Genomic DNA, 72089 nt, shown 5'->3' with positions numbered 1-72089 from the left:
GTCCGATGACGAAGGTAATAGGCAATGCTGTTGTTGAAGAACCGCTCTCTTTCAGCACGGAGAACGGAACCTGATGGGGCATACACATTACAGAGCGTTGTGTTGTGGACACGGAGGGCGAGTAATCTTCCGTCTAGACTTTTCTCTACATGTGAGAATTTGATGTGTTGTTTTAAAGCGATTGCCGTTCCTCTCCTTGAGTGGTCGACATTACAGACAACGTTGTAGCCAGGCAAGACTAACTGCTCGTTCTCTACCTCCTGCAAAAACACAATATCCAACTCCATTGTGCGAACAAACGTGCGAAGGGCGTTTAGCTTGGTTTGGTTGGTGATGGTATTTATATTGATCGTCCCGATGTTACAACTGACGTACTCCATTTTATTGGATTTCTTCGTCGGAGATTCTAGCTTGTACGTGTTCGGTGAAGATGACGTCTTCTCCGTAGTGACGCATTTTCTTGCCTGGTGGTTGTCTACGCGAGCGTCGGCTGCCATTCGAGCCTTGGGAAGCTTGTGAATTGTCTGTTTCGTTGCCATCGGGTCTACGATGCGACGTGGTGGCGTTCGGGAATGAGATGGGCGATAGCTGGATTACAGCTTGTGTTGCGGATGGTATCGTTGTTGAAGGTGTAGCGGGGGGTGGCATCGTGTTATTTTGTTGTTGTACTGCGGTTTTTGTCCCACTCATTTCAGAGAAATTTGGCTTCAGACGCGTGTTGTCGTAGTGACCGACAGTGAGCGGACTCTTTGTCAAACGTTTTGATGAAGCTGACGATGGTTTACGAAGATTCGTTGGTTTGGTGTGTTGAGGTTTTGTCGGGTTGCCCTTCGTTACGCTAGCGTATGATTGGTCTGCTGCGAGCTTCTGCACCAGCAGTTTCTTGTTTTGTACACATGGAATGCCAATGTGTACAAACTCATGGCAGTGTAGGCACGTTTGCCGTTGCCCCTTATATTTCACCGCAGTCTCTTCTCCCTGGATTGTCACGAGAGAAGGAATGTTTTTCGTGATCACCATCCGAACAATACGAACCCCGGTTTTAATACCACCGAAGTCGCTGTATCGGTCATCCCACAGTAGGTCACGAATACTGACGACTTCGCCGTACTCGGTGAGAAAATCAGCAATCTGATCATTGGTGACGCTCTCGGGTAGCTCAAGCAAATTTACCTCTACCGCACCGTCCTCCATCGTAACTCGTAGTTTGTATGATTTCCCTTCAAACACGAACTCGTGCTTGTTGTCGTGCTGCTCCACTATTTGTTCAGCAAGTTGGAGGTTGTTGACCTTGACGAAGGTACATGCAAGCCGTCTGCTTGGCTGAAGTTGCAGAACATTCTCACGTGTAAGTCCGAGTTCTTTTCCAACGAACTTATGGATCTCGTCATGAGAAAGCAATTTCGGAAATTGCGAGTAGTCGACGCGAAACGTATTTTCGCGACGCGGCATCACGGAAAGTGCCGTCGCGGATAGCGTAGATGAAAGAAACCAACAACGTATCAAATAGTCTGTGAACGACTTCCAAAATCTTCTCGTCTGATAAAATCGACTTATCGACTCGGAAGTTGAGCGCTAACTCACATGAATCACCGTCGGGAAAAAGCTTAGCGTGGGGTTGCGTGAATTTTCACCGCTTCACGCCTCACTTGCACCGCCACAACTGGGTACACGGCCCTTAACCGGTGATACCAGCACCCGCCACCAGATGGCATTGGCATGGGCGACAAATATTAATATAGGTCCGAAAATGGGAATTCGGACCTGTACCTGGGATCATGAGGGTAATGACCGGGTCGAGAGGTTGACGACCAAGCTTGAAAATGTATGAAGGGGACTGGAAAAGAAACCTTTGGACGGAACGGTCGAGTTTTAAGAGAAAAAAGGATATTTCGCGCGTGGAAAAAAAAGGCGATTGTTCGCGCGAATAAGATCAGTGAAAAGATTGGTGAAAAGAAGGTGATCAATCCGGGGTTTAAGAGGATTGAGGAAAAAGGTGCGATCGTGCGTTATCCGTGAGTGCTCGCGGAATTTCCCGGGAATTCGCGATTTCCCGACAGACGACGAATTATTATTGGAGAACTGCCCCTTCTACAACCGGAACATCGAGTCGTCGCAGCCCAGCTTCCAGGTGAGTGTAGGTTAAGGAAGTGGGTGGTAAGGCAACGTAGCCAAACGCGAGGTTTTTCCCCAAGCAAATAATAAAGCGTATGCCGACCCTGAGGCATTTTTAAAGGGAGTTTCGTGTGTGCCACCGAGCACCGAAACCCGCAGTTACACTTTGGCGCCCAACAAAAATTAGTTTCAAAACTATTTGTGCAAGGGAAAAACTCGAGATTCGTTATTGGTTCATACAGAAGTCTCTGGGAAAATTCCCATTATTTCAAGAGCTAGTATTGAACTATAACATAACAGAACGGTTAGTGGAGACGAGAAGAGTAAAATTTTTCGGTTCGGAAAGATCTTGAGTGAACGCGAAAGATTAATGTGACTACCAACAATCAAGTGAAACAAATTAAAACTAGATTTTTACATTTCGAATGGAGTTATTCTAAATGTAAAACGTTCTTAAAAAAGCCAATGTGAGTTCTTCCAAACTATAAAGAAAATTGAAACCAAAAACATAAGTACCTGTATTACAATACTTAAAATCTTTACTTATACTAGTCAAAAATAATATTAATTCAATATTCTATTTTTTTTTTAATTTACAACAATTTTTAATCTATTTGTAACAGTATTTCATTGATCGTGTTTTTAAATTGTATAATTGTGTATGAAATAAAAGTGTTATCTTTTTAAAGTCTGTATTATTCATTGTCCTGGTGTTCTTTTGTACAAGCAGTCCTCAAAAATGGCGATGTCTCATTTTGTGTCGCAATATCGAGCTATGAATGCCGCTCAATTAACAATAGATGAGTTGGAATATGAACTGAAGATACGCAAGATTCCAGTAAATGAGTTCTTACCAATTGACATTGATTACGTCTATGAACGACAGGCTAACAATCGAAAGCAAGGTGCTAAAGAAAAGTTCCAGGACTTTTACTTGGACATGGTCCGGATTTTTCGTAGCAAGTCCAATCCATGGGATGAGAGACGGAAATTCGACGTCCTTTTCCGAAATACCCGGGACGAGTGCAGAATAGCCATGCTTGCCGCGAATATTACCACTATACCTAAAATGAAAGAATTTGGCAAGAAATTTGATGCAATAAATTGGCAGTATTATCAAAGACGAGAAAATAGATTTGTACACAAAACAGAAGAAATCGAGGAAATGAGGGAGGAAAATAATTCAAATTATCAAGAAAATAGATTTCAAAAAAGAAAACGGTCTAATAAAGAACAAATTAAGGAAAATTATAATAAACGACAGGATTTTGAGCAGCGTTTCCAGAAAGAGCTTTGGAAACCACAATCGAACTTTAAAGTTCAGGAGAATAAATTTGGTACAAAAAACTATTACAATTCTAGTACGCATCCGAACAATCCTTATAGGACTAAGAGTCCAGTTCCAGGACCAAGTGGAACAAGTGCATTACAGAGAATTGTTCGAGCGTAAATCCCGGTGAGGGGAGGGATTTGTTTCAATTGCCATGAAAATGGGCATTATTTCAAAAGTTGCGCTAAGCAAAGGAACGTTTTTTGTGAAGTGTGTGGTTTCCCAGGTTTTATCACAAAGGAGTGCCCTTACTGCCAAGCAAAAAACACCAAACCGACTGCCCAGTGAGGCAACGCAGTCGTAAAACAAACTTTTCAAGTCCTCACAAATCTTCAATAGCCACCAATACAGCTAAGACAACATGGCTATTCACAAGTAAGCATGTGTAGAGATCAGAATGCAGAAATAGTAACTGCATTCATTAATGTCAGGGAAGATAACAGACCCTTTGCAAAGGTGGAAATGTTGGGGATATCTGTGATAGGATTATTGGATAGTGGTCAAGAACAATTTTAGGGATAGGTGGAAGGAAAATAGTTCAAGCATTGAAACTAAAACTGAAACCCACGAATATCAATTTGAAAACAGCTGTGGGCCAGAACTTAGAAGTGATTGGATGCGCTGATGTACCAATCACATTCAATGGAAAAACTAAAATCTTACCGGTATTGTTTGCCCCACAATTAAATAGAAAATGCATTTTGGGCTATGATTTTTGGGAGAAATTTAAAATTAAACCCACGATCAATAGCAGCGAAGTAGGAGAAATTGTTGGACAAGAGGGAGAAAATGCAATAGAAATAAATAATGAACAGCAAAGACAGTTAGAGGATACCAAATCACTATTTCTAACCGCAAAACCTGGTAAGTTTGGGAAAACCAATTACATGACATATAAAATTGAACTCAAAGAAGAGTACCAAAATTCACCACCTGTCCGTAAGAATCCTTATCCTTGGAGTCCCGAAATACAAAGGAAAATACATCGTGCAGTGGACAACATGCTTGAAGAGGGTATTATCGAACCCTCAAGGTCAGACTGGTCATTGCCAGTCGTCCCCGTTAAGAAAAGAAATAGCGAAGAGGTAAGATTGTGCCTCGACGCTAGATCGCTTAACGAGCGGACAAAAAGGGACGCATACCTGTGCGAATTGGCCATTTATCTGAAGTCACCCAATGCGCGACAACTGCCGCCACAACTTGCCTCAAGAACGCTGCCTTCGCAAATGATGACTTCATTCGGTTATTGTCACCCACCACACGAACGATGTGTAGCAACGAAGTGGACTGGTTGGGAACCGAACGGAAAACCGACGGTTGAGGGGTGAGTGGATGGTGTGTCGTTACTCTCACATCATTATGATGCATGTTGAGTAATTATATGATTGGCAGTTTAATGCCACACAATACCCTCTCCCTCAACAAAACAGGATACTCAGCCAGTTAGGACCATTCAGGATTCTTTCGACAATCGATCTGACTCAAGCTTTTCTGCAGGTGCCTTTAATGGAAGAATCGCGAAAATATACCGCATTCTCAATTCCAGGTAAAGGCTTATTCCAATTTACGCGATTGCCATTCGGTCTCATAAATAGTCCAGCAACTCTTAGCAAACTTATGGACCAAGTATTGGGTTTTGGAGTGCTGGAACCATCCATTTTTGTCTATTTGGATGACATTGTAGTGGTCAGCAACACTTTTGATGACCACTTAGCGAAATTAAGGGAGTTGGCCAAACGATTGAAAGATGCTAATTTGTGCATCAAACTGGAGAAATCAAAGTTCTGCTGCCATGAACTGCCATATCTAGGCTACATTTTATCTCGAGACGGTCTTCGACCTAACCCAGATCGAGTCCAAGCGATCTTGGGGTATGAGGTTCCGAATTCCGTGAGATCTCTAAGGCGATTCCTCGGTATGGTAAACTACTACCGCAGGTTTATCGAAAACTTTAGTGAACTCACTGTACCTTTGACAAATTTGTTGAAAAATAAGCCAAAAAGGGTACAGTGGAACAGTGCAGCAGAGCAGGCTTTTAACGATATCAAGGAACGTTTGATTTCCGCTCCAGTGATGGTCAATCCCGATTTCACATTACCATTTTGTGTACAGACTGATGCAAGCGACAACGCTCTTGCGGGAGTCCTCACGCAAGTTCAGGATGGTGCAGAAAAAGTAATCGCGTATCACTCGGAAAAATTTAAAGGAGCCGAATTGAATTATCATGCAGCGGAAAAGGAAGGGTTAGCTGCCCTCCGCTGCATTGAAAAATTTAGATGTTACATAGAAGGAACGCATTTCACTCTGGTGACAGATTCTTCAGCGTTGTCTTTCATTATGAAAGCGAAATGGAGATCTTCTTCCCGACTTAGTAGGTGGAGCATAACATTCCAACAGTACGACATGGAAGTGAAGCACCGAAAAGGCAGGGCCAATATTGTCCCTGATGCGTTGTCGCGATCAGTCGAAGCTGTAGATGTCGAGAGAAAAGATGGGTGGTATCCAAAATTATTCAAAGCGGTGGAACGTCAACCGGAAAAATATATGGATTTCAAAATCGAAAATGGGAAGCTACTCAAATTTGTGTCCGCGCGGTCGGATTTATTAGATTATAGGTTCGAATGGAAGGAGTGTGTTCCTGATTCGATGCAGCAGCAAATAATGAAACAGGAACATGATAAAAGCATGCACATTGGGTTCGAAAAATGTATTGAAAGGGTTAAGAGAAGATATTACTGGCCTCGAATGAACGCAGACCTAAAACGATATATCGGTTACTGTGAATCGTGTAAAGAAAACAAACATCCAACCATTTCAACCGTCCCGAAAATGGGTAGGCAGCGAATTGCGACTAAACCATTTCAGATGATATGCATGAATTATATCCAGTCACTTCCTCGGAGCAAGAATGGTAATGCACACTTAAAGTCTGCTTCATTTAATATTGGAACAAATTCTTTTGCTCATTGTGGCGCTCCTAGTGGACGGATTTGGAAACTTTTTTCACCCACGTGTCGGGAAATTCATTACCTTTCACCATGTATTTATGTCATAACACCAAACGATAGCATTTTGTAAACAACCGCCATGGAAGCCGAACGGAGAGATAAAATTGTGCACAGTTTTCTTGAAAATCCATTGTTGTCGGCATCTAAGCTAGCTAAACAGCTTAAAATGCCCAGAAATACCGTATGGCGTGTTATCAAGCAGTACAAGGAAACATTGACGACGGCTCGGAAGCCGCATTCGAAGCGTCGGAGTGGAACTGTCGACCGGAAACTGCGTGGGAAAGTCATCAAGGCCGTCAAGAGGAATCCCAATCTTTCAGACCGCGATTTGGCCAATAAGTTCCAGGCCGCTCACAGTACGGTGCGACGAATTCGTCTCCGAGAAGGAATAAGGTCATTCCGAGCCAGCAAACAGCCAAATCGGACGCTGAAGCAGAACAATGTGGCCAGAATCCGTGCTTGAAAGCTGCACGACCAAGTGCTGACCAAGTTCGACGGATGTATTCTGATGGACGATGAGACCTACGTGAAGGCGGACTTTGGGCAAATCCCAGGTCAAAAATTTTATTTGGCGACGGCTCGGGGGGATGTACCTGAAAAATTTAAGTTCGTGTTTCCGGATAAATTCGCCCGCAAGTACATGATTTGGCAGGGGATATGCAGTTGTGGACAGAAAACCAAAGTCTTTCTCACTGACAAGACAATGACATCTGAAGTCTACAAAAAAGAGTGCCTATAGAAACGGATTCTGCCGTTTATTCGTGCCCACGACCGTCCAGCAAAACGGTTATGGAATGGTACGCAACGAACGGGGTCAGCGTAATACCGAAGGACCTCAACCCCCCAAACTGCCCCCAGTTCCGGCCGATAGAGAAATACTGGGCAATTACGAAGCGGAGGCTTAAGGCAAAGGGAAAACTTGTTAGGAACATGACTCAAATGAAGAACTAGTGGAATCAAATCGCCAAAACGGTGGACGAAAAGGGTGTGCGCCGCCTAACGTGCCGTATTACGGGAAAAGTACGAAAATTTCTTCGAAACAGCAATGAATAATTTTTTTTTCATTTACATTTGTATGAAAAAAAAGACGGGTGGGTAATGTCGGTGACATAACCGGAGTGACGTAGGACTATACAAAGGGGACAGCTTTTGCTAAATATATATTTTAAATATATTGTTCTATTTTCTTCTCCTACGTGAATTCCTACCTATCTACCTGAAAAATGGATTAGTTTACTGTTTACTCTTTATGAACATGTTGGGGGTTCTGAAAAGAACCTTTGGTGTTGAGTTTTTGCGTTTTTTTTTACAAACTTGCTTCTTGATTGTTTTCTGAAGGCTTTGTACTTATTAAATGTTCAACGTCGGGCATCTTTCGGCGTATACACATATCGTACAATCAAAATGATGGCTGTGATAGGGAATGCACAGGTGGTCATCAGCTCGTTCACTATCATATATTTCACTATTGAGCACATTACCGTACCTTAAGCTGTGGTTTCGGAGACGAATGAATTGTAAGATGTGTAGTCTCCGCAAACAAAGTAAATAAAAATGAAAAAGAACTGAGGTTGAACCGAGACGAACTCTACGATCTGTCGAGAAATAAACGAGCTATAAGCGTTCTGAAAAACCAACAGTAAATACAGGGACGGATGACCTTCGGATTAAAGTGCTTTAAAATAAGAACAGAGCAGCAGGAAATACATAGCTCATCGTGTTGCTCCTTAGTTATTTCTCTATGCAATGCAGATGTAACGTCAGTCAATTTTCAACATCAGTTATCAACTAAAGAAAGCAGTTCTTGTTACCGAGAAAATTCGTTAATGCCATCCTGCATACAATGTGTTGTAATTTGAAGCCACTTTTAATTCGGAAACCATACATGGGTTTGTGAAAACTGAATGATCAATTTAAAAAACCCCAACCACCAATAAGTTCAAGAACAAGCATAAACAAAAAAAAACAGTTTTTATTATATGTCATATTATGTCACTTTAGAATGCATTGGTATTGTGCAATGAGGTACATATAGAGCAGAAGCAGTAGGCGAAGTATATTTGTATTGGCGACCAAAATATGGTTTCGTAATTATTTGCGTTCTTGACGAAGTGTATATGGAAGAAACAAAACAATGTTCGAAATACCCACGGTTTCATGATGGTTTGTGCCAAATTTCTAATGAAATCTTGCAACTTTTTGTCTTTAAACAGATGACAATTGTATTGTGGCCTATTTCCCTTATTAATATGGTGAAAAAAACCAGAGAGTAGTCTTAGTTTTAGTCTTCGAAAGCAGTAACATTTTCAGTGAAACGCTGCTTAATTGAACACTATTTTCTCACATCATACACACCCACACTGAGAGCCATAGTCATATTAATATGGTATCGTTAGAAAAAGGAAAGTTCGTTTGTTTCTATTGCCGTGGGGGAGTGAAAATGTTTCACTAAAATATCACTTTTGTTGGTTCCCTTCGTCGTGATTTCACAAATTTCCACTGCACGCTATCACATTATGTTTATAATACGCGGAAAAATCAATAAAATGTATGTTTTTTTATTGATAACACACTTATTGAAAAAAGCATTTTCACACGGATGCGGTGGGCAATCAAAGATAAACACGACAACTGACGTCACTATTTGAAAAATAGTTTTGGCAGCGCATACTATGTCATTCGAAACTCTCCCATCTTCATTACCTTTTTTCCAGGACATTGGGTATTGTTTAAAAATTCTAATAACTCTTCTTTGAATGGTTTAATGGCCCTGAAAAGCGCCGTGTTTTACGGTGGCTGGTTTTGCCACCAAAGCAGTCTGTATAAACAAACTTTTTCTTTCTTCTACCTGCTGCCGTTTTGCGATTGCGTTTGCCACTCGCTGAAACTAGTTAATGCTACCGAACCAAATGGGCTCTGTTCTGCAGGCGGGTTTTCTTATTGTCGTGAGCAGCTTTGCAAGCCAACTCGAGCACTCCGGCGGCCAAAATTCTATAACCGCTATTAGGTATACTGGTGCTCCGGCACCAATCCGTTGATGTGATGCGATGTTAAACGATGCCGTACAACACACTGGTTTACGGTTTGAAAGAAAATGAGATATTTTTTTTGGGATCCGCGCGTTTTATACACTAAGGGTGCTCATACACTGTTTGACTGAAGCCAAATATTTGACTCTTTTTGACAGATAAAATTTGGTCGACGTGTACTGATCAAATATATGCTACACAAAACACAACAAGCAAATATTCAATTTTTGGATGCCTCGAATACTTTTTTAGTCTGTTCTTCGAACCTGTCGGTACATGGTTAGGTTACCTTGAATATTTCAGTCGATTTTATCCATGTTCGGTGTTTGACATTGTTTAACACTGTTGAATATTTAAGAGTGGCAAACAAAATAGTGTTTGTACAAATATCAAATCAAACTTTATCTGTCAAAATATATCAAATATTTGACCTCCGGGCAAACAGTGTACGGCCACCTTAACGGTACACGCTCACAGGATAGAGACAAATCGGCAGACTCAGCCAAAGGGGCGAGTCCAACGAGACGAACGAATGAGCGTTAAAAGGCAGCGATGGCAAAAAAATACATTCATTACGTTTTGTTCGCTTGTTGGATTCACATGCAGGCTAAAAAGGGTCCTTTTCAGGATCACAAAATTATCTTCAATCTAAAGAGTTTATTGTTTTGTTATCACTCGATATCCCCATCTTGTTCGGTTAAACCTTCCTGTTTAGCGATTTGTTGCCACTCGCCACAGCTTTCACAGTTGGAAAATTTTTTTCCATCCAGCTTTGTGACATGTTGTACAGTAAACTACATTCAATGCGACGTGCCGAAGCACCACTCAGTGTCGCATTGGAGGCGATTTTAACCTGTAATTGAACATTTGCGATGACAGTGGTACAGTGTTGACTTTCAATGTGGGGTCATAATTTGGATTTCTATGTTAACAAAAATGTCCAACTAAATATGTCGCATTACATGTCCGTCCAATTAGCTAAATGTCGAACTAATTGTAAATTACTGTACTTTCAATCTGGAAACAATTTAAGAATTGGTGAAAATTGAATAATCAGGAAAGTCCCCAACTATCAATAAGCTCAGAACAACTGCCAAATTCACATACTCATCAGATCCTGGCAAACAAATTATGAAAAAATCAATTTGTGTTTTATTATTATTTTGGATATTATTTCAGAAAGCATTGAACTGTATTTCCTAACTCTTTTTTGGAAGGTTAAGGCCCTGAAAAGCGCCTTGTTTTATGGAATGGTTCCAATTTAGAAAACTTAGTACTCGTGGTTTTGAAAAAACCCATTTCGAACGCCCTCGATGCCGCCTTGTTCTGGGTTTGCCACCAAAGCAGATTGTATAAAGAACAAACTTTTTTCTTCTGCTACCAGCTGCCGTTTTGCGATTGCGTTTACCACTCGCCACTCGCTGCAACTGCCTGTTGTCTTGATGTCCACCGAACCGAATGTGTTCTGTTCCGAATGCAGGTTTTCTTATCGTCGCGAGCAGCTTTGCCAGCTAACTCGATCACTTCGGCGGCGGAAGCTATATAACGCCGGCTAGGTGGACTGGTACACTGGTACTAACGCGCTCGGCCTAGCTACCCTTGCGGGGAACTCCAGATCAACACGGTTCGAGCGGGATTTTGCCTTTCCCTTCACTTTTCCTCCTTTACCATGTCCAGGCATGGCTGCTTGGGTTGGTTTGTTGATGTGTTGTGATGCGAACCGATGTGGTGTACGGTTTGAATGAGAATGATCGTTACGGCAGCGGAGCGGGGATTTTTAAGCTGACTGGCTGGCTCGAGAATTACGCATGTGTGAGACTGCGACCAATGTTTCCCTCATTTTTTTCTTTTTCCTTTTCAATCGTGCTTCATTCTATTTCGCTGCTGCTCTGGTTGCCCGTTTTGGTCGGTACGATTTGAGGAGCACAAAATGGACCAATCAAAAATGGGCACATAGTGTATTTGGACAATGCTTGATATTTCACAATTATTCAATTATTTATCTCAAGAAAAATGAAATGTTATTCGTTATGATAGATGCGTAGATATATTTCCTATCAATTGATGCAAAAACCTTTGCGATCTATTGAGAAATGCTCGAGTTATAAGCGTTCCAAATCTTGCATTTTTTCCTACTTGTTCAGTGCCTAGATTTCCATTTCACCCCCTATATCTTCCGGTTAGACGTAGTCCTACGTCAACAAATTATGAATTCGTTAATAAATGACTGAACTACACGCAATTGTTTGTGTTCCAATATTAAATGAAGCAGACTTTATTAGTCATAATGGACTTATTCTCTAAGTACTGCCATCTTGTTCCGGTGAAGAAAATATCGTCTGGAAGTCTATGTTCCATAGTGGAAAATCAATGGTTCCGAAAGCTATCTGTTCCCCAATATTTGATAACGGATAATGCGACGACTTTTCTGTCTAGAGAATTCCAAGACTTGTTACATAAATATGAGGTGCAACATTGGACAAATTCTCGACACAGGAGTCAAGCCAATCCGGCCGAACGGCTAAATCGGACCATAAATTCCATGATTCGAACATATGTTCGAGAAAATCAGCGTGTATGGGACACCAGAATCGCAGAAATTGAGTTTATTTCGAACAACTCCATTCATGCTTCAACCAAATTCACTCCTCATCGAATAATTTTCGGCAGTGAAATCGTGGTTCGAGGGACCGATAACGCACGAGAAAAAGAAGGAAATCATTCTGTAGATCAGAGAATCGGAAAATTTGAAGGAATTAATAAGAAGATTTATGAGCTAGTTATAGCTAATTTGCGAAAAGCTTATGAGTCAACGAAAGCTCGGTATGATTTGAGGAACAAAAGATACTCACCTACTTTTACTGTGGGTCAACGAGTGTTCAAACGCACTTTTCTTCAATCTTCCGCGGTTAAGGACTTCAATGCGAAGCTAGGACCGATTTATACACCCTGCATCATTATGGCCAGGAAGGGTACTAGTTCCTACGAGGTCTCAGATATGAATGGTAAACCATTGGGCACATTCTCGGCCGCAGATTTGCGAGTGTAGGTAGATCTAAAAAAAAAATCATAAGAATAATAAGAAGTGAACAAAAGGACTGCGGTTCTTGAGAAACGGGAGGTCAAATGAGAGGATGGTATCCATCCCGGTAATGCTTATTTAGGGAGTTTCACCTGAATCCATTCGCTAAATCCCAGATCGAGGATAGAACAGGTTGGCCCATAATAAGGTGTCTGGGGGACAGGGCGTCCGGATAGTCTCAATAAATCCTTCCCGTCTTCTTTTAAAGCTCAAGCTTATGCTCTTTGTCAATTCCTTGCCATCTGATTAAAATATGTTTTTCAATGTCGCTAAATTTGGATTGGAGATGTAGAAAATAGATTAAATTAATATTGTAGGTTAGTTATAGTGTGAGGGTTAATAGGTAATCGAACATAATAGAAGAACAATAGAAGGTGATGAAACAAGCAAGGCAGTTAGTTTAGTAGTTGAAAATACAAGTAAAATAAGTACCCATGTATCCCTGATAAAGAATTTATATCCATATGATTTGATACTTACCCACCACGAATCTCCGGGAAATTATTGAATCCTTTGGGACACCGCATACGTTGTTCCATTCGGTAAAGTATGATTGTTAATAGCTCTAAGCTCGAAGCACTCACACACATTAACAATGAATAGTAGTTTCACCACGAAACGAAGTAATAGCATGCATTCCAAGGTCAACTCCGACAGAATGAAATATTTCATATCCGTTCAGGAGTTGAACTCTGTGCAATTTTTGTTATTGTAAATAGTCTATCGTAGAATGCATAAAATACCATGGTACTTGTACATATGTTTTGCATGTTTTTTTAAATAAAATTTCGTTATTTATTTAGTAATTGTTATTTATTTTGCATGTTTTTATCAATAATTATAGTAGTAAATTTTAAAATGGAGCATGTTCATTTGAATGATTTTTTTTATTCGGATTTTTATATATTTTTAGGGTTAACCCTAGAAACAGAGAGGAGCTGGTCCCCCAACGATGAAAACTTATGACCCCGACACGCGAATACATAAAAAAATCACTCGTCCGGTAGCAAGCATTAAGATCTAGTACGAACTGAAATTTGCTTATGAATCCCATTCTTCGCGACCCGCAGATGTTGTGGGCGGCTGGATATCTCTCTTGATTGATGGTTCAGAGGTACGTTGCATCGTAACGAATTTCTTGTTTATTAATATAAAAATATTAGCTTTGCTAATATTTTTACCCGAGCTGGGGGAGAGTGTGACTGTTCATGGAGGTGAACGTGTGAGACACACGAAATTAGCGTGTTTTAGTTCGCGAATTTTGATGAATCACCGTCGGGAAAAAGCTAAGCGTGGGGTTGCGTGAATTTTCACCGCTTCACGCCTCACTTGCACCGCCACAACTGGGTACACGGCCCTTAACCGGTGATACCAGCACCCGCCACCAGATGGCATTGGCATGGGCGACAAATATTAATATAGGTCCGAAAATGGGAATTCGGACCTGTACCTGGGATCATGAGGGTAATGACCGGGTCGAGAGGTTGACGACCAAGCTTGAAAATGTATAAAGGGGACTGGAAAAGAAACCTTTGGACGGAACGGTCGAGTTTTAAGAGAAAAAAGGATATTTCGCGCGTGGAAAAAAAAGGCGATTGTTCGCGCGAGTAAGATCAGTGAAAAGATTGGTGAAAAGAAGGTGATTAATCCGGGGTTTAAGAGGATTGAGGAAAAAGGTGCGATCGTGCGTTATCCGTGAGTGCTCGCGGAATTTCCCGGGAATTCGCGATTTCCCGACAGACGACGAATTATTATTGGAGAACTGTCCCTTCTACAACCGGAACATCGAGTCGTCGCAGCCCAGCTTCCAGGTGAGTGTAGGTTAAGGAAGTGGGTGGTAAGGCAACGTAGCCAAACGCGAGGTTTTTCCCCAAGCAAATAATAAAGCGTATGCTGACCCTGAGGCATTTTTAAAGGGAGTTTCGTGTGTGCCACCGAGCACCGAAACCCGCAGTTACAAAATTTTATTTATTTCGTCTTGCCAGCAGCTTTATGTACCAATTTGTGAAATGAAAATGATACTAGATTTGCAGGTGGAAAAAATATGCGTCAAAAATTAAAATGGACTTTCTTGAATCGAATATGTATTCTGTTTATTAGAACAATACTTTTTTTTGCAAGTTGTGAGTGATATTTGAATGAAAATTGTGCCTGATAATGATTCTACATTAGAGATTCTCAAGAAAACTATCTCAAAAAGAAAGCATGCCCAGCCAGCGTGCAAAACAAAATAACAACGATTTCGTTTAGAAACTATGATAGTTTTGTTTGTTTTTCCAATAATTTTCAAGTCTATAAATATCTTCGCATATTTTCAAATATCTTAAAAATAGAGACATTTCTTTACATTTGGCATCCCTGATTCGAACGCTAAATTCTGTATTTGACGTTTTGAGGGATGCGAGTGCGAGTAAATTCAAAAAACTTTATTCTTGAATGCGGTTGACCATCCAACGTCCTACCGTAACATTACATTACATACGGTGATTGATTGTGAATATCTGAAAAGAGAATAGAAAAAAATGAAATTATTAATGAGTGCATTAAATAATAGGAAAAAATAAGCGGGAAAGAGGTAACCCCCCTTATAAATCCCCCCCCCTCCTTATTTGCAAAAAAACTCAGACAGCCAGTTTTTGCAAGACTCTTTTGAGGCCAACTTAGTATCATCAAGAGCGTTTTGCATGAACTGGAAGAGATGATAATCACTTGGAGCCAGGTTCGGACTATACGGTGGGTGCAATAGGACATCCCAACCGAGCTCCAGTAGCTTCTGGCGGGTCATCAAAGATGTGTGAGGCTGAGCGTTGTCCTGGTGGAAAACAACACCATTCCTATTGATCATTTCCGCTGGCCGCTTCTGGTTAATCGCCCGCTTCAAATGGTCAAGCTGCTCACAGTAGAGAACCAAGTTGAGGGTCTGGCCATAGTTGAGCAGTTCATAGTGGATGATTCCCTTCCAATCCCACTAAACATACAGCAAAACCTTCCTGGGCGTCAATCCGAGCTTGGCGATGATTTGGGCCGGCTCACCGCGCTTCGACCACTACTTTTTTCGCTTTAGATTGTCGTACGTGATCCACTTTTCATCACCAGTCACCATCTTCTTCAAAAATGGGTCGAGTTCGTTCCGTTTCAGCAGTGCATCGCAGGCGTTGATTCGGTCTAAAAGATTTTTTTGCGTCAACTCGTGTGGCACCCATACATCCAGCTTTTTTTGGAATCCGATCTTCTGCAAATGGTTCCAAACGGTCTTATGGTCTATACCCAGTGCCGGTCTACTTGGATGATTTCAACGATTTTATCGGTCTCCACGACGATTGGCCTACCAGTACGGGGCGTATCTTCGACAGCCACTACCCAGAACGAAATCGATCAAACCACCGCTGTGCTGTGCGAATCGTAACAGTATCGGGTCCATAAACTACACTAATTTTTTCGGCAACCTTAGTTGTAGTTTTACCTCGCAGGTAGTAAAAACATAAAATATGCCGAATTTCTTGCTTGGTGGACTCCATATTTGACGCGCTATAACTTGAAACTGAAAAGGACAATCACAACACTGTCAAAACGACACTTGTAGCACAGATTGTCGTCTTTAAATAGCTGTATAGTATGACCCGATGTGATAAGTACAACACAAGATATGTTTAAGTGTTGCCATATATTGACAATATACGACATTTCCTTTTCCCCAAGCCAATATTTAGTTATCCGAACAAAAAAATTTCGGATTTTTTTCTGTTTTTATGAACCGTAACATTTGGTTGGTGCGAATTTAATGATTTTACATATTTTCAACTAGGCATCATCAAAATAAGTCAGCGGGAAAGAACATGTCAGCAGTGTAATAAGAGATTGGTAGTCAGCAAAATACAACCTGGATTGTATCAACAATCTCTTTTTTCACATTTACGAGCTAGGGCTAACAACTCTCCCATCTGCATAGTGAATGATGAGACTTCCCATTTCTTCCCAGCAATGGAAATTATATCGCATTAGGGACCTAACGAAACTAAATTGACAAATTAATGTTTTGCCGTTCACTTTATTCCATTGTAAAAAAACACATCCATAAACTTGTATATAATTCCTTCACATTTCTTTTAAACTGAATATCGTAATATTCATTTAAGTCACTATTTCTAAATTCAATACGAATCGACTTTATTTCAAAATTTGGTCCGTAAACGACCCTCTATCATCTGATCATATCATAGATTATTTTGACGTTTGTTTGGGTCAAGGCAATGCTGCCACTTTTGTATATGTCGAAATAGGAGAATGCAGAAGTCGGTCTCGTTCGGGTTGCAGAATGAAAAGTCGATCTCGATTGGATTGCGAAATTTCCAAACTCGTCCGGTTTCGGAATAGAGGTGATTAAACAAAACAAGATTGAAAAATGGTCTTATTGTAAAAAGAAAAAAACATTGGAATCGGTTTGAAATACATCATCGAGCTATATTTACTTCTGTTTTTCTGTTTTTTATCAGCTAAAATGAGCTGTGGTCATGGACCCGCACAAAATCCACTAGAGTGCGGGGTAATGTATCTCTCTGAGTTATTCCAAATTTCACTATCGCATTCGAACAAAGGCATTTCAGTGATAACTTATTGCTCAATGAGATATCGTTCGCCGGATTTTCCGCCAATATTTCCGTTGGCCGATGGCCATTCAGATTCGGAAGGTCTAGATGGGCACCGTGTTCGATCAGGACTTGGACCACTTCTTTCACATAATTGCGGGGCAAGGCAGCAACGAGCAGTGGTGTGGATTTCGAGTTATCGTATGCATCCACAGGCGCTCCACACTCTAGCAGCAGCTTCGTCACGTTTGGGTTGGGAAAAATACCCTGCGTATTATTTCCATTAGAATTTCCATTCCTCATAACTTGTATTTTTGAAACGGATAAATGCAACAGCGTTTCGTTAGTCAGTGCACATCGTATATCCTTGTGGAGTAAATCCCGAACAGAGTTCTCCACTAAATTTCGTTGGTCCGCGTTCTTAGCCGTTGTGAGCAGTAGGTATATTACATGCATGAGATATTGGAGTGTACGATCGAATTTCTTTCGCTGCACTCCATAAACCGGTCGAATAGAGAGCAATTGGCGAGCCTCGATAAGATTTGAAGCCAATAGCTGGAACACACCATAAACATCATTAAAACGTGGTATATTCATATTACTTGACTCCGCGCGAGCACTTCTACACACTAGAATCACCATCAACCGAATGATGGACCGCAGGGTACGACGGGTATTAAGATGCAATATGGAATATTTTCGAATTCGGCTTTGCAGCACCTGCAGCCATGAATCAATACACATCTGGAATTGCATGGCTTGATGATAGAACGCGCCTCGATTCATGAAATACACTAAAGTATTCTCATGGTCCATGCCCAGTATCCTCTCGTAAATCAACATTCCCTGAATACGTATTGCATCTAGGTCATAGCTGATGTCATCTAATTCAGCAACAGTTGAAAATTCGACCGCATTTCCGTATGCGGGTCGTGTTGGTATCTGTTTCTTCGAGATGTAATTATCTCCACTCAGCCGAATGTGAAGAGCCTGCTGCCAATAAAGGACTGTTGTTTGGCGATCAAAGCGTAAATCGATAAGCGTAGATCCCATTAGTTCGTAGGCATTGGCTAACGTTTCTCGCGAGTAACTTATTCTGTACATGAGATAATCCGCTATTTGTTGGGCCCCTGTAAGGCACGCTGTTTGAATTGCATCGTCACCTTCGTAGCTTTTGATGAACGGATCGGCTCCATGATCTAATAGCAGTTGAGTTGTTTCAAGATTATTGGTCAGAATAGCGTAGTGTAGAGCGGTTCTGTTATATAAATCCTGTGCATTGACGTCTGATCCTTGACTGATGAGATAGATGCAAAGTTCCACAGAGGCAATAGAAGCGATGAGACAGGTTTCTCTTTTATAGTTCGGTTTTTGAACATCGGCTCCGCTGTCTATCAACAATTGAGCAATTTCGATGTTCATCATACTGCATGCGATGAACAGTGGTGTCGATCCGGTATCGGAGAGAGCATTTACATTGCTGCCATGCTGAATAAGGAACTCAACTAGTTCAACGTTCTGGAATGCGCATGCACATCCTAATGGAGTATAGATGTGACCCACAGACTTATCACACCAAACATCATCGCGCTTCTGGCTGCAAAAGAATGTACCTTTTTGTTCAATGTCGGCATCGCACTCCGTTATCAGGAACTCAACAATTTCAATACTACCCGTGCAACATGCCAGAAACAACGGTGAGTAGCCTTCTTCTGTTTTCTCGACCAAATCTTTGCGGATGTGCTGGGGCAAACGCTTAAGTCGCTCCCGGAGATCCTTAGACAATACACTACGTTGTGAGGAAATTTCATGAAATAGCTCATTCCTTATCTGGGTCTGTTTCCGGCTCCTAAGCCTTCCAAAGCTGGAGTTGTGCGTGTTATCACCCATCAGTTACGGTAAGTTATATCTAAGTAACGGAACTGTGTAGTTTCAGTTCAAAAAATTATGCACAATGGATGTTTTACAATTGTTCTGTGTTTAGCTATGTCATGCCAAACGAATTGATGTGACACTGAAGATCTTTCGATTTTTAGTCATATTTATATGGATACCGTGGGTATCTAAACAATCCTGGGTAGCATTTTCGTTCCCTGTCTGTTAGTACAGGTAATTTTTTTGTTTCTATGTTTTATGGGTAAATAATGCGACCAACGTAAAAACGAATTTCTTTCAAAAAATCCACAAAAAATATTCAAATTTGTACAATTTAAAATTGCCTTCGGGCATGCAGAGTAATGAACTTCATAAGCACAAATATTATCAAAAGACGTCCGTGTACGGTGTCATTTGTTTTCGCGGATGAATACGCCAATGCCGTAACATTGTAGTTTTCGACTGAGACGAGACCAGATAACGGAGGGAGCCGATTCCGCACCAGATAACTGTAAGATGTTCGCTTGGATGCCTTGTGGCACACCCAAAACTCCCTGAATCAATCGCTAATCGTTGACGACTATGCGATTAAGAAACTCTCCCACGTGTAATCACGTCACCTTCCTACCCACTTCCTTAGGCCGAGGACATAGTAAACGCGGTGCGGTGCGATGAATTGGAGCTCATCGCGTGCTATGACATACTGATCGATCCAGCGTTCGAGCGTTTTTTTATGTTTCATTCCACTCCATTCCACATGTAAACAATCTAGCAAAAGAATGCCAGTTATGATATCACATCTTCATTCTGTAAACAGTTTCAATACGCTAATGGTTATATTTCGATGTGTGAGTTAACAGAGAAGCGATATTAGGTATGTACGGAAAAGTAAATTTATTTTTGAGTGGAAAATTCAAATTATTGAAATAATTGTACTGGTGGGGTAAAACGGACAGTTGCCAGTGGGAGCGAGATGGACTGTGAAAAGTCTGTTTAATCTATTCCTAAGTAATGCACTGCGTCTATAAATGGAAATTAAATCGCCAAATGTGGACTGTTTAGAAGCTGACTGGAACCAATAGTAAAATAGTTGAGAGTCTGTTCGTTTATATATGGACCCTGCAAGAAACTTCGCGACGAACTTGTTAATAAGGGTGCTCATACATTGTTTGGCCGAAACCAAACATTTGACTCTGTTTGACAGATTAAATTTGATCAACGTGTAATGATCAAATATATTCGACACAAAACACAACAAACAAAAATTCAGTTAAGGAATACCCAAAATATTTTTTCGGTCTGTTCGTCGAACCTGTCGGATATGGTTAGGTTGCATTAAATATTTCAGTCGATTTTTTTTCATGCTCGATGTTTGACATTGTTTGCCACTGTTGATAATTTGAGAGTGACAAATAAAATGGTGTTTGCACAAATGTTAAACCAAAGTTCATCTGCCAAAAAGTGTCAAATATTTGACATCCGGACAAACAGTGTACGGCCACCTTAAGGAAACAAGTTCTTGTACGTTCAACACAAAAAGAAAATTGATATTTCTTGAAAATCAAGGTAACAGCGTATTGTGTTGAATTGAGTTGAAGCGGAAATTTTGAATTTAGAAGCACAAATCCTTTCTTGCCGTTTTCTTTTTCCTAGACATCCACTAATCGGCTCAATCTTAGGGGCTCTCCACATACCATATGGACAACTTTAGAGGGAGTAGGGGGTATACAAATGTCCACGCTTGTCCACGGAGAGGGGATATAGACTATATCCTCGTGGACACGTGGACATTTTCGAATATAATCACCTATACATTCTAAATTTAATAAAAACTGTTCCGTATTCAAGAATTAAAGAATTAATTTACAACTTTTCAAAGTATTAGAATTTCGTTGGTTTCTAGGAATTAATATTCACATTTGCGTGAGATGTATAGTGTTTATCGCCACTAATTCTCAATCACTTTCCAATTCTCACCATCAATGACTGCTCTGTTTTCCGTTCTCTCTATGCATCTGTCAAGTCACCAACAGTCCGTGCAACCAAGGATCAATACTCGCAGGTGTGAATATGCGCATCTATTAAGATTGATAGAAATTGTGTAGCTATAAAAGTATTTATATAATAATGAACCCTACATCCCACCCTTTCTTTAAACAGTGGACCACGAATACTAATCAATACATCAGCATTAAATAGAACGCTTTTTAAAAAGGAACATGTAAAATTTCGATCTAGCACTTCTATCCCTTACGGATCTTTCGTTACAGTTCATGTCCTTATTAATACGATGATCTTCTTTTTCTATTGACGATACTGGACAAAAAATCCAATTTACAGTAACTTGGAACAATGTCTTTTAAATGCATTTCTTCTAATTTGCATTTCGCTAAATAATGATTTCAATGTAACATTTGCTCTGATTATCTGACTTACTTCAAATTTGTGTGAAAAATAAGCACTTACTTTGTTTCTCTTTTTCATTCGACTAAAACCTCAACACCAACTTGTATTCCACTTGGTATTGTCTATGTCTTCTGATGTCTGCAAGCTCTCCCCTCCCCTTTCACAATTCGATCTCGATTCCTGATCTAACCGTCTTCAATTTCCAATGGAGGAATGGTAGGGATTTTTTTTTGCATATAAACCTGACGCAGACCAAGACGCATCAATCCTGATTAGAACTGTTCAAATCCGTTGTTCCGATCTCGAATTAAATCGTGATGAACAACAATCAAATATATTTTTTTTTAAATTTACAGTTTTTTTTTACCCGAGCATTACAATCGAGATCACATTGTGCTATGTACATTATAAAACCAACTGTTTTATTTAGTAAGGGTTTTTCGGTTATGAAAGCATTTTTGTTCGACAAAACGTCATAACTATTAAATCAACGGGACCGATGAACCGCAAATACGCTAACCGGTCCAAAAAGGTGATAAGCGTTAATTTAAGTAGGCATAACAACACGAATACACTTCAATCAGTTTGTATGTAATACCATCATCACAGAATCCAAATTGCATCTGGAAACGTACGACAGCTTCCAAATCGCATCGCAGATAAATCTACATGTATAGTGCACAATTGTTCATCGCTTCACGTTATTCGCACCTCAACCTGTTTTGCTTTCCAAAACTTGAACAATGTTTTTTTTAATTTTTTTTCGTCCGTTCGACATCACCACCGTAAGATATGGAAAGGCATAGAGAAGAAAAACCTTCCAAAAATGTTTGAGTATGTAATGGCGGGTTTACATTAGGGAGATCTATAGCTATAGATGGATTTATTCACGTGAATATAGGTGTAAACGTGTGAGAATAAATATGATCCACTTATTCGACATCACCACCGTAAGATAAAATGGAAAGGCATAGAGAAGAAAAACCTTCCAAAAATGTTTGAGTATGTAATGGCGGGTTTACATTAGGGAGATCTATAGCTATAGATGGATTTATTCACGTGAATATAGGTGTAAACGTGTGAGAATAAATATGATCCACTTATTCGAGGTATATATAACTTGAATAAATTCAGCATATGTAAACGCTTGTGAATTTCTCACTGGTGAGAAATCACTAAAGTTGGATGCAGTTCTACTTCAGGTGAATAAATTCACCGAAAATATGAATATATTCATTATAGAAGTTCACGCTAGTATAAACAGTTGATGCGATTTCTATAAATCTCATCATATTTCTTCACATGAATATATTACTAGTCTAAACCCACCCTAACACATTATTCTTCACATTATCCCATTTCATTCCGTATCGTTCACTCCATATGTAACCACCATTGGATTCAACATCTTGTTAATAAAAATTGTATGAAAACCAAAAACATACTGAATTCTTCTTTTTATCAGTTCAACATCCTAATTCCACCATAGAACCAGTAACCAGCCAAGAAGATATATTATAAACTCATTGTGTAATCAATCCGTCATTTCGAAGACTCGAAATTGCTAGTGTCATCGACTGCTAACCCACAAAGATCACAAAGATCAGATCATATCAGGTTGTTTCAAAAAAAATCTTACTCTCAAAGCCCAATCGCTTCCTAAGTGCCTGACACCATGCATATTTATCACCAGCTTAATGCTTTCCACACAGAAGAGATGCCTCATAAAGTGCGCGTTGCTATAGCCGATATCCATTATGGCGTTCATATACTCACACGGAGCAACTGCGCCCATCATGCGCTATTGCTATCGCTATCATACGTAGGTTGGCGATGCTCCGTTTAGTCTCCACCACTCGGTGAGTTCATTGCATGCAGCCTTCATGCCCGCTATCGTGTACCTCTCTTACAAGATCCACTCTGTAACTGCATCACTTGCACCCATTATGAAGGCCGACGAGACTCCGCCTTACGTTCCTTACCACATTGCATGCACCCATCATGCTTTCGTTCGTACGAAACCACCAACGCACAGATGGATAAAAACTTTTGCAACGCCCTGAAACACTGCAATTGACTTTCAACCCGCCAAGGTCACAAACACTGCGTTGAAGCAAGGCCGTGTACTTGCCACGGCCATAGTAAACTGCATTTAAGCAAGGCCACAATAAACTGCATTTAAGCAAGGCCGGCATCCCGCCACGACCACAACAAACTGCATTTAAGCAAAGCCGGCAATCCGCCAAGGCCACAACAAACTGCATTTAAGCAAGACCACAATAAACTGCATTTAAGCAAGGCCGGCAATCCGCCAACGCCACAACAAACTGCATTTAAGCAAGACCACAATAAACTGCATTTAAGCAAGACCGGCATCCCGCCACGGCCACAACACACTGCATTTAAGCAAGGCCGGCAATCCGCCAAGGCCACAACGAACTGCATTTAAGCAAGGCCACAATAAACGGCATTTGAGCAAGGCCGGCAATCCGCCAAGGCCACAACAAACTGCATTTAAGCAAGGCCACAACAAACTGCATTTAAGCAAGACCACAATAAACTGCATTTAAGCAAGACCGGCATCCCGCCACGGCCACAACACACTGCATTTAAGCAAGGCCGGCAATCCACCAAGGCCACAACAAACTGCATTTAAGCAAGACCACAATAAACTGCATTTAAGCAAGACCGGCATCCCGCCACGGCCACAACACACTACCACACAGGCAACGACCGGCACCCGCTAGTCATAAACTATTGCCACCACACAATCGACTGGATACTCGCTACGAGCGTAAGAAATAATTAAAAAGAAAGTAAGAAAGTAATAAAAATTCAGCACAGTCACATCGGTCGCAAATTTCTTTTGTTATTCCTGTTCTACATTTTTTTTTCGTGATTGATGACCCCCACTTTGCAGCTCTTTTCTATTCCTTAGGATTTCCGCTCATTTCGAAGAGGTGTCTACAACAACAAAAATGTTGATTATTCATACTAATGGAACTTACTTGGAATATCCATCCCATCCTCGTCGCCAATTATAGTGTTTATCGCCACTAATTCTCAATCACTTTCCAATTCTCACCATCAATGACTGCTCTGTTTTCCGTTCTCTCTATGCATCTGTCAAGTCACCAACAGTCCGTGCAACCAAGGATCAATACTCACAGGTGTGAATATGCGCATCTATTAAGATTGATAGAAATTGTGTAGCTATAAAAGTATTTATATAATAATGAACCCTACAAGATGGATGGTTTTTTCTTTCATTTATTGTGAACATATCTGAGTGTTTCTGGAATCCATGTTTTGTATAATAAAAATGTTTGATTCAACCAATATAGGAGAAGACTGTCTCACAAAAACATATATGAATGTAATAAGAATATGCTTTTCGATATATTAGGCTGTCAAAAAAGTCCTGCGGTATTTTCGCGAGGTGTCGTTGTAAGCGCGTAGTTCTAGTTGTATTCATTGTATCGAGTCATACTTGTAGCTTGTTGGAAAGATATTTTTGCGCGCTATAATATAGTCCTTGACAGTGTCTTGTTTGGTTAAGTTGTTCGTGAGTTATAGTGTCGCAAATATGGAGCAAAATAAAGAGAAAATCCGACATATTTTACAGTACTACTATGACAAAGGCAAAAATGCATCTCAAGCTGCCAATAAAATTTGTGCAGTTTATGGACCCGTTAAAGTTTCCATTTCCACCGCACAACGATGGTTTCAACGTTTTCGTTCTGGTGTAGAGGTCGTCGAAGATACGCCACGCTCCGGAAGGCCTGTCGTCGAAAATTGCGACAAAATCGCTGAATTAGCCGAGAAAGACCGACATAGTAGCAGCCGTAGCATCGGCCAAGAGCTGGGGATAAGTCATCAAACCGTTATTAACCATTTGAAGAAGCTTGGATTCACAAAGAAGCTCGATGTATGGGTGCCACACACGTTGACGCAAAAAAACATCTTTGACCGTATTGACGCATGTGAATCGCTGCTGAATCGCAACAAAATCGACCCGTTTCTGAAGCGGATGGTGACTGGCGATGAAAAGTGGGTCACTTACGACAACGTGAAGCGCAAACGGTCGTTGTCGAAACCCGCTGAAGCGGCTCAGACGGTGGCCAAGCCCTCATTAACGGCCAGGAAGGTTCTGCTGTGTGTTTGGTGGGATTGTCAAGGAATAATCTATTATGAGCTGCTTCCCTAAGGTCAAACGCTCAATTCGGACCTGTACTGCCAACAACTGGACCGCTTGAAGGTAGCACTCATGAAGAAGAGGCCATCTTTGATAAACAGAGGCCGCATTATCTTCCATCAGGACAACGCCAGGCCACACACTTCTTTGGTGACGCGCCAGAAGCTCGGGGAGCTCGGATGGGAGGTTCTTTTGCATCCGCCGTATAGTCCGGACCTTGCACCAAGTGACTACCACCTGTTTTTGTCCATGGCGAACGAGCTAGGTAGTCAGAAGTTAGCCACAAAAGAGACCTGTGAAAATTGGCTATCCGAGTTTTTTGCCAATAAGGAAGCGAGCTTCTATATCAGGGGTGTTATGAAGTTGGCATCTCGTTGGGAACAAGTCATCGAACAAAACGGCGCATATTTGACTTAAAACAGATGATTGTAACTAATTTTATGAACAAATGAAAATTCAAAAAAATACCGCAGAACTTTTTTGACAGCCTAATATGTGAACGGAAGAATTGTCAAACGATCATTTTACATTTCCCTCTGAAATTATTGCACATCTCATGTTTGCGTAGTTCTCGAACCGCGAAAATTCATTCACCACCCGTATCTGAAATGATGATTTTCCCAGGCTTCTCAGTTTAAAAGTACCTGGGAAACATATTTCCGTCTGCACAAAAACAAGCGAGTACAAAATCACTCAACACCAAAAAATACCCCCGAATTGCATGTAATTTGCAAAGGAAGAAGGGAAGGTTTTGTATTATAGAGACTTTAAACTTTTCAGTTCATTCGTCTCTAGCCTTGAGAAAGGCCCTTGGAAAACTATACTCTACTCCAGCACTACTCCTCCATCCTCTTGTCTTGAGAAAGGCACTCGATCCCTCGCCATCCAGCTCGTTCAGCAACGATGTTGTCCAGTCGGTGCCCACGTAACGAATGAATTTGCAAAGCGGATTCCCCCAGGCACGTTGATTTTGAAGTCCGTGTTAGGGAAACACAGCTCGGTGGGAAAAAAAAATTACAGGAGGTTGTGTCCAAGATACGACCACATTGTTGACGTAGAACTACGCTGTTATTTTATATAAGTCGCTTGTTTATATCTTCGGATATCATTCTATAACGCTTTGGCGCACAATCTTAACGTCTGCTTCGCCATAACGTCAGTTTAATGCATTGATGCATCCTCAAAGGCACCAACGAAGCCCTTATGATGACGGAAAACAAACAATGTTAACTGCTTGGAAAAAGACTGAATTATGCCACACAGCTTGTACCCTGCTGTAACACCCTTCGATGCGAATTCGCTGATGAGTTTGTCAAGAGCGAACGCCTTCACCACCAGCGGGGAGAGCTTGATTTGGTTGCCGCCTGAGTAACGGCGTTTACATGTTCGACCGACGCGCCGAAATCGCCTACTTCGCTGTTGTTCGATGCGGTGTCACACTCGTGAAGGCTCGGTTCAGTGTGAGCGCTCTTCACTGCATCAACATCGCGTGCATCATTAGATGACGCTTGCCTCGAAATTTTATTGCCCCTGGCAATGCCTTCGTTTTTTTTGCAGGGCTTGAACCTGCCTTCCTCTTCTTCTTGCTCATCACACACTATGCGAAGTGTCCAATTTATGACGTGGAAAGAAAAACACACGATACGAATAACGCCAAAAACGAACTGAAAAAACCACACGACGATATCCAAATTGGATTACCACTGGTGGGGTCCAATCTTAGATCGAAGCGCAGCGAAAGCAAAGTGAACTGGATTGCTCAACAGTCCGATGCCGAATGAAAGTTTGCCTCAGCGAGATCCACTGTTTATACTCTAAGCAAAAATTCCCCTTCATTCTTCTACTTTTTATTTGTTCACGGAGACTTGAAATCCTACGACTTCCCTTCCGTTGGTCGTCGATAAGTTGCTCGTTACTGACTGCTCTGTTCGGGAAAGCACACAAATGTATGGGAAAATGAAAACGCTAAAAGTTTTCATGATTTTTAACCATTTACAAACCAGGGAATTCTAATGTATAGCATATTAAACAAATCTTACGGAATTTCTGATTCGTTTAGTATGCAAATCGCCAAAATCCTTTCGCGGCAAAAATAGTTATTAACGTTAACTTTATTTCATAAAAACATGACCTGTTTTCTGATTTGACACCCTTAATGAAAGACGTAGTTCTACGTCAAAATACCCCCGACTTGCATTTATATTTCCAGAACGGATTTTCACAGGTACATCGATTTTGAAGTCTGTGTTGGGGAAACCGTAAATCGGGCCAATTAAAACTTGGCAGTTAGGGCGTTTAGATAACGCTTGACAATTTACATTTATTCAATTGTTCATCTCATGAAAAATAATATTTTATTAATTATGATAGACGCGTAGAAATATATCCTATCAATTGATGCAAACATCTTTCCGATCTGTTAAGAAATGTTCGAGTTATAAGCATTCGAAATACGGGTAGGGCTAGCAAACAAATCGGCAGAACAAATGTAAGGGAAAAAAAGTTCTTCCGATTTTCATGAATTTAAACCGTTTAGAGATTAGCGAATTGTAATGTATAGCATATCAAACAAATCTTAGAGAATTTCCGATTCGATTGGTATGGAAATCGTGAGAATTCGTTCACAGTGAAAATATTTATTAACGTTATCTTTATTTCATAAAAACGTGACCTGTTTTCTGATCTGGCACCTTTCCTGAAAGACGTAGTTCTACGTCAAAAAATTGTTATGGAGTGCCGAAATCGATTGACGCAAAAATTTCATCAATCCATCATGAAATGACTGAGCAATAAGCGTTTGAAATCGGACAATTTTCACGATGTGCTCGATTTTCGATTTTCAATTTGTACCCCAATATGTTCCCGATAGACGTAATCCTACGTCAAAAACAGGAAGTGGGTTATATCTATGGTATAACCGCAAGGGTGACGTAGGACTATCGTTGATTTAGAGATCATTTGTATGAAGTTGAATCTGAATTCATTCTGAATGAATGAATATTTGGAGAACTTCGAAAACGAGAGCGTTACGTTGGAGGCACAAGGTTTTATGCATCCAATATTGGATTATTTTCAGTAACGATTAGATATTTCCACATTTTCCTCGATACTGGAAGCCCACCAGTGGTTAATGCTAATTCGATAACCACCTGTTAATAGCACTTGATTGAAACATATTTGGTCACAGTGTTACATGGATAGAAAACATTCAATTAAACTCTTTCACATGAATATATTTTGAAAATTCCCAGAGGAACTGGCAGATTATTTTCAGTAACGATTAGTTATTTCCACATTTTCCTCGATACTGGAAGCCCACCAGTGGTTAATGCCAACTCGATAACCACCTGTTAATAGCACTTGATTAAAACATATTTGGTCACAGTGTTACATGGATAGAAAACATTCAATTAAATTCATTCACATGAATATATTTTGAAAATTCCCAAAGGAACTGGCAGATTATTTTCAGTAACGATTAGATATTTCCACATTTTCCTCGATACTGGAAGCCCACCAGTGGTTAATGCCAACTCGATAACCACCTGTTAATAGCACTTGGTTGAAACATATTTGGTCACAGTGTAACATGGATAGAAAACATTCAATTAAACTCTTTCACATGAATATATTTTGAAAATTCCCAAAGGAACTGGCAGATTATTTTCCAGCAATGATTAGATCTTTCCGGAACTTTCTCGATGCTGAATGGCATCCTAACGGAAAGAGTTCTGCGCGTGTATGTATCGATCCTTCGCCGTCCACCTCCTCCAGCACGTTAGGCAACGATGTTGTCTTGTCGATGTCCTCACGAAAAATGAATGTGTCTCACCACCAGAATATCGCTTAAGTATGCTTTTTGTGTGTGATTGAATCGAGAGAAGGTGTGGTTTACGATGGCAATTTGGAAGGCAAACTAGAGGGGAATGAACTCTCTGAGCTCGGAACTTTCGGCGACTGAGCAATAATCGATTGCGGGCGCATACAATATTGGATAAGGAAATATCCTACTGATGGGGAAGAATAATCTTCTGAAGCTATCCTGTTAATTGCGATTGATTGAAAAACCACAAAACCAAATGTATTTGGTCACAGTGTTATAGAAAACAGTGGATAGAAAACATTCAATTAAACTCTTTCACATGAATATATTTTGACAATTCCCAAAGGAACTGGCAGATTATTTTCAGTAACGATTAGATATTTCCACATTTTCCTCAATACTGGAAGCCCACCAGTGGTTAATGCCAACTCGATAACCACCTGTTAATAGCACTTGATTGAAACATATTTGGTCACAGTGTAACATGAATAGAAAACATTCAATTAAACTCTTTCACATGAATATATTTTGAAAATTCCCAAAGGAACTGGCAGATTATTTTAAGTAACGATTAGATATTTCCACATTTTCCTCGATACTGGAAGCCCACCAGTGGTTAATGCCAACTCGATAACCACCTGTTAATAGCACTTGATTGAAACATATTTGGTCACAGTGTTACATGGATAGAAAACATTCAATTAAACTCTTTCACATGAATATATTTTGAAAATTCCCAAAGGAACTGGCAGATTATTTTCCAGAAATGATTAGATCTTTCCGGAACTTTCTCGATGCTGAATGGCATCCTAACGGAAAGAGTTCTGCGCGTGTATGTGTCGATCCTTCGCCGTCCACCTCCTCCAGCACGTTAGGCAACGATGTTGTCTTGTCGATGTCCTCACGAAAAATGAATGTGTCTCACCACCAGAATATCGCTTAAGTATGCTTTTTGTGTGTGATTGAACCGAGAGAAGGTGTGGTTTACGATGGCAATTTGGAAGGCAAACTAGAGGGGAATGAACTCTCTGGGCTCGGAACTTTCGGCGACTGAGCAATAATCGATTGCGGGCGCATACAATATTGGATACGGAAATATCCTACTGATGGGGAAGAATAATCTTCTGAAGCTATCCTGTTAATTGCGATTGATTGAAAAACCACAAAACCAAATGTATTTGGTCACAGTGTTACATGGATAGAAAACATTCAATTAAACTCTTTCACATGAATATATTTTGAAAATTCCCAAAGGAACTGGCAGATTATTTTCAGTAACGATTAGATATTTCCACATTTTCCTCGATACTGGAAGCCCACCATTGGTTAATGCCAACTCGATAACCACCTGTTAATAGCACTTGATTGAAACATATTTGGTCACAGTGTAACATGGATAGAAAACATTCAATTAAACTCTTTCACATGAATATATTTGGAAAATTCCCAGAGGAACTGGCAGATTATTCTCAGTAACGATTAGATATTTCCACATTTTCCTCGATACTGGAAGCCCACCAGTGGTTAATGCCAACTCGATAACCACCTGTTAATAGCCGCGCGTGTATGTGTGTGTAGCGATGTCTTCCCAGGGAACCGTTTGTGGCATCACTCTCCTCCTGATAGGTTCCCTTCTGGCATATGGTGCACAAACAGGCTCTTGGTGACACCGTTCATCCGCGCTTTCATGATAAATAAAGAGCTTCACCGCAACAGCGACAACATGCTCCAATCGCTGTTCAATTAGAACTGAGTGGATTTCCGAGCGCCGCTCGCTTATATACCGATTGGTGATTTCAATAGCCTGTTTTGAAAGCAATTTTAAGACTATTGAAACAAGTTTTTGGATCAAAAAGTAACAAGTATATAACGCGTAGACATTTTATCTTTCGAATGAATTGTTTATCATACCATTTCGTTCAGTTGTTTAGGAGCTATTAACGCTCAAAATCTCGGTCTCCGGCGTAACGCTTTCGTTTTCGAAACTTTGATTTTACACCCCGGTATAGAAATGAAAGACGTAGTCCTACGTCAAAATTAACTGGTTAAATAGTGTTCTGAAAAATAGGTACGATATATAATTTTACGGTTGGACTACAATATTTTTCCTGTATTTTTTTGTAATAATAAATATTTATAGCTTTCCAGAAGACGGATGATATTCCGAACAAGTTTGTTGGTGAGTATGCTGGTTTTCGTAATTTGATGCTCCTGGAATCAGGTCATGATAGTGACGGCTATAAAAATACAGAGAGAAACAATAACGTAAGAAAATATAACAAATCACTACCATCTAACTTTCATTCTAAGGAAACCAGTGATACAAAGACTCTATCGTTTTTTTTAGGATTTGAGTGAAGATCCAGCTGCAAATTGTGGATCCAAAGAAGATTTTACATTCGTTCATTTCGTACACAACATTTATCGAATCCGATGTACAGAAGAGATGGGATGTGAGATAGACAGTGGAGCAGACTGCGGATATGACAGAAAGACTAAAAAGCTATACACATTAAACGATTTCAGAATAAATACCAAGTTGTTATCAAAATGGCGTGAAAGTCAACATTCCGTTGATCACATACATTGTGGAAAATAGTGAGCAAAAAAAACTGTATTTCGAACAAAAAGCAAAAACAGTAGCGCAAGCCACTCAGGAAATTTCTAATTGCATCGACCAGTTGAGAGCAATATACTCGCACTACATTGCGTTGTACGCTTCGTGGGAAAAGTGGACGAATTACATCCTTGTGCGAACGGGAGATATGCATTCAAAGTTAATGATAGAAGCTCCGACGGATCAATGCCTTCACCTGTTCCGAGCTGTGTCACTCTCGGAAACCCACTTCAAGCGACACATCATAGTCTACAAATGGTTTATAATATTACTGATTGTATTTTGTCATCTAACGATATTTTGTATGAACGAACTGACTCCCTCGTTATGAATGTTTCGTTTGTTCATACACAGATACAAGAACTCAAAGTGAGAAATTTCCGTTCATTGTTGGATCCAATGAATTTTTTGGTACCACCAAAAAACGAATTCAGAATTTAGGATCGAAAATAACTGATGCCAACGATAATAATCACTAATTTTAGGACTTACTTTCTTGCACGGATTTATTTGATGAATAAAATAAAGAAAACATTAATCGATTATTGATTTTCGGCAAAATTCTCCTTTAAACATTAACTTCTGTCCTATAATTCATATATTGCGTATCCTCGGTTTCGCAATGGCAACTTCGCCAAGAAGCAAGAGCTGGTGAAGATCCCATTGAAAACAGCTTAATTCCTAATTTTTATTTTGATGTCAACTCGACGTATCTGCATAGTTTCTCTCCAAGGGTTTCGAAGTCATTCCATATGTATGTAGTATAGAACCAGGTTCATCAGCCAGGTTCGTTTGTCTACATCAAACTTTCGGAAAGTCGTTTGCTACGTCTTATTATTCTACCTTGTTCATAAACTACGTTCCAGGAACTAATGATTGATTTGCACTTCGCGTAAATCGTGATAATCCCAGGAAGTAGTAGCCGTATGAACAATGATATTATGTGTTTATATTAGCCCGACGATGCTGAACGTTTTACGAATTAAATTTTGCATGCTGTTATCATTCATTTAAATTTCACGAAAACACGGTAGTATGATTTGTCACATATGACATATTTATCTGTCAAAAGCAAACGCGACTATTTTTACGACCGTTTAAAACGCGACTATTTCGAACCGTCGTGTCCAGTTAGAGAATAGACGCACAATACATGTACAGGAATAGTAGATTAATATCTGGTGCCTGAAAAAATTTTTAAATAGATTTTTGGTTCGCTTCGATGCCTTATTTCTAATCTCCTCGACAACCGTCGAGCGTTTTCTGAATATAACAACAACAATGCTAAGATTAGCTTCACAATGACACGATAAGCACAATCTTGAGATTTAACATTTAATTAAACAGCCTGGGCAGCTCGAAACTTGTAACAACTGATAATATGCAGCTTAAGTTCAGCACATACTCTTGTACAAGCATCGTCAAATAATCGAGTAATTTGAGTTATGAGTAATACTTTTTAAGCTAATAAAACAGATTCTTCTATGCAACAAATATTTGAATGGTACAGATTTTTGAATAAAAGAGAACAGATGAAAAACATTTGTAATCCTCCCGGGACAGTTGGGTATGTGGCAACACCAGGTTAGAGGCGAAGAAACAGAAGAAGTTTAAAACCAAATATGGAATGGAATAAAATGAAACCACAGTTGCGAGCGAGCTAAAGGGTGTGTCACATCAAATTGCATCACGGAAACAACGTTGTAGAAATTTAATTTTTAGGAATTATATCTTCAGCTTTCGCTTATAATCAGATAAGAGTGTATAGATCACGTTGGCCATGCTTCAGTGTCAATTTTTCGTAAATTTGGAAAAATGTCGTCGAACGAAAAAGAGCGTCGTGAATTAATCCTGTGCACTCATTTCGAGAATCCGGAGTTGTCACATCGGGACATCGGTAAGATGCTGGGAATCGTCCAATCCACGGTCAGCAGAGTACTAAAACGATACTTCGAGAACCTAACCATCGACCGGAAGGTGAAGAACGGCAAAAATGGATGCTCCGTCAGTGAAAAAGATCACAAGCGCGTAGTTAAGCAGTTTAGACGTGATTCGAGAAGTTCGGTCCGGGATGTCGCCAATAAGCTGAATTTGTCAAGTTCATTCGTCCAGCGGACCAAGCAGCGGGAGGGCCTGCGTACATACAAGGTTCAGAAGGCTCCTAACCGCGTCGAAAGGCAAAACATGGTGGGGAAGACGCGAGCCCGGAAGCTGTACACCGAAATGCTGACGAAGCCGCATTGCCTGGTAATGGACGACAAAACCTACGTCAAAGCGGACTTCGTGATGACCGGCACGGTAAACGGGCAGGTTTACCTTAAGGAGTGCCTACAGAAGCGCTTACTACCACTATTGAAGCAGCACGAGGGCCCGACCATCTTCTGGCCGGATCTCGCTTCGTGCCACTATTCAAAGGACGTGTTGGAGTGGTACGAAGCCAACGGGGTCACCTTCGTGCCAAAGGAAATGAACCCGCCCAACGCGCCGGAGCTTCGCCCAATAGAGAAATATTGGGCGATTATGAAGCAGGCCCTCCGGAAGAACCCAAAATTTGTCAAATCGAAGGCGGACTTCAAGAGAAAATGGATTTCTGTTAAAAAAAAAAACTACAACCTGACGTTGTACAGAACCTTATGGACGGGGTAAAGAGGAAGGTGCGAGCATACGGGCTTGGGCTCGAAGTATGAATAAAAAGAAAATGCCAAAAGTTGTTTAATAGTTTTTATTTTACTTTACTGCGTTTTTTCCGTGATGCAATTTGATGTGACACACCCTTTAGCAAGCACAAAACAAAGAGCGGACATCTGACAGTCTGCTGCGAACTAGCAGCGCAGTTCAATCGTAAAGTGAGGACAGGATCTCGACAATTCTGTTCATCAGTAATTTGTTGCAGAAGAACCCAAAGATACTGACATATACGTGTTACATGGATCAAATGGAGAATTTGCTGTAGGTTTTTTCAGAAACGTACCGACACGAGCCGATAAATACATGATCTATATATATATATATATATATATATATATATATATATATATATATATATATATATATATATATATATATATATATATATATATCAATCAAATAATCTTTTATGATTATAACATTGTAATTTATGGAAAGAACTACAAACCTTCCATAAGCTCACATGGCAAAATTTAAAATCATCATCACTTTCACCGCCGCGCCGCCTAGGTGTAGATTTGTACGTTAGATCGCCAATTCAGTAATACAATATTTTGCCCAGTGTGAACTAGATATTAAACACACTGCTTTATCGATAATCGAATAACTCGATTAAATCGATCAACATCGATATGTCATTGCGGATACAAAAACACAAACATAAAGTAAACACACGTGCGTTCCACCGCTCCACAGTTAAAACGTCCGTGTAAATATTACGGTTATTGGTGCCTCGCTGATTATTCCAAGTTTGAATCCTCAAAAAATTAACGGCTCGTCAAGATGGTATTTTTCATCTGCAATCACTGTGGAGAGTCGATGAAGAAGCAAGTGGTCGAAAAGCACGGCTGGAAATGCAAACGAGAACTCAACGTGTCCTGCATGGACTGCCAGAAGGATTTCACCGGTAATGCTTACGACGCTCACACAAGTTGTATTACGGAAGCTGAAAAGTACTCCGGCAAAGACTACGTTCCGAAGGCAAATGCTAACAAGGGTGCTAAGAAACAGGAAGCCTGGATCGACACCGTTCGTGCAATTACTGATAGTAAGAAAAATTTGCCAAGAGGCATAAGCGAAGTTTTCAGTGTGATCCACAAGAATGATAATATACCCAGGAAGCAGAAGGGTTTCATGAATTTCTTCCAGAACTCAGCAAAACATATTAAAAGGCATGATGTGGAAGCTGCCTGGGCTCTTCTCGAGGAGGAAGTAAAGAATACTTCAACTTTAAATCAACAGAAGCAATCAAATGGTTCGGTGAATAATGGGAATTCAGGCAATACGAATGAGTCCACCACTGGTACGGAGCATAATTTCAAGAAACGAAAACTTGAGGAAAACAAGGAAGCAAGCCCTCAGAATGAAGCGCCAAGCAAAAAACAAAAGAAGCAGAAGAACGGTGTGTCGGAAGAACATGAGCAGTTGGTGAACGAAGACCATGCAGCAGAAAATGACTCAGAGGAGACACAATTGAAAAATGGTAAATTCAAATGGAATGACGTGATTCGAGACACACTCATTGCAAAGAACAACGAAATGTCATTTAACAAACTGAAGAAAAAAGTATTGAAGAAATATCGAAAGTTCATCGGCGGGAGTGATGAAACATGTGAGAAAATCGAGCGTAAGTTTAGTAAGAAAATTACTAAGCTAGGACTGCAGATGGACAACGAGACTGTTCGGTTGATTGAATAGTCTTTATGTGTATAGGATAAAATATATTGAACTGAAAAACCGAATAGATGTAGTTTGAATTGGATTTAGAACGAAGATTTTGTACGCAATTTTGCGAATTTCATCGTAGTTCTCCTTTACGATATCTCTTAGTTATAAATTCCAGCAAACATGAGGCTGTTGAATACATCAGTTTTAAATTCATATACATTTTTGATTATCTTTAGTCGTTTCCTACTAGAACTAAGCTCCAAGTATCGTACAAATAAACAGTCGTAATGGAGATGAGATACAGAAAGTGATGGGTTGCGGTGATAGAAAAGTATAGATCAAATGGTGATTCCTTGTGCTGGGCTGTTTAAATGTAGAACGGATTGGATTGAAACGTCAATCTACGTCTACCTTTGCTACAAATGAATTTCAATGATTTGCACTCCATTCGAATGGGAAATTCTCTAAGATTGAAACGCTAACATATAGCGAATTCGTTTTTGTTCAGTTTCAACCCCAGTGCCGCACTAACTGCTGTCAAAACGTTTTTTTATTCACTCAGTTTCGCACTAGTTCGCCCCGAAAGCTGTTAGTTTCGCACTGAGAAGTTTCACGGGTTGGCACTCGGGTTCACCAATACAACTATACTGAACAGTCAAGTTCCGAGTATTGTTTTGGAAAATCTAAAAATAGAGACTATGAAAATGGAAAACCTGCTGCTCTTGCTTTTGTATTATTTGAATCGTAATCCAATTCGGATTCTGATTTTGAAGAGTATATTCGTGTAGACGGCATTAAGCTCCGTGTGCTTTCATTGGGAGGCGAAAATTATTATGGATATTCAGGAGGAATAAACATGCTCTCAAAATCAAAATTAGGAATGAAAATTTACTTTAACGTATCGAATATTTATTTTATGTGATGAAATAAGAGGGTTTTTTCCGATATCGCAGAAACATTGAACGAAAACTGTGTCTAATGATGATTTTATATTATAATAGTAATTATTTGTGGAACAAACAGGAAATGCATCGACAAATGGTTAAGTGAGTGTCAGGACTACATGTGTTAGGTAATCAAACAATATGAAGTAAAAATTTTCATTCAAACTTTTATATTTTTACACTGCACTTGGCCCTTCTGATCTTATAGAGAATACTTTACCTCCCAAGCACTAATATATCCACCAGACGTCGACACTGTACATTTGTCGTCGCAAATATAAACAAATCAGACTATACAACGCACACCAACAAACCACCGCATTCGTGAAACTGAAAACGTTTTTGACGTAGGACTACGTCTTTCATTTCTATACCGGGGTGTAAAATCAAAGTTTCGAAAACGAAAGCGTTACGCCGGAGACCGAGATTTTGAGCGTTAATAGCTCCTAAACAACTGAACGAAATGGTATGATAAAAACTTCATTCGAAAGATAAAATGTCTACGCGTTATATACTTGTTACTTTTCGATCCAAAAACTTGTTTCAATAGTCTTAAAATTGCTTTCAAAACAGGCTATTGAAATCACCAATCGGTATATAAGCGAGCGGCGCTCGGAAATCCACTCAGTTCTAATTGAACAGCGATTGGAGCATGTTGTCGCTGTTGCGGTGAAGCTCTTTATTTAACATGAAAGCGCGGATGAACGGTGTCACCAAGAGCCTGTTTGTGCACCCTAGGCTAGAAGGGAATCTATCAGGAGGAGAGTGATGCCACAAACGGTTCCCTGGGAAGACATCGCTACACACACATACACGCGCGGCTATTAACAGGTGGTTATCGAGTTGGCATTAACCACTGGTGGGCTTCCAGTATCGAGGAAAATGTGGAAATATCTAATCATTGCTGGAAAATAATCTGCCAGTTCCTTTGGGAATTTTCAAAATATATTCATGTGAAAGAGTTTAATTGAATGTTTTCTATCCATGTAACACTGTGACCAAATATGTTTCAATCAAGTGCTATTAACAGGTGGTTATCGAGTTGGCATTAACCACTGGTGGGCTTCCAGTATCGAGGAAAATGTGGAAATATCTAATCGTTACTGAAAATAATCTGCCAGTTCCTTTGGGAATTTTCATGTTAAATATATTCATGTTAAAGAGTTTATTTGAATGTTTTCTTTCCATGTAACACTGTGATCAAATACATTTGGTTTTGTGGTTTTTCAATCAATCGCAATTAACAGGATAGCTTCAGAAGATTATTCTTCCCCATCAGTAGGATATTTCCGTATCCAATATTGTATGCGCCCGCAATCGATTATTGCTCAGTCGCCGAAAGTTCCGAGCTCAGAGAGTTCATTCCCCTCTAGTTTGCCTTCCAAACTGCCATCGTAAACCACGCCTTCTCTCGATTCAATCACACACAAAAAGCATACTTAAGCGATATTCTGGTGGTGAGACGCATTCATTTTTCGTGAGGACATCGACAAGACAACATCGAGATCTGCCCTGAAACGCGAGCAGTTTGTTTGAAACTGTGAGGGAGCACAGAGAAGCCGATCCTTCAGGAAAGAGAAGGTGACCATCGAAGCAGCCGCTACACACACACATACACGCACGGAATTCTTTCCGTTTGGATGCCATTCAGCATCGAGAAAGATCCGGAAAATAATCTGCCAGTTCCTCTGGGAATTTAAAATTACATTCATGTGGAAGAGTTTATTTGAATGTTTTCTATCCATGTAACACTGTGACCAAATACATTTGGTTTTGTGATTTTTTAATCAATCGCAATTAACAGGATAGCTTCTGAAGATTATTCTTCCCCATCAGTAGGATATTTTCGTATCCAATATTGGATGCATAAAACCTTGTACCTCCAACGTAACGCTCTCATTTTCGAAATCCCCCAAATATTCATTTATTCATTCATTCAGAATGGATTCAGATTCAACTTCAAACAAAGGATCACTGAATCAACGATAGTCCTACGTCACCATTGCGGTTATACCATAGATATAACCCACTTTCTGTTTTTTATTACAGAGTCAGTGTGGCACTGACTCAGTTTTAAAAACGAATTCGCTAATAGTGATTCCCTAATCCTTAAACAGCTTAAATTCACGAAAATTGGAAGCATTCCCCTTTCCGCCTACATTTGTTCTACCGATTTGTGTGCTTACCTACCCATGCTGTCTATAAGGCGCTATTTATGTGGAATGCAATATTCATCTACCACTGCGGATCAAATGGTCGATGCTGAGTAAGACCAGACCATGTGACATTTTTACGATTTCAAGAAAAACGAACTTGAAGATTCAGCCGGGTGACGTCTTTAGAGAACCCCCATTGAACTGACAGGAGCCAACATATCGGGTATCCCACTGACATTTTCCCTTTGTTTTCATATGAATTGGGTATCCCACTGACAGTTCTGCTTGAGATTTTGCTAACGATCCTAGCATCAATCACAGTGTCTTAGAACATCAACAAATATTCACGAGAAACGAATATGATTTTGTTCCAGTGTAAATGACTTTTTTTCAGCTTGAAACACACTGCCCTCATTATATTGATGACAATAATAAACGAGTTCATTTTGTTCATATCGCTGTTGCATGAGCAAATTTGCTATAATGACTGAATGCGACATTGAGTGGGGTTCATAATTTCGCTGTTATTCATACTTTGGATATCAAAAGCAACAAATTGATATTCATCACATCCGAAACGATATTCGTTCTGGCAGTGAATTTAAGTTCAAAATAAATTTTACTTGGCGAGACGGTAGCAACGGCATATGCAGAATGGATACAACGAGTGGTTTTAGCTACCGTCAATCATTTGCGACATCGGGAATTTCATAAGGTATTTCCGATTACGGCATCCGGCAACTGCAAAACCCAACCGCACACAGCAGCCTCAGGTTAGAAGCTAACAGCTGATATTCATTTGGCTGAAATGAAATTCAGTTCTGACGTTTCCGATAATCAAGATGAAAATGACACTGGGTGGAAAAAATAAATATCAAAACATATTGAAGGACAAAAGTTCATTTGCTCATATTCAATGGTTGCCTGGATCTGTCATTTTAATTTTCGTTTGGAATATATAGGTTTTCGATGCAACCTAGCCCGAAAATCTATGCATTTGATCTTAGCGAAGATGATTTTTTCCAACACTGATCAATCATAGCACCCGGCTTTGAAGATTAGTGCTATAAGGGGGCTTCGTTGATCCTTCATAACAATTTCGATGCGGTATTTCTGCTGTACGCGTAATTTTCGCAATCTGATAAATATGGGTTGTAGGGTGCTTTATATAAATCGAATCGAGAAGTCTATACAATCACTATTACACCGAGCAAAATTTCGTATTTTGTAAATCGAGATAATCTCGTACCGAGCTTGAATTTCATGTGTTGCGATTGCATATATTTAGGCGTTTCTGCAATGTTTCTCAAAGGACAATATCAGGGACGCAAACCAAAACAAAATAATTCTCTGAAGGTAAGGGACAAGCAAACCAAACTCGAAAAAATCTGAAAGCTGCACCGAAAGAATCTATAATAGTAAAATAGGGCTAACGAGCAAAACTTTTATCGCCTCGATTTCTATAAAAAGGGCTCATAGTCTCCTTTTAGCTCGATACACTTGACCAAGCGATGCTCAAACTCCTTTAATCCACCCATCACGCCGACAGCTTTCTCATGCCCTAAATTCCATGCAGGATATGACCCACGTGGTCTTTTGAGATGCCTACTGTTTCAGCTATTTCGCGCACCTTCAATTGGCGGTCTGCCAATACGAGATCGTGGATTTTTGTCACGTTATCCTCCGTGGGAGCCGTTTACGGGGCATAGTTCATAACAGACGCGATTATTTATTTACTGTTTAGCAAGACTGTTTGAATCGTATCGCTTTCAACTGTATTTTCCTGGTGAGAAAGATTTACATATCATCTTACTGAAATATTTACCCTCAATATGAAATTGAAATGTTATTTAATAAATAATCAAACAATCTAATTTAAAAACCATCGTGTCTTGTAATATTGCGTTTTATTCTGAAAACGACAACACCAGAATCTTATTTTTGTTGTTTCATGGGGCTATCGTTTGTTTCCATGCGTTAATTTCAGGACAATTTACCTTGCAGTGCAATTCATTTATCACACATCTATCACTCTTTCGTACACAGTTCGTTCTGAACTGCATACACAGGTCATCGTTCAACGTAGACAGTTCGTTCTAAACTGAACTGTATACACAGTTCAGCCAGCGGTCTTCGTACACAGTTCGTTCTGAACTGTGTAAACAGTTCATATGAACTGTTCCCCAGCAAAGAAGAACGATCGTTCGTTCACTCTTTTTGGTGCACTAGTTCTTTTGGTCGATGGAGAGTTGCTGTGGAAGAAACAGTATAGTATGAACGGAAAAGAAATGTGAATAGTAAAACATAGATGCATCCACTAAAGAAAAGAAACAAGGGTCGAAATGAGGAAACGTGCTGATAACGATTCACATGGTTCACACAATTTTTTATGCCCAGTTGTAAGATCATGTTTTTTTTTAATAATTATTTAGATGGGATGGTTCACAAGAAGTTACGAATGGTTAGCAATCCCATTAGATGGACCAATTATCATTAACATGTGCTCGTTAGTAGTTTGTAATCTAGAGTGCGGGATACTTCTAGAACTACATCCAATTATTGGAAATCTTTTCGAAATATTTTTACACATTAGTTAATCCACATGCATGTATGTTAAATAATATGTGAAAGTTTTCAACAAATCATGATTTTTTCGAGTATTAGTATAGTTGACAGAATCGTTGGATCTTGTTATTAAATTAATCAATATATAAACAATGTACTTAATTAAAAAGCTGTTGCAAAGTAGAATATTGTGCTCGTAGCATCAATAGGAAGCAGAGATCGAAATGCTCGCCGATTTGAGACGAAATACATCCGTTTTCACCCACAGGGAAAATAGCTGAGAATATAGGAGGCGAGAGAATGTTATACGCTCACTTCGATTCTCGCGAGAAATTCAATGCCGATTTTTATTTTTCGTCGAGTTATGATTGCCGAAAAATGGTTTCGTTTTCAGTGACTCCTTGATGCCGATAATGGTTTTTCACTTCTTCAGTACAACAGAAAACATTGCATGAAAACATGCGGCAATGGGTTGTAGGGTGCTTTATATAAATCGAATCGAGAAGTCTATACAATAACTATTACACCGAGCAAAATTTCGTATTTTGTAAATCGAGATAATCTCGTACCGAGCTTGAATTTCATGTGTTGCGATTGCATATATTTAGGCGTTTCTGCAATGTTTCTCAAAGGACAATATCAGGGACGCAAACCAAAACAAAATAATTCTCTGAAGGTAAGGGACAAGCAAACCAAACTCGAAAAAATCTGAAAGCTGCACCGAAAGAATCTATAATAGTAAAATAGGGCTAACGAGCAAAACTTTTATCGCCTCGATTTCTATAAAAAGGGCTCATAGTCTCCTTTTAGCTCGATACACTTGACCAAGCGATGCTCAAACTCCTTTAATCCACCCATCACGCCGACAGCTTTCTCATGCCCTAAATTCCATGCAGGATATGACCCACGTGGTCTTTTGAGATGCCTACTGTTTCAGCTATTTCGCGCACCTTCAATTGGCGGTCTGCCAATACGAGATCGTGGATTTTTGTCACGTTATCCTCCGTGGGAGCCGTTTACGGGGCATAGTTCATAACAGACGCGATTATTTATTTACTGTTTAGCAAGACTGTTTGAATCGTATCGCTTTCAACTGTATTTTCCTGGTGAGAAAGATTTACATATCATCTTACTGAAATATTTACCCTCAATATGAAATTGAAATGTTATTTAATAAATAATCAAACAATCTAATTTAAAAACCATCGTGTCTTGTAATATTGCGTTTTATTCTGAAAACGACAACACCAGAATCTTATTTTTGTTGTTTCATGGGGCTATCGTTTGTTTCCATGCGTTAATTTCAGGACAATTTACCTTGCAGTGCAATTCATTTATCACACATCTATCACTCTTTCGTACACAGTTCGTTCTGAACTGCATACACAGGTCATCGTTCAACGTAGACAGTTCGTTCTAAACTGAACTGTATACACAGTTCAGCCAGCGGTCTTCGTACACAGTTCGTTCTGAACTGTGTAAACAGTTCATATGAACTGTTCCCCAGCAAAGAAGAACGATCGTTCGTTCACTCTTTTTGGTGCACTAGTTCTTTTGAACAGTTGCAACGATTCTGAGAGAGCAGAATCGGAGTCATCGAGTCCCCACAAGTGGAAGCAGCTTCCTTCAAGGTAAGCCTGAACCTGATTGTGACCTGAATCAGCGTCCCACCGAACGTGTGAGGAGCGATTAGGTGCAATCAGTTCCTGTATTTGACGGGTGAACGTTGTGTCACCGTGATATTCTCTTTTCGATGCAGACCCGCCCTGCCCTCATAGCTCTACCGATAACGCGAGCTGCTTTCGAATAAGAGAGATAGAACGAACGAAAGAAATCCGCACATGCTTTTGCATGTGACCAACTAGTTTATTAAATTAATTAGATTAATTATTACTATACGAATTAAAATACACTGAATTCAAACACTTTTCACATTTGCCGAATAAGTTTAAAGCCTCTTAAAAACAAAGAAGATAATATCTGCCGAATAAATCCAGTTACACAGTTCATGAATGGTTTACCCATCTTTAGATGCGACAACCGGGAGAGAAAAAAAGCAGACTATGTGCATTTTCGTCCTGAAAGGCGATATTTTCATTGTTAACGGGATCGAAAACAAAGAAATTTACGTGAATGAGTGTCTGAAAAAAACGCCTGCTAATTTCCCTGAGTCGGCACTGACATTTCGGAATAAATGCCATGGAGTGATATACTGCCAACAGCGTGCAGATGATTGATTTTTTTTACAAATTCCCATTATTAACCGAGTTTTAGCCATTTTACTGAAGCGGTTTTCAATTTGGTACGCCCTACATGTAGTAGGAGGTTCAATCCTTTTTTTTTTTTTTGCTACATCACAATGTTTGTTCTTATGAAAATAATACTGTAGAAAAGTTTACATATTTTGCATTTTATTAGGCTTTGTTTTTGTTAGGTTATGTACTTTTAACACATAGTTGTGTTTAAACCGATTTTCTTACCCAATAAAATTATACCAAATTGAATGAAATTGATAGTAAGTGGTAGCTAAGAAACTAAGCTATCATTTGATGCTAGAAAACTTACCATATGGTTGATTTCCAAAAACATGAAAAATTATCAAAGTAGCTGTTCGATTTTTCGAACGCTTGGCATAAAATGGGTTAAACTAATTATAAAAAAGTTAAACCATCATAAAACAGCTAAAAGACAATTTGGGTTTTCAAACAACTGCCATTTTGTTTAAAACGTTGTTTTCAGCTTGTCCGAGGTACATACCATAACGGCATCATCACTAAACAAGAATCTGTTGGATCACAAGGGCTAATTTCTTGTACACCAAGGCACTGTTTCTTTTTTGACCTCTCCACTCTACCAGTTTGTAATTTTTTCAATGTATTGAAAAAAAAATTGTATTCTTAAAAGATAAATAAACAAATAATAAAGTAATGGATAGTAGAAATATCTGTTTAGTTTTATCTGTTTAGAGCACGAAAAAAACGTCCGAAATTCGTGCTTCCGCATTAGAATACCCCCTTAATACCGTCCGAATGTGCGAAAGAAAAGAGAACAATTATTGGTTGAAATGGATTTCTTTCATAATCAATGACCGAAAATAACATAACAGTTACCCCCTTTTCTATTCAAAATACTCATACTTGACTTGTTTGTTTCACCCACTGAGATCCTTAGATCTTGCCGGCGAACGTACCCTCCGCGCGCTGGCTGTCCCACCTCTCAACCCAGCCATTCGGGCAAATGTCGGCGAACACATCCTTGAAGTATTTGCACACGCTGTCACCCTCACCCTTGATTTTCTCGCAACGATGGAAATCCAGATAGCTTTGGTAGCAGTATTTGGTCTGATTTTGATTGGGGAAGCGTGGATCCCAGGGAGCTACCTTCAGCGGAAGCGTTTCCTCTTGCGGAGCTACCGGCATGGGTTTTGGAGCCATAGCAGTCGATGGAGAGTTGCTGTGGAAGAAACAGTATAGTATGAACGGAAAAGAAATGTGAATAGTAAAACATAGATGCATCCACTAAAGAAAAGAAACAAGGGTCGAAATGAGGAAACGTGCTGATAACGATTCACATGGTTCACACAATTTTTTATGCCCAGTTGTAAGATCATGTTTTTTTTTAATAATTATTTAGATGGGATGGTTCACAAGAAGTTACGAATGGTTAGCAATCCCATTAGATGGACCAATTATCATTAACATGTGCTCGTTAGTAGTTTGTAATCTAGAGTGCGGGATACTTCTAGAACTACATCCAATTATTGGAAATCTTTTCGAAATATTTTTACACATTAGTTAATCCACATGCATGTATGTTAAATAATATGTGAAAGTTTTCAACAAATCATGATTTTTTCGAGTATTAGTATAGTTGACAGAATCGTTGGATCTTGTTATTAAATTAATCAATATATAAACAATGTACTTAATTAAAAAGCTGTTGCAAAGTAGAATATTGTGCTCGTAGCATCAATAGGAAGCAGAGATCGAAATGCTCGCCGATTTGAGACGAAATACATCCGTTTTCACCCACAGGGAAAATAGCTGAGAATATAGGAGGCGAGAGAATGTTATACGCTCACTTCGATTCTCGCGAGAAATTCAATGCCGATTTTTATTTTTCGTCGAGTTATGATTGCCGAAAAATGGTTTCGTTTTCAGTGACTCCTTGATGCCGATAATGGTTTTTCACTTCTTCAGTACAACAGAAAACATTGCATGAAAACATGCGGCAATATTGGCAATATTCATCGTGAAGTGAACATGAGATGAATTAACCCATTCGCTACAAGCGTCGTCTATAGACGACATCCGCGCGATGAGCTGTGTGTACGAGCGTCGTCTTTGGATGACATGAGAGTGATACTGCACATCGATCACACAAGCGCGATGTGCATACTTTTCGGCGCAGTGCTCCGTACAGCGCTAGCACTCCGTCGGAGCACATTGCCCTATTGGAAGGGTTAATATTTGTACAATTCAGACGCTGTCCAAATGCAGATCGTTTGGACGCTGTCCTAACAGACTAACGTTGGTAAAGTTAGCTTTGAGTTTTCGCTCCATATTTTCAGTACCAAATGAGAGACGGAAAAGCATTCTCGTTGAACTTCCGAGATAGAGATTTTCCACATATCTTTCTCTCTGAAAAAGAATTTTCGGTGAAATAGAAGAGACGAAAATATCAACAATACACGGTTTATCGAAAACTAGATTGATTGACTGAATATTCATCGCGCAGCCGAGCCAGGATTTCGATCTCTGATAGGAAGTATGCCCGAGCATCTAACAGTTTTTGGTTCAAAGCTATTCCTTCTTTGGTCTACACTTAGCTTTAACCATCAGGTTCTTTATGAATATGCATGATAATGGAAAAGCTTTTTTCATTATTCAGATCGTTTGAGTGGCTTAGATTTTGCGACTACGAACGGTACTATCGGTATAATTGTAAAAATTCTAATGTATCGTGATAAATTTGAGTGTGAATCGCCGGAAGTTGCGGTAACCAGCGTGTTGTTAAGGTATGTGCACAACAAAATTTAGCCACTGTGGATTGACTGCATCTTTTACGTCAATACCAATAGCGAAAGTAAATTATACGAGGTCTGTTCAAAAAGTATCGCGACTTTTGAAATTCCACTAGTTACGTTTATTCGATATTCGATTTTTTTTGTAGCGTTATGTTGGTACTCATGTCTCTCACTTATGCTGACAAGTTCGGCCATTTCGAATGATCAGCTCATTTTTGAAAATCACTTATGCACGTGTTTTGGCTCGTCTTCGATTTTTGCGTATTCCAAATCAGCAGCTGCAATTGGTTTGATTGAGCTATGGTTTCACGTTATAACCATAAATCCACGATTCGTCACCAGTTATGACCCTCTGGAGCAAGCTGGGGTCATCGCGGACAGAGTCCAACAGCTCATTGTCAATGTATATACGATGCTGTTTTTGGTCAAAATTGAGCAATTTTGGGAAGAATTTCGCGGCGACCCGTCTCATGCCCAAATCATTGATAAAAATCGAATGGCACGAGCCATTCGATATATCTAGGTCCTCAGCAACTTCGCCAACGGTGATTCGACGATTGGCCAATAACATTTTCTTCACTTCATCAATTTTTTCGTCTGTGGTAGAAAGGTGCTCGAGCGTCCGGCACGCTTTTCGTCGTTCACATCTTCTCGGCCTTCTAAGAACATTTTGTACCACCGATAAACGTTGCTTTGGTCCAAGCTAGCTTCTCCGTATGCCACAGTCAACATTCGCATCCGCGCACTTAATTCCATTTTTCACACACAATTTGATACAGGTTCTTTAATCCATTGTTTTGAATAGGTAAAAATCGAAGTCGAGCCAAAACACGTGTAAGCAAAGCCAACAACAATTAACTGAACATTCAAAATGGCCGAACTTATCGGCATAAGTGAGGGACATGAGTATCAAATCAACATAACGCCACTAAAAAATTGAAATTAGAATATACGTAACCCGCGACAATTCAAAATTCGCGATACTTTTTGAACATACCTCACATGTGTATCGTTGTAAAAAACATTTGCGCACTGTTTTGAAAATGAAGTCCATGTAGCAAGATGTACATGAGAAAATGGCGAAATCAAGAGACCACAAGGAATTCCTCGTGCGTTCTAAAAGTTTTCTTGAACTGTTGAATATTGATCGGAAATAAGGATCCAGTGGTTATCGTGTAGACAACTTCAAACCGTAGTGAAATGCAGTACTCAGAACGATGAAGCAAAACCCGAATTGTTTCGTCCAAAAAGTGGAAAGATCAGCAGGTTATATGTTGTTTATAGTAGTTAAAACTACGAACTGAAAAAACACTGAAGATGACTTCAAGCAGATATTGTTTTGAATTTTACGCCGCATTAGAACTTGGAAAATCAGTGATCATTGTAAGGAAAAAAGTTAACGAAGTTCGTTAAAAATATATAGTTTAGCGGTAATGTAATTGTGCACTAAAGAGCAAAAATATTTATTACTCCATAACTTCAAATCTTTCGAACTACCAAACTTATATTCTATTTTTATGCCAAACCTAATATATAGAGAAAAATATATATAATAGAAACAACTGAGAATTGCCACCGTTTCTTTTCAAATTTTCAGTTCCTTCACAATAACGACAGTCAGCTACTGGACTTAAAGGAGAACTTATCCGACTCGACAACAGACAAGACAATTGAAATATGATATGGCAGTGAGTCGTACCCAAAGCTATCATCGAGGAAAGCAGAAAAAGGTGAATGTTTCGTAATTCTACGCACAAAAAGTGAATAAGAGGACTGGATTAAGGAGTTTTAAGGCCGAACCGGAATTTGTCTGGCAAGCAATCTGCAGTTGTGGACTGAAAAGCGAAACTTTTGCTACTTCTGGAGCCAGCAAATTTACCCAGAGGAAGGCTTACGGAAGAGACTACTGCCTTTTCTGGAGCAGCATGAGGCGGATTGTCTATTCTGGTCGGGCTTGGCAAGCTGCCAATACTCAAATTCAGCGAAAATGGCGTAATAGCGTTACAGTGGTTCCCAAGGAGATGAATCCGCTCAATACTCCGGAACTAAGGATAATTGATCAACAAATTTGTTACAAATTGTTACAAGTTGTTACAAATTCCGCAGCAATCAGGTAGGGTAGTGTTCTCCGGGTTGTATCGAATTCGAACATTCATCAACAGTAACCGTTATAAGTGTTAGTTTAGACAACTTTTTTGATTCCCAAGAGATTAAAGGAACGAGTTACGTAAACGTAGAATTACAAGAGATTAGCTCACAATTGCGAGCAAGCTTCAATATTCATCTCTTCACCGAAGAAAGGCTGAAAGACTGTTTGCGGGACACAATTTTGAAAATTTTCGAATGTTTGATAATTCCTGACTGGTTGTGGCACTACGCCTTCCAAAATTGAACTTTCCCACAGATCTCCTTCAACACTTAAATTACAAATGTTTCATCTCATTTCACACTTGGTGAAATTCAATTATCCGAGATCCCAAACCCTCTTTAACCACAGGTCATAAATTGTTTATCACCCACCAAACAATTTATGACCGCAGAAACAACATTCCCACCAAAGAAGTAAACATGATACTTGAACCGTGTGTACAATCCGTCGCACGACGCAAGCGTCAGTGTTTTATTTCAATGACCCACTTGAGACATGCTTGTGCGTGCAAGGCGGAAACCCAATTGCAAGCACAAGAACATTTCTCCGTCCTCGTTCTATCTCTTTCACTTTCTACTTGTATCATTTCCCTGTGCGATGCTCCGTCCAGTAAATTACGTTACGGTTTGTGTAGAGTTTAAGTTTATTTTGTAAACTAGTATATAAGAACATATTTTGTAAGAGACAGAGTCTCATCAGTAGTTTGAAGTTGAAGGCAGACCACGGTTCGTGTTGGACCGGGGTCCTGCGCTTTAGCTAAATAAAGAAATCTTCATTGGACAGTTTAAGCACCGCGTTTTTATTTCAAGGATGTTACATGGTGTATGCCATTAAAATGGAGTTCCTGATGAATTTAGCAACTTTTCGTGTGGGGTTCTCGTCATTATTTTAGCATTAAAGAACCTTACCGATGCTAATCACCATTCACTTTGTTACGATTCGTGACGAGGCGCCCTCTGTTGGATCCAGGATTGGATTGCATTCGAAATTGCCTATTTTTGTCCGAAAATTTTCACAATGTACATAAATGAAGACTACATCTTTGAATCTGGAGTAGCGATTGCCCGTTTGGAACGGCGAATGATTAGAAATCGTTCAAATCCTTTGGAAATGCCTAATCCTATTTTTGGCTACCATTGCTGGTACATACTAGTCGATAACAAATGAGGATACGACTTCAAAAGTCACAAAATGGCATGTTTTTTCACTGCAATCGCCCACGAGAATTGAGTGAGTGTACATGAGAGTTCATTTAGGGTAAAAATCTCACCACCGTCGCCTTCGGGAATTGAGTGAGACAATTTTTCCGAGCTGTCACTTCTCATTCGCGCATCAGAATCAGCCCCATTGTCTCGAATGGTTTGTTCTGAAGGTGCTGATGGCTTCGAAAAGGACAACAAGTTCATCATTATGGCGATTCTAGAATTTGTGGCGATAAATGATAACGGAATTGAGGAACCATTACGATTGCGACAGTAAGGAAATGTGTTCGTGTTACTAGAAAAATCCATTTACAAATCAGGTTGAACCTCTCCAAAATGAGTTTTATATGAGACTAGCTGCCCCGCAAACTTCGTCCCGCCCAAAATTTGTTTTTTGTTATCAATTCCTTCAAACCTTCATGTTTCCTTACTAAGCGCAAGTTCATGTGTCCAATCGCAGAACTGTTCATTGATTGATCTTCTAATCGACCCCGGTGAATTTACCTTTTACTAAAAAAATTTTAGTACTACCAAATACCAAAATTCATCATTATAATATAAGATTATTTGTACGGCAGCCCCCCTTAGAGAGGGGGTGGAAAATCTAACCACAATAGAAACATTTATTGCACCCTAAAACCTGCGTATGCCAAATTTGGTTTCATTTTCTTGATTAATTCTCGAGTAATGCAGAAATTTGTGTTTCATTTGTATGATAGCCCCCCCTTAGAGAGGGGGGTGGAGTGTCTAACCACAATAAAAACATTTATTGCACCCTAAAACCTCCGTATGCCTAATTTGGTTTCATTGGCTTGATTAATTCTCTAGTAATGCAGAAATTTGTGTTTCATATGTATGGCAGCAAACCAACCCCCCCCCCCTTTGAGATGGGGGGGGGAGTGTCTAACAACAATAGAAACATTTATTGCACCCTAAAATTTCCAGATGCCTAATTTGGTTGCATATTATTGATTAATTCTCGAGTAATGTAGAAATTTGTGTTTCATTTGTATGGATAAAGGATTGATTTTAATGATTTTAAATTAGAATACCGCAGTGAATACTTCTCGATTGAATGACAACAACGAAGTAATGCGGATCCAAATAAGAACGATACATCAGCTCCATTGTTGTCTTGTTTAATTTTTCAACTTTACGACAAAAATCTATTATTTTTTGTTCTTTTTACATTCAACTTTTGAGAGATCAAACATAACATTAATGAAATACATTGCATCATGAAACATCATACCAACTTCCGTTGAAATCGTTTCATTCGTTCTTTTTATCGATCACATTGGAATAACTTTGTAGATCATTAAAACATTCATACACGCTTAAAATACATTAGTTATGTTTTATTTAACACCCAAAATATTCTCTACAAATAATTTAAATGGCAGAACAAAGTTTGCCGGGTCAGCTAGTATTTTTATATAAATTGAAACAAACCATACGAATGCAACTTTCTATCCCAATAAGTCACAAACCAAAATGTGTTCTGTTCTGTTTTTGTTTTTTAAGAACTTTAATCCGAAGGCCATTCGTCCCTGACTGAAATGTGTTTATTTGAATAACCTCCTGTACGACCGTATTGGATAACTTCGGGTCAACAAAAAAAAAAGACTAAGTATTTTTTGGACATGTTAGCTCGTGAATGTGATTACGATTCACATGCATAACTGAAAATGAACATGCGCTACTAAACGAGAAACTAAGAGTAAAATAATAAAGAACGAATCGTGCATGTATGAAATTAAATGTCTTCTTCATAGATGGCACTAACATTCTCGTGACAACTTCGTCGTCTCAACACAGTTTTGCATCATTTTCCAATCTCGACTGAGTAGATTTTTATGCCAGATATCACGCTTGAATGTGCTTGAGGTACCAATGCGAGTCAGTGAAATTTTCTTCGATGAAAAACGGAAATCGCACCTGTAACTCCAGTGACGACATGTGTGGCTCTCGACCATGGGAGTTACTTGATGGCGTATAATGTTATGAAATTAGAACAAGGAACTCTAGAAGACGGTACTCTACAATGACATATATGATTTGTATTAGACGTGATATTTTTAGTTTTAGTCAAATGCAAATATACAGCTGTCGAGCATAATGAAAATTTGTACTTTCAGAATTATTATATATGTTTACGTAATTCAATCAATCGAGTTATTCTATTCTACAGATCTATTCTACGTTATACACACGCAATCAACATAATTCCACGTACCTTTCTCTCATTTTAAATGTTTCGTTACGAAATAGCTTTGAACGAAATAGAATGGTCTCCAATACCACCATGAACAAAAATTGTGATAAGGCTACAAAAAAATCACAACGTATTATGTGCAACAGCGATTCTTTTATTTAATTTTTTCAACCGCACATGTTTCCTAGTTCTTACTTAAAATCACAAAACAATAAACTTGGTTCTACGAGGCCAATTATTTTTCTTTGTTTTGAGAATTTCGTTTATTACCTATGCTGTTTTGAACACTATTTTAAACGAACGGTAAACGGCTCTGTTCGTGCGTTTACGATCAAAGCGAGGCTAGGGCGTGCGGCGGTGAGCGTGTCTGTCGTGCAACAACTGGCACTATCCCAGATTAGACCCTTCCTGGGAAGGTTCCTTCCGAACGCTGACCGTCCCACTTCTCAACCCACGCGTTTGGGCACAAGTCTGCGTACACATTTTTAAAATACTGGCATACTTTGCCGCCCTTGCCCTTCACCTTTTCGCAGCGGTGAAAGTCCAAATAGCTCTGGTAGCAGTACTTAGTCTGGTTCGTGTTCGGGAAGCGCGGATCGAATGGAGCCGCCTTCAGCGGAAGTGCTGCTGGTGCCATGATTTTTGTTTTTCGGAGCTTCGTTTGTTGTGATAAAAGTATAGTACTTTAGAATAGGAAAATATATACGATATGGGAATAAGGGAGAGGGCAATGACAGAAAATGCATTTTGACCAGAATCACTTATGAAACAAAAAAAAACTTATTCGCTATATAAAGGTTAAGTATAGAAGGGGGAGTCGTCACTTTCACCCACAATTACATTCCATTCAAATCTCTATCGAACTATTCGTTCTTCTCAGTCATACTGCATACATTTAATTACGTTTCAGAACGCGCGGTCAACAAGAATCATACAAGGTTTACTTAATTAACGGTCGCGTTTTGGAGTCTTCGTCGCAGGAGGCATTTTTATACTTTTTAACCTCTTGTAAATAGAGATTCCAGGCGTCGCTCGGAGTTTCAACATACGATTCTTCTATTGGTTTCGCCTTCTTAACGATGCCGGTTTTAAGAATTTTGCCTCCACGCCGACGACCAACACACGGTATTGCGACTGGTTGTGTTGGCTGCTGGGTATGCGTCGGAACCGAACTGGTCGCATAATACTGTGCTGAACATTCCTCACCCATTGCTGGCATACAATTTGTTTGTGCCTGCTCCTGCATTTTTTTGAACATCTCCAAAAAGGAACCGTCATTCGCGAATCCTGTGGCGGAGTTTATAGCTGGTGATGGTTTCGGTTTGGGATATAGCCTGCCTTCGGCAGCTAAATGGGCCTGAAACTTTTCCTGCATTTTCTTCTGAAACTCAATACGATCTTCTTCGGTTTGGATCTCGGGAATCTCAATCTTTGTGCTGCTGGTGCTGCTGAATATTTTGGCGAAATCGTTTTTGAACGGTTCCTTTGCCTCGGCGAAGCTACTGGAGCTCTCGGCTTCTGGTGCTTTGGACTCAGATTCAATTTGACTACACCTACTATTAATTTCTTGTGATTTCTCACTGGCGGCTTTCATGTCGGACAATTTTCTAAGGTTCTGCAGTTCCTGTTCAATCTCAACGGATAAATTTCGCCTGGAACGTTCCTTTGAATTATCACTTCTCTCCTGTGATCTGTTGCGTACATGTCGATCACGAGACTTGGATCGGCTTCGTTTTCTTCTATCTCTGCTCTCACTTCGATCTCTTCTTCGATGATCGCGCTCCCTATCGGATCGATCCCGATGTCGATCTCTGTACCTATCCTCTCTACCACCGCTCCGATCCGATCGATAACGTGTATCCGTGCGGCGGTCCTCATCACGTCGTCGATCGTGACCTCTGTCACCACCGTACCGGTAGCGATCTCGGCTGCGGTCCCGCCCATTATGGCGGTCCCGACTTCTACGTCTTTCCGTGCGATCTTTCTCGCGGCTGGAAGATAGACGGGAATCTTCGTCCTGCATTTTGGGGTTCGCGCTACACGATACGTTGTACGCGATCTGAAATTACACAGTACTACACATAAGCAAAGCGTCCAATTTTCGTACTTTTCTTGGTAATGTTTCCCAGAATAATACACGGCCTAACGCGGTTGATCCATCAAAATTGAAAAAATGTCAAAATAGGGACAAATGAAGTAGTTGATTTTCTCTTCAGATCCAATTATTCTTTCTTCCGAGAAAACTTTTGATTCCATTGTGGGTTCATAAAATCTACTGTTTGCACATATGTGCAAATATGCGATCAATTGACTTATAATCCTGGTTAGTGAAAACAATCAAAAGGTATGGAATATGTCGTGTGAATTGACCAATTTTCGATACTTCCAACCAGGGTTGCCACATATACAGAATATTCTGTATTTTACAGATTTTTCGCCAAATTTTAGATACAGAATCTGTATATACAGAATTACAGATTTTCAGCAAAAATACAGAATTTACAGATTTTTTTAAATTCATTTTTAAATATTGAATTTATTACAGTGCATACATAGACACCTTAATTCATAACAATGTTGAACGCAACGCAACGAGATAGCTTTCGTTGGAGGCAGTTTTTAAGCGAAATCTTGAGCGATTTTAAGGTGAAGGTGGAAGCTAGCCATTGTAGTAGTATAGGTAAAACCACGTGTAAAAATGGGGTAATAGTGTTTGTGAGAGAAGAGCAAAGCACACGTAAATAGGTCAATTCACTTATCAGACTGTGTGGCGCTTCATTGACACGAGCCTTTGAATACATTTGAAAAAAAAAACAATTCAATACTAAAGTAAAATTTATGAACGATAAATTCCGATGAACAATTGCAAATATAAATATATATAGAAGGCGCATTTGCATATGAAGTAAAATTTTGATTAAACGCGAGCGTAACATGAGCATATTTATAACACATGCGAATTGGGGCTCTTTCGGTATTAACAAGTTCTTCCGCATAGTAACTCGGTGTTAGGGAGTCTCCGTAGCCACATTGGTTGCGCGTTCGCTTAGTAAGCGATCGATCGTGAGTTCAAAACTCAGGACCCTCATTGACCATCTTTGTGTTGTTACAAAATAGCTACGTCCACGCAACAATCATCAGCGATGGAGATCGATCCACGGTCGAAATTAGATCGATTCATCCACACAACTACTCTGCTCTGCAAGACACGTCGGGCTGCTGTTCTATAAATAACTCAACAATGATCAATCAACTGTCTCCGCTGTCCGGTGGTCTAACTGGATAATGGAAGAACAGAAAGAATACTCTTACGCCTAAATGGCTACTGTGTAAATGTACCATATGCAATGGTATAGAATGGAATACTGGCGAATGGCAACTGTGTAATGTAATGTGCTATAATTATAGATATGATAACCATGTGACATGTACACGATTAAAATTCGGCTCTGTTACAGCTAAAATGCTAATGAGCCTAAAATAAATAAATGGGATAAAAAAAACTCGATGTTGATAATTCCTTAATATCTTCCTTCGTTGATCGTATTGTTTTCACATATTCACGTTGGAGAGCCTTAACCATTCTCTTCGTTGGCCGAGGCATTTTGATTGAATATAATACTATTCCGTTTACTATTTTTTAAAGCATAGGCAGTCGTGGCAGTGTTCCGAGCTCTGCAATACAATTTTCTTACCCAATGTTAAAGTTGCTAAAACTTACATTATAGACCCATTAAACGTAAAAATAATAATTGTATTGATATCAACACAATTTTATTCTATTGATTTTCATGACATGAAACGCTATGACTCAGGAACAACATTTTATTGAGTGGTTTTTATAGCTGTTTCGATTTCGATGAAAATAACGATGCTTTCACCAATACAAACAAAAGCATTACTGAAGATTGAAAAATGAAAGTTTAGCTTTCAGAGCACTTGCTCGAGTTTTCCGACGTTTTTCACTATACAGTGCGACAGCAGATGAAAATTTAATATCTTGTGAGTAATCGATTAGAGTTTGGTAGATGTTACTTGATGGGAAGTGTGCGAAAACGATCGTTTTCTTCACACTGTTTCGCAAAATTATTGGTTTTCGGGCGAGGGGTGAAGGATGGAGATGAAAGAAACGAGCGCCATTGTGGCAGCCATTTGTGGCTAGCTTCCACCTTCACCTTAAGAGCTATTCTATTCGTTCCAAGTTAACTATGACCATAATCAATACGCCAATCGTATACTGATTATGCTGTTTATAAACATTGTTCTATCGCTTATCAATGACGACAATTACACTTTACAATCAGAAAGTTCTCAATTTTGCGAACTTTGTAATGAGACGAACTTTGTAATGAGAAATGATATTGCTGATCATGTTGGGTAACTTATGTTTGGAGAGCTACGTGCAACCAATGCTGACATTGATGTGAAAGATTTTGAAGACTTTCAGTAGAAGCCTGAGGATGTTTACGTTTGAATTAATGCGGAAGAAGCTGAAAGAGGATTGGATGCAGCTAGGAATCTGATCTTCGATTCGATTTGTCGTGACTTCTATATTGAACTCGTGAAACAGATTTCAAAGCGATTTGATTTTAGCAATCTGGTTATTAAAACTACAGTATTGATAAACCCTCAAAATTTCGTCAAGCTACCAAACCTTAATGATTTGATGCGCCAATTTTCTCAATTCGTTAAAGCAGGTAATAATAATCCTTTGAATTGTAAGGCTTGGACAGCGAATTCAGGCTACGCAAGACGACTCTTTTTGCTCAAAAATTGAGTGACTCAGATATAACTTAGTCCCAGCTGTTGGATGCCAATAGGCGTGATGAGAAAATTTTGTATTCATTGCATTGGTCGTTTGTAAGACACTTTTCGATAACATTCATCAGCGTGTGTTGAGTGAAAATTTTCGCTTTACAATGCCAGCTAAACAAATCCGGAAATCGGTTGGCATCCACAATTAAAGCCTCTATTTTGAAAGCGAAGAACTACGTATCGGCTCAAAGAGGACCTGCAAGGATGAAATTAACGAAAAATTTGAAGGCAAAGTTCAACAAAACCATGTATAAACATCATACAATTCAGAGGATTATGAGAAAACCTTTTTATTATTCATTCTGTAGTATTGATACGAAAACTCTTAAATAAGATAAACAAATTCAGAATAAAGTTAAATTTTCATTTTTTCCCTTATTTTTTCCATACAGATTTTTTTTTTGCTAAAAATACCGATATGCAGATTTTCTCAGAAAATTTTACAGATTTAAATGTGGCAACCCTGCTTCCAACAGGCCAAAAGACGTGCGAACCCAATACTAACAACCGTACTCGAAGAACCCATGGGTTGTCTTTTAGACCCAAGGAAAACCCGTTGAGAACTCTTGATATTTCGCGAGATTTGCTGCGTATATATCCGGGGGTCTCGATTCATAAAACCAAACAAACTGCTTGTAGAAGCTGCAAACAAAATTGTTGATCACGCGATTTTTAATGGGGACTATCATCATATATACGCCCCTTCTCGAGATGTGGAGATAGAAGGCGTAGTCTCCGAGGCGAGCTTAAACGTCAATAAATTTAAAAAAGCGACGTTTTTTTTAAACTCGTTAATTGGAAAGCATGTGAGGATTTTGGATCTTAGGCAACTACATTCAGCATCTTTGGGAGACAATAAAAATGTGAACAATCTGAGGAATTCTAGCTAGAAATCAATTTCAATTGTTATTTTACAAACACTATCTTCAAAAACATCTGCGTTTGAAAATTACACACGTTATGTTGCCCAATTGATAACATTTACATAAATTCACATTTACATAAAATGCGATTAAAAATATTGTGTAATCAATGATCATTTGGCACTGTAATTTTCGAAAAATAGAAATAAGAAAGTGCATCCTCAAAATAAGCTTTATGATAAAAACAGCAGCCAATTTTTCACTGCCACTATTTTTTCAAAACGCCTGATCGAATATTTTAACAGTTTTTCAATCGCCCGGGGTTCTGTTAGATTCAATTTTATATTTCAATATATATATATATATATTTTTAATATATGTGACCATACTCAATTTTACCCTTTTATAATTTTTAATATGCGACTATACCCATTTGTTCTCTTCTTCTTTCTCTTCTTGGAAATTCTTGCAAATTAAAATACTTCGAATAAAATTATAAAACAAAATGATATTCAATTTACCCATATCTGGCATCCATGCTTTCGTCATTGGGTTTATTTACATTACCGGTTTGTCTCACGCAAGACGGATATATGATACTAGGTGAGGCCGTTTTGTTATTAGGTTGGTTAGGCTAGCGTTATATGAAAACAGTACAGAAGAAAGCAGAAGGGAGATTATTTATCTGGAGCGTGAAAGAGACATGCTGATCACAAGTGAGGCTTCGCACAAGCTTATTGTGTTTTGAGCTTGAGCTTGAACTTGGGTAGACTGTAGAATTCGTAGTCGCTCTTGGTGATTGACCTGAACCAACCAAATTGCACAAAGAACACATAGAATGACGCTTTTTCGCATAAGCTTATTGTGTTTTGTTTACAAACAAAACACAGTATACTTTGAAAATAGCTACAGAGTGGTTTTCGCATATTGGCCCACTTTGTATACTTCTAAGCGCCTTGGTCTCTCGAACGAATGTTGTTGAGGTAAGAAATGTATGTAAGATTTCACACACTTCGCTCGTTTAAAAAAAAACGTTCAAGTAGCTCAGCTGCCAGTAGCTCCATACATACAAATCAAATGTCAAATTCCGTAGTATGGGCGCGTTCGTAATTCTTAGGATCGATTGACGTTGTCTCGCAACCGAGTAACTCACAACGTTTAAATCCGGCTTAACTGTTGAACATCTAGTGAGGATCGTTCAACATTTGGTTGGATGGATGGATATGTGTTCAACATTTGGGTTCCAGAACACCATTGAAAAAATATGTTTTCTTGAACAATGCAGGTGGTCTAATAAAGGGTGTGTCACATCAAATTGCATCTTCTGCTTTCGCTTATAATCAGATAAGAGTGTATAGATCACGTTGGCCATGCTTCACTGTCAATTTTTCGTAAATTTGGAAAAATGTCGTCGAACGAAAAAGAGCATCGTGAATTAATCCTGTGCACTCATTTCGAGAATCCGGAGTTGTCACATCGGGGCATCGGTAAGATGCTGGGAATCGTCCAATCCACGGTCAGCAGAGTACTAAAACGATACTTCGAGAACCTAACCATCGACCGGAAGGTGAAGAACGGCAAAAATGGATGCTCCGTCAGTGAAAAAGATCACAAGCGCGTAGTTAAGCAGTTTAGACGTGATCCGAGAAGTTCGGTCCGGGATGTCGCCAATAAGCTGAATTTGTCAAGTTCATTCGTCCAGTGGACCAAGCAGCGGGAGGGCCTGCGTACATACAAGGTTCAGAAGGCTTCAAACCGCGACGAAAGGCAAAACATGGTGAGGAAGACGCGAGCCCGGAAGCTGTACACCGAAATGCTGACGAAGCCGCATTGCCTGGTAATGGACGACGAAACCTACGTCAAAGGGGACTTTCGTCAGCTGCCGGGCCTGTTGTTCTTCTCCGCAGAGGACAAATTCAGCGTTTCGGAGGATATTCGCAAGCAGAAACTATCCAAGTTTGCCAAAAAGTACATGGTGTGGCAAGCGATCTGCTCTTGCGGAAAGCGGAGCGCCCCCTTCGTGATGACCGGCACGGTAAACGGGCAGGTTTACCTTAAGGAGTGCCTACAGAAGCGCTTACTACCACTATTGAAGCAGCACGAGGGCCCGACCATCTTCTGGCCGGATCTCGCTTCGTGCCACTATTCAAAGGACGTGTTGGAGTGGTACGAAGCCAACGGGGTTACCTTCGTGCCAAAGGAAATGAACCCGCCCAACGCGCCGGAGCTTCGCCCAATAGAGAAATATTGGGCGATTATGAAGCAGGCCCTCCGGAAGAACCCAAAAGTTGTCAAATGGATTTCTGTTAAAAAAAACTACAACCTGACGTTGTACAGAATCTTATGGACGGGGTAAAGAGGAAGGTGCGAGCATACGGGCTTGGGCTCGAAGTATGAATAAAAAGAAAATGCCAAAAGTTGTTTAATAGTTTTTATTTTACTGTCTAAAATTCCGTCCGAAAACTTGAGCTAGTGCTCTGAAAGTAAAATCCGAAAAAAACGTCCGAAAACTTGAGCTAGTGCTCTGAAAGTTAAATTTTCAATTTTCGGCAATGGTTTTATTTTTATTGGTGAAAGCATCGTTATTTTTTCGTCACTGATGTCAGACAACATCATCGAAACAGCTATAAAAACCACTCCATAAAATGTTATTTCTGAGTCATAGCGTTCCATGTCATGAAAATCAAAAAAAACAAAATTGTTTTGATATCAATACAATTATTATTTTTACGTTTAATGAGTCTATAATGTAAGTTTAAGCAACGTTAACATTGGTTAAGCAAATTGTATTGCAGAGCTCGGAACACTGCCACGACTGCCTATCCTTTCAAAAACTGTAAACGAAAAAGTATTACATTCAATCAAAATGCCTCGGCCAACGAAGAGAAGGGTAAGGCTCTCCAACGTGAATATGTGAAAACAATACGATAACAAAGGAAAATATTAAGGAATTATCAACATCGAATTACTATGCGGAAGAACTTGTTAATACCAAAAGAGCCCCAATTCGCATGTGTTATAAATTTGCTCATGTTACGCTCGCGTAGAATCAGAGTTTTACTTCAAATGCAAATGCACCTTCTATATATATTTATATTTGCAATTACTTTATTATTGAGTTATTTTTTTCAAATGTAGTCAAAGACTCGTGTCAATGACTTATAGACACAGTCTGATAAGTGAATTAATCTATTTACGTGTGCTTTGCTCTTCTCTCACAAACACTATTACCCCATTTTTACACGTGGTTTTACTACTACAATGGTTTCCTTCCACCTTCACCTTAAACGTTCGACTATGGCGAGTTACCCTAGATAAATAGGAAAAGTGCTTTCGATTTTTGTACCGATTTAATACGTGAATCCATACGCCGTTTAGAAAACCATTTCATCAAGAACGATCTTTTTATAAATACCGCTCAATCCTAATTCACACACTTCGATGAATATTCAAAGCTTGAAATACAGTTGAAACTATTGGTTAAAGGACAAACATCCGGTTACTGGCACAATTTTATTGAGGATATTTATCATGAATCCCTTGAGGAGGACAGCTCGCAAAATGCATACCGCTCATCTACTGCACCCGAATGGAGACAGGTTAAAGTAATGGCAATTCATAAGCCTGGCAAACCAGCGTCTGACCATAACTCATAACGTCCGAATGCCTCCGTGCATTTGACAAAATGTTCGAGGAAATGATCATTCGAAGACTCGATCAATGGAATAATAATTTGACATCAAGTACACAATTTGGATTTCACAAGAGCAAAGGAACAAACGACTATCTAGCGTTGTTTTCCATAGATATACAACCGGCTTTTGCGCACAATGAGCAACTGGCTTCAGTATTCCTGGACATGAAGACAGCTTTTGATTCGGTTTCCATAGAAATTCTGTCAGACAATCTGCACAGATGTGGGCTCCTGGAATTTTGAATAACTTCTTGTACAATTGAACTTTACCCTAGGACAACTGAAAACTTCCAGAAATAATTATATTAGTTTGCCCCATTTCTCAGCCCGCTTCTTTATAATTTTTATATCCGTGATATTCCTTTATTCCGCGCGCAAAATGACGTGAGATAGCTCGAATCACGGTGTTCCACGAATCGCGTGCCTAGAGTTTGTCACTATGAGGCTAGGCGCAAATTGAGAAGCGTATAGCGCTCGTAAGCGAACGCGAGACTACCAACACGACTCATACGTGCCACAAACGTAGCGTGGTGAAGCGCATATTGAGTCGCATTTTCGTGTAAATAACAAGCCACTCGCATACAATGAGGCTAGGCGCAAATTGAGAAGCGTATAGCGCTCGTAAGCGAACGCGAGACTACCAACACGACTCATACGTGCCACAAACGTAGCGTGGTAGAGCGCATATTGAGTCGCAGTTTGGTGTAAATAACATGCCACTCGCATACAATGACTGATTAACACAGAGTTGCGCGATATATTTATTTACTAACACAATCACCCGACCAGTACAGCCATACAGTGTCAAACCCACGGCGCTATATGATTGTTCACCAACACAACTACCACATCTGGCATGACCAGCACGAGAAACTGTGGTTCAGCCACAGCGTCGCGCGAGTCGTGTCTCACGAGCGCTCCACCATCTCGCGTCATCTGGCCAATTTACGCCGTTCTATCTGTTTCCATTAGCCACAAAAACAGGCGCTATATCGCGCCAAGTTACTCGCGCTATATGCGTCTCAATTTGCGCCTTGCCTGACTGATGAAACTGTGGTTCAGCCACAGCGTCGCGCGAGTCGTGTCTCACGAGCGCTCCGCCATCTCGCGTCATCTGGCCAATTTGCGCCGTTCTATCTGTTTTCATTAGCCACAAAAACAGGCGCTATATCGCACCAAGTTACTCGCGCTATAGGCGTCTCAATTTGCGCCTTGCCTGATTGTCAGATTTGAAGTCGTGTCCTCATATGTTATCGACTCGAGTATGAAATAGGAGCTAAAAAGTAAGGTGGCATCCACAATAAAGCGAGAAACTTTTCCATCCCACATAATTCGCGGCGCGGAATAAAGGGGATTGATATTTGTTTGGCAGAACAAAGCATGCTAATACAGCTAGCAGATGACGGTGTGGTTTCCGAAAAAGGTCACATGCCAAAAACTCGCTAAGTTCCCTAGGTAATTCGTCCTCTAGGGCAAGAAATTTAGCAGAAATAGGCAAACTGTTCATGTACAGTTCACCAAAAAGAGTGAACGAACGATCGTTCTTTAAAATGAACCGTTTTGCTCACCTCTATAATTTAGGAATCGAATTCTCGTCACAGAAAACTATCCTATTGATACATATGCCGCCTTTTTCGCCGTAGGAATATTCCTTCTGTTCGAATGTTCACAGTTGCACAGCGGGACTGTTGATATGAGGCTTCCATTGTTGTGATATCGTATCAGATCGTATGTGAAGTGAGAGGCTGGGATCACCATCACATGATGATTGTTACGTGAACGTAGTAGCTAGAATAACACACTTCGAATTATGAGCATATGATCGTTCGCTTAGTAGCGGACACGCATCCACTTAGGCTACGAAGACTCCCTATCCTTCAAGTGCCTTGAGGACTGGTTTGATTCAAAATGCACTTGGAATAGCCATATTACGTATAAGAAGCGAAAATGCCAAGAGAATCAACTTTCTCCGTTCGATTTGCAGCACGTGGTGGGAAGCTCAACCGGGAAATCTCATAACGCTTTATAAAACAACCATTCTATATATTCTAGGGTACCGCTCTTTCTGCTTTCTTTCAGCAGCTAATAGTCACCTTCTAAAATTGCGGAGGCGATCTGGCGTTGTGATAACATCCATACCTCTCACGTAAAAGTGATGAACCAACCAAAAGTGTTGAAAGTCACTATGATACAGAAAAAAAACCTTCTAAAATTGGAACTAATTCAATATTATCGTCTGCGTATAGCTCTCGGCTGTATGTACTTTATGCATAACATGAGCCTCGAGGTTCTTGCAGGAGTAACACCTCAAAGAACTGATTCTAGGAATTTTCTCCCGGAATATTGGCGAAATACGGAGTCATACAGTTATGATTGAAAACATTGAAGGAATTCGAAGTCTCGGTTTATGTGAATTTATCACCACTATATATGGTCAGATATTTGTCTTCCTTTGTGTAATTCAAACCGTGCTCACTCAACCATTAGCCGTTCCTCAATTGAGTACGATCTGTCGATGAAAACAACCGACAGACCCTTATTTCATCTTTACCCAGAAGATACTCATCTTATTTTCTCACAAAAATGGGGGAGGAGATGAGTGTACTGATCGAAAGATCTTTTAAGATGTCCTTCGTATGGGTTCTCTCTTATTGCTACATCCCTGGCAATGAAAAGGCGGACTTTCTTGCAAAGAATGCGATGGGTTTTTCATTTATTGCGTCAGAGTACCCTCTTGAGTTGGCAAACTGGGACATTGAATATCTTGGTCGGTGATTACATTCAAGTATCGTTCATATTTCTGCGTGGTTCAATGTTTTTGATGAGTTTACTTCTATCGAACCTTTATTCGCTAGATGTGCTAGATCTCCAAGGAATAAACCTCGTGGTCAACATTGTCTGTCGACGTCGAAAGGGTTACGATGACATCGATCACGCAGTTTGACAATGTATGGATAATTACGCAGCCCGAGAGTTCTTTTGAATACCCTTGAGGCCCAATGTTGCGAAGATAACCTTATGTTCCTACCAGAGACGAGTTGGGAACTCGCGATGTTTGAACCCTCGGTTGAGACGACGATATCCAATTTATGGGCCTAATCACGAATGTCACTTCACGGTGAAAACAAATTAAAATGTATACAACCTTGCATCATTTCGTTTTCACCGTGAAGTGACGTTCGTGATCAGACCCTCTCTGTCCCTATTGCTCAAAAATTGCTCTCCCCCTAACCTCGAATAAACCGCGAGTTATCGATCGAAACCTACTGATCTTAGAATTAAGATGAATTTTTTGTAAACCAATTTTGAATTAACGGCTTCGCAAAGCTCCTGCGATTGAACCTTCCAAATAGGGTAAATGATCTTGGTTTGTCCAATTTGGGGTGTTTTTACGCAACTAGTAAATGCAAATCGATTTTTCTTCATGAAAATCACACATAATCGATACGAGTTTGGGTTTGTTGAAAAGCCCCAAGTCCCTAGTTGCTAATACTACCATAAGGTGTTGAAATTATTCAAATTTTTATGTTTTTTAACGATTTTCCTTAAAGAAGAATTATGATCATTGTTTGATCACCTCTGATCATGGTTTGTCCGGTTTTAGAAATCTCCATTTTTGAATGAAAACATTCGAATTCACAATTAGATGTTGCATTTATCATTGCTTGAGTTTACTGTCATCATATTGATTCATTCATAATTTAGGCTTTCTTCAGAATATTGCCTTTTCTTGGGCATTTTAGAAGTGTTCACCTCAACACAATCAACACAGAAAAACCATACTTCTGCTATGCGCGAAGCACACCATAAACAAACATAAACAAACTGCAGCGCGCCAAGCGGTTGCCATAGAAATCATGTTGACAGAACAACATTATTGAATTGGACAACTCATGATCAGAATTGACTTCATCAAAATGCGTTAATTTAATGGTTTAGCTATGTAAATCCGATACAAATGGCGAGCAAGCATGATGTTTACAATATTTATAAGTGTTGTAATCCAGAAAAGGTCTGAATACGTGCCAAATAATCATCTGGTGATCGATTAAAAGTTAGCTCGAATGAGGGGCGCATTGACACAAATAGAAGGTGTATTTTATAATCCTTTAAAAAATGTGATTTCGTAAAAATATACTATCAAACTACTATAAATCATGTAAAAGGCAATTTCATTTATATGTTTCGAAACATTCGAAGGCCTTATTTGACACAGGAGCGCTGAATTAGAGCATTCAAAAAAGTGGGCAAACCATGATCATATTTTCGACTGGACAAACCAAGATCATTTACCCTAAACAAATTGAAAAAAAAATCTTCATCTTTGATGGATGAGAAGACGCACCACGCTAGATATGGGGTACAGACTAGGGGGCGTTGCTGATTAATGGTCAGCTGCATCCCAAAAGGAAGTATCCCGTGTCGGGCACAGGTACAGAGCATTGGAGACAGCAACATCACAATTACGAAAATACTTGTAATACTAACCTCGAGCCAACCGCGAGTAATCGGTTACATATTACTAACATAGTTATAAGGCAAACATTGTCGAAATATTGAACTCCCGGCCCCGTCAGGTTGACGCCATATGAGCCTTAATAAAAATATATATTTTGGATAAAAAAAAAAAAAAAATCTTTGATGGATCAACCTTTGCAGCCCATGAATAAACCAACAAATGTATAGTATACAAAAATTAGGAAACAATAGCGAAAATGTGTAGTAGTAGTAGTAAAAGTGTAATAACAAAAGTTGTACATTACTCTGAGTGCCGATTCTCGTTCTTCTGCAGGTTCAGCTTCTTTGCGTCTCACAGATTTGGCGAACGCCCAGAGCACTGTTGTGTATTTGTCGAATTCCAAACTCCAGCGAAGCAGCTTCTCTATCTCCTTTCCTTTTTTAGGTTCTGCGCTTGATTGAATCTGAGTTTCGTTTCGTCCTGGAAAAATGTGCACTTCAACGTGAATTTTTCTTCGAAATATGTGAAACTTACGCAGAATATAATTACTCTTTGGCTTGTTATAATTGCTTCATTCAGATTATACTGTGCTATAGCCTGAATTATTCTTTGTGGAAACCATCGGTTCCGTAGCATTTCGCTACCACAATCCTCGCAGTTTTGACTATATAACGGTTTGTTTCTGCAGCAACCGCTGGAACACTCCCTTTTCTTTGGTATCAAATAAACATTCATGTTTTCCCACTTTTCAGATAGCTTTATTTTTTATTTTTTGCACAAATTTGACAGTCGACCGAGAAAAACGCTTATATAACAACAAAGAAATGGAGTGTACTTTAGAAAAGATGACGAAAGTCGGATAATCGGTTTGCTGAACTGAGCTACTTGATCAACAGCAAATTTTCAACCGATCTCTAGAAGAGTAAGTTCTTGTAGACATTACATAATTTTCGGCCTCAACACAGCCTTAACTCATCCAAGTAGACTCTCCCATCATCCATTTCTTATTCTACCCTCATCAATCCGAATTTTTCCCACAAGCATATCATGGAAGATTTTTCCCTTTTCCTTAATCCTACTCACTAGCGTAAAATGCATTTTCTCGTGATTAAGGTCAACATGAGGAACACTTTTGCATTGATTCCACATTGGAGGATAGTGAAGAAAATTACCTGATTGTAGACACAAATTTTCCGTACGCACTTACGACACACTGCTTTTACTATCGTGCCTCGAATGGGCTAAAATGGCTGCCAACTGTGAACTCTAGAACATCGACTGTCATTTGATAGTCGATTGGATGAGCCAGGCTGTTTATATACAGGGTGTTGTAATATTTCCGAAATTAGTACATCTTGTAGAAATCGATTAACAATCTAAGTGGTCATTCACATACCACGCTAAGATAAGATCAGACAATAGGGGGTCTTTTACGGACCAAATTTCTGTCAGATACGGACCAAATTTCTGTCAGTCGTTCTGATTTCTGATTGGTCGATTTCGATAAATTTTGTAAACAAAGTCGATTTTTCCAGTGTTGCCAATAAAAATAAATTACGTTGGGTTTGTATTGAATTTAGAAAAAAAATGAATTTAATTGATATTACGATACTTAGTTTAGAGGAAATGTGAAGGAATTGTATACACGTTTTACCTAATTATTTTGTTACTATATTTTGATTGAATTGAAAAATTTATATATATATATATATATATATATATATATATATATATATATATATATATATATATATATATATATATATATATATATATATATATATACACATCCATTTCATGTCAAACCGATATAGTGCTCCTCAGATTTCCATGAAAAGTGATAGTTTCTTTCTTTATTGCAAAATATTAGACCCGTATTTTTTATTTTTTCGTTAGGGTGACCTTTTCTTATTTTAGGGTGGTCCGAAAAATCATTTTTTTCAACTTTTTCCTAAAAGTGCCTTTTTTAAAAATTCATAACTTTTGAATCACTGAACCGATTTAGATGATCGATATATCAAATTGAAGCCAATTAATCTTTTTTGGAAAAATATTAGGCTTGCCAAGAAATCGAATTTTGTTTTCGTAACTATTGATTGTAGTTGTTTTTTGTTATTTTTATGTTTTTTGTTTTTATGTTTTTATATTTTATGTTTTTTCTTGAAAGCTGAGGATTTATTACATAACATATCCCGATATCAGATAGGCTTTTTTGTGTTTTTGAGTGACTTTTCAAAGTTAACCGGTCGTCCGTAAAATCATTTTTCCACTCTTATCCAAAAATAATTTTTTGCAAAAATTTATTACATTCGAACTACTGAACTGATTGAGATGATCGACATATTAAATTGAAGCCAATAAGCCAATCTTTTTTGAAAAAATATCACACTTACCGGAAAGATAGGATTCTAGTCGCATAGGTCTAGTCTAGTCACATAAGAATATTGAACGAAGACTTAAAACATGTTAAATTTACAAAATAATGACTCTAAAACGAAAAAAACACCTCTCTAGAACCCTCTTTCCAAGTTCAATACTTTTTTCAATATTTTTTCTATTAAAAATCTACCTCATTGGCTTCAATTAGATTTATTGATCATCTGAATCGGTTCAGAGGTTCAAAAGTTATGATTTTTTGAAAAAGTCATTTTTGGGAAAAAGTGGAAAAAATGAGTTTTCGGACAACACTAAAATGGAAATGGACATAAGTTTAGTTTAATAATAATCTATTTGGTTTCTGATACTAATATATTTTATTTCTACCATGCCATGCTCCTGCTATCAAATTTTCGTTTCCTTGTTTTTTTGTCTTCTCCGCTTTTTAAACGAAAAGATATAATTTTTTTTATAATGTCATTCCTTGTTTTTTCACAATGGAATAAAGTGGATGGCAAAACATACATTTCTCCTGCCATTTTCTTCGGCAAATCAGCTTCGTTAGGTTCCAAATGCGATTTCATATTTCGGAATAGAATTTCCATTGCTAAGAAGAAATTAAAAGTCTCATCATTCACTATGCAGATGGGAGAGTTAGAATCTGTAGCTCGCAAATATGAAAAAAGAGACGGTTGATACAATCTAGGTTGTGTTTTGCTGACTACCAATCTCTTGTTACACTGCTGACATGTTCTTTCCCGCTGAATAATTTTTTTGATGATGAAACCAGCTATATAGAACAACGAATTTTGTTCTGTTCTGTCGAGAAAAGTTTTCGCTTCATCGACGGTGTACTCATAGTCGAATTCAATATTCATATCATCCACATTATCACTAGAATTAGATGAAGCTGAAATTCGATATGATGTCGATGCTGCTTCATTGTCCATCAATTTCTGGGCTGAACATTCTTCACGCCGCTTTGATAGCAAATCTATCAATCCAATAAGATGTTGTTGTGTATCGGCTGTATACGAAGCATTCGGTACTACGGACATGTATTGCGAAAGAGTCACAATTTTCAAGTTATTGCTGAATTGCAATGGAGTTGGGCGTCGTTGCTTTGCACGAATCAATGAGAAAAGACTCTCCAGACAATCTTGGACGAACCGCGATGTAAATATTTGTGGGTGTCCTTCATGCAAAAGCCGATCTGTCAACCTCACAATTGCATTCGTGCAAACGATTACACTTGTTTGCCATGGTTTCCAATGTCCGTGTCCTACTTGGAGATCATACATTAACCGCACCATGGTCTTCAGATGAGCGATATCCTCGTCATATTTCATAGGATCATTCAAACAAAATACTTTTTCTTCTGCCCTATTATTGATAAGCTCGAACCATCGAGCAAAGTCTTCTATGAAGCATGCGGTAGTAAGAAGCTCCGGTAATTCTCGTATTTCCGCATGAAACTTCAATGCTGCAGCCACCGTCCTGTTGCAATATTTTGTTGCGTTGCATACTTTCATTTTATCTATTGAAGATGTTCTGTTGTCAAAGCACACATCCGAGGCCGTTAGTCTGTGACAAAGCCGCAACGTGTTGTTTATTTCGGAGTTCACGATTGTGGTTAAATGGTCTCGATGAACAATATTGGATGTTAGCTTTTTTTCACGAACATACCAATCCGGAACTTTCAGGTAGACATTGTTCAACCAGCCATGTACTGTATTTTTAAATACGTGTACGGGATCGGGTATGATCTCTAGCATTCTGTTCTCAGCGTTTGGATGAGGTATCGCAGCATTTAATGTCTCATTTTTGCGACGAATATCGATCCCCAAATCCTTCCACATGCGCTGGTTTTCGGACCCGGAATCTGTTGTTATAAAATGGACACGCAAACTGATTCCCTCTGCTCTTGAAACTGCAGACAATACAGCATTCTTCAAAAACTCTTTTTGTATAGAGTTGCCGGTGTACTCGAAAGCAACCACCTGTTTCCAGCGCGCTGCGATTCCAACTAGCATGAATACCAAAGCTTTACAGGCTAATGTTTGGGACATAGGAAGCGTTGTTGTTCCAACAAACTGCTTCGTATTTTGGCAAAACTCATTTGCCTCGTCTATGCTCATTTCGTCTAGAACCAATCCGCAGTCCTTTTCTTCAACCGACATTGTGGAGACTTTATGTTGTAGCAGCTCGAATATATCTTCAAGAATACCTACAAAATATCATTTCATATATTAACATGCGATGAGACATATGATTATAATTACATACCAGGACTGAAACGAACTCCTTCAATTTGGCGTAGTAGAGTCCTCGTGGATGGGAACGGGAAGCCTTTTTGAATAAGCTTGTCGTATCCACCTTGACATGCAAACCGAATTTGTAAATTTTCCGTAATCGTTTCATTGGACCAACGTTTCACTTTTTTAACCTCTCCTGTTAATAGCTTAATTTGATCTTCTCTGAAAAGCTTCTTCAAGGGTTGTTTTCCACGAATTCTCGAGGTCAGATATCCGCATTTTTTCTTCCATTGTTTTACAATTCTATTAACGGTTACATCAATATAAAATATTAGAAAATAACATATTTTTTGACACACTACCTTTTCAGCTTGGAAATTTGATGTTTCAAACGAAATATTTCTTCCTGTAGTTGTTTATCTCCTTCATATACGTCAACCAAATCATAATTGTTCTCAATACTTTGTATCTCTTCCCATTCCTCATTCGCGGATGCAGCTAAGGTCGGAATTTTCGTAACTCCATTTTCATTGTATTTCCCATCAACAAAATGAGCCTGTATATATACTAGTATTAGGATATGTTTTAGAATTAGTTTTTAATACTTACGCTACATATTCTTGTGCTTGATTTGATTTCAAAGAATGGAACTTCTAATTCACTGTTCACGCAAAATCGAATCCATTCTTTCCGAATATTTTTGTCTTGAGGGAACCGATAAAATTTATACTCAGGATGAGTATCCGTCCTTCGCTCACAATTTAAGGCTTTACACTTCATTTTTATTTTTGAATTACGTTTTGTATGAATAAAATGGCTTCCTAACGTTGTTTTGGTTGTATTCCTGCTCATATAATAAGATAGAATGTTTTGGTTCAGACAATGAGAATCTGCATAACGCTGTAACGGTTGTCAGATTAGATTTATTTGCTAAAAAAAAATCCCAAA

The 72089-nt window shown here is 39.3% G+C and overlaps 5 protein-coding genes and 1 long non-coding RNA gene across 9 annotated transcripts; 1 reads left to right on the top strand and 5 right to left on the bottom strand.

Annotated features, from left to right (window-relative positions):
- Nucleotides 1-2646: 2646 nt before the first annotated feature.
- LOC129770565 (uncharacterized) lies at nt 2647-13146 on the bottom strand. The gene is made up of 4 exons (XR_008742141.1): nt 13045-13146; nt 12657-12833; nt 12335-12537; nt 2647-3179 (listed from the first exon to the last, which is right to left on the bottom strand). It is a non-coding gene; the product is annotated as an uncharacterized LOC129770565 (long non-coding RNA).
- A 3911-nt stretch (nt 13147-17057) lies between these two features.
- On the bottom strand, nt 17058-19040 carry LOC129766869 (protein fem-1 homolog C-like). The gene has a single exon (XM_055767471.1). It carries the CDS (start codon nt 19038-19040, stop codon nt 17058-17060), a length of 1983 nt encoding a protein of 660 aa, XP_055623446.1.
- Nucleotides 19041-35394: 16354 nt separating this feature from the next.
- On the top strand, nt 35395-37610 carry LOC129768450 (uncharacterized protein C16C10.8). Its single transcript, XM_055770115.1, has one exon. The coding sequence runs from the start codon at nt 35538-35540 to the stop codon at nt 36450-36452; it is 915 nt and encodes a 304-aa protein (XP_055626090.1). The 5' UTR covers nt 35395-35537; the 3' UTR covers nt 36453-37610.
- Nucleotides 37611-45182: 7572 nt separating this feature from the next.
- Nucleotides 45183-67824, bottom strand: LOC129764783 (cytochrome c oxidase subunit 6B1-like). Of its 2 annotated transcripts, none has more exons than XM_055764261.1 (2): nt 67683-67824; nt 45183-45540 (listed from the first exon to the last, which is right to left on the bottom strand). In XM_055764261.1, exon 2 carries the CDS (start codon nt 45519-45521, stop codon nt 45255-45257), a length of 267 nt encoding a protein of 88 aa, XP_055620236.1. In that variant the 5' UTR covers nt 45522-45540; nt 67683-67824; the 3' UTR covers nt 45183-45254. The 2 variants fall into 2 exon arrangements, with proteins under 2 accessions (XP_055620236.1, XP_055620237.1); XM_055764262.1 differs by lacking the exon at nt 67683-67824 and adding an exon at nt 52251-52664.
- Nucleotides 52813-67829, bottom strand: LOC129764785 (cytochrome c oxidase subunit 6B1). Of its 2 annotated transcripts, none has more exons than XM_055764263.1 (2): nt 67683-67829; nt 52813-53334 (listed from the first exon to the last, which is right to left on the bottom strand). In XM_055764263.1, exon 2 carries the CDS (start codon nt 53314-53316, stop codon nt 53077-53079), a length of 240 nt encoding a protein of 79 aa, XP_055620238.1. In that variant the 5' UTR covers nt 53317-53334; nt 67683-67829; the 3' UTR covers nt 52813-53076. The 2 variants fall into 2 exon arrangements, with proteins under 2 accessions (XP_055620238.1, XP_055620239.1); XM_055764264.1 differs by having other exon boundaries at nt 52813-53362; nt 67683-67770.
- On the bottom strand, nt 53364-66949 carry LOC129764782 (uncharacterized). 2 transcript variants are annotated; one of them, XM_055764260.1, is made up of 2 exons: nt 66810-66949; nt 53364-54738 (listed from the first exon to the last, which is right to left on the bottom strand). In XM_055764260.1, exon 2 carries the CDS (start codon nt 54700-54702, stop codon nt 53620-53622), a length of 1083 nt encoding a protein of 360 aa, XP_055620235.1. In that variant the 5' UTR covers nt 54703-54738; nt 66810-66949; the 3' UTR covers nt 53364-53619. The 2 variants fall into 2 exon arrangements, with proteins under 2 accessions (XP_055620235.1, XP_055620234.1); XM_055764259.1 differs by having other exon boundaries at nt 66815-66943.
- Nucleotides 67830-72089: the final 4260 nt, after the last annotated feature.

This window comes from Toxorhynchites rutilus, chromosome 2, assembly GCF_029784135.1.
Source record: "Toxorhynchites rutilus septentrionalis strain SRP chromosome 2, ASM2978413v1, whole genome shotgun sequence".
Taxonomy (NCBI): domain Eukaryota; kingdom Metazoa; phylum Arthropoda; class Insecta; order Diptera; family Culicidae; genus Toxorhynchites; species Toxorhynchites rutilus.
Note: the sequence above shows the minus strand (reverse complement) of the source record. Positions and strands in the feature narration are given on the sequence as shown.

Bases quoted from the DNA above. Each gene is read 5' to 3' on its own strand.
- LOC129766869 (XM_055767471.1), bottom strand. From the start codon at position 19,040: ATGGGTGATAACACGCACAACTCCAGCTTTGGAAGGCTTAGGAGCCGG.
- LOC129768450 (XM_055770115.1), top strand. From the start codon at position 35,538: ATGGTATTTTTCATCTGCAATCACTGTGGAGAGTCGATGAAGAAGCAA.
- LOC129764783 (XM_055764261.1), bottom strand. From the start codon at position 45,521: ATGGCTCCAAAACCCATGCCGGTAGCTCCGCAAGAGGAAACGCTTCCG.
- LOC129764785 (XM_055764263.1), bottom strand. From the start codon at position 53,316: ATGGCACCAGCAGCACTTCCGCTGAAGGCGGCTCCATTCGATCCGCGC.
- LOC129764782 (XM_055764260.1), bottom strand. From the start codon at position 54,702: ATGCAGGACGAAGATTCCCGTCTATCTTCCAGCCGCGAGAAAGATCGC.